We start from the raw sequence: 60,629 nt of genomic DNA on the forward strand, positions 1-60,629 counted from the left end.
GTATTCCTCTTGTGAGATGCATTGAATATAAAGCAAACCAATGGTTCCCCCTCGTGGAAAAAAACCCCGACAAGTGACAACCAAATAATGATCGTTTGTTAAACAACTTTTTTATTCGGGTGTCCAAAATTATGACACAAATCATCAGAGTTGGTCTGTCGATTTCATGTGACTGTACAAATTTTGGTTTTGTTGCAGTTATTAGATTTTGTGTTAGTGAGCAATTCATCGGTCTCAAATGAAATGAAACGGACTTTAGTTACTGTTAAATTTCAATATTTTAACAAACATGATCGATTATTTTCGATTTTTTGGCAGGGCAGAGGTATAATAATAATAATAAACGCGCATACATATGCATGGGCGGTGAAGAAAGATCAAAATCTGTGGGTTAAGAGCCTTTGGTAATTGGACATACCACGGCTATCTCCCGATGCTTATTTCGTAATTCTTAATTACTCGCAATTTTGATGAAAATTAATATGAATGAATAGGTCTATGTTTGAAACGAAATGGGATTAAGATATCAATCGATATAGGTACACATGTATCGCGTATCGTATCGTCTGGGAAAATTATCGATGTATCTATGTATTGTGAATCATGGCATGTGCACAATGAAATATATAGGGTTCAAATAGATTTGAAAACTATACTTCACAACACGTTATTGTGATGAAATACCTTGCTAATTTACCAAGCTCCCTAAGCCTTAAGCGAGTGCGTGCGTGCGTGCGTGCGTGCGTGCGTGCGTGAGTTACTAACTTAGTGAGTGAGTATAGATTTTTGGCGCTCCAAGGGTACGCCACTCTGCCAAGCGAATTCATCGCTTTTTATATCATCACGATAACAGTCCATTTGTATGGCGATTATCCAAACAGAATATCACATTGAAAGACTTTATTACACCGGCAATTCTCAGTCCCAATGGGAGAAGGCGACCTAAGCCGTCTTTGAGGAGCTGGATGGTTAGAGTCATATTACCATTTCATTCTATCTGGTATCCCTCCACTGCTGGTGGCTGAACAGAGGCACATTTCGGACAAATTCATCAGTGTAGGACAGGACTGTCCCAAGAAACTCTCTCAGGAGCATGGTCACCTATTCGAGGACTTCACCTGATTTTTATACTGATGTATAAATGTCCAAAGTGATGAATTTGTATGGTGCTGGGATTCGAACCTATGATCATAGTTTTCTGGTATGACTAAGAGCCGCAACCATGCACAGCGAAATTGCCCTGGCTAAAATGACAGGGCCACTGTGTGCCGTCATTACAATGAATAGTAGCGCAAATAATTTGTCTTGCTGGTAAAACTCGTTTGATTGGCTAAATACGCCTACATTTACAATATATGAAATAATTTTCAAAGCAACAATGAAAGATTTGCATTAAGTTCAAGAAAAGCATTGCTATGACAAGTACTACTTCATTTTTTAAAACCATTAGTGGTAACAAAAGACCACTGAAGTCTGAAATAGAGTGTAACTTTTCCTGCGCATGCGTAGACTAATTGACTTTCTACACATGCGCACCGGTAATCGAGAAGGGCGACAACGCGACAATGCAACATATTCAGTTATGTCGCGTTGTCACATTGTCGCGTTGTCGCGCGTTTTTAGGCTTTTTTTTACACATCTTAGCTGGGGCGACAACTCGACATATTTTGACCTTGAAAATTGTCACTATGTCGCATTGTCGCCCTTTGGATGAATAGAAAAATATTATTCAAAACGCGACAATGCGACATAGCGACAATGCGACAAATGGCCGAAATGTCGCATTGTCGCGCTTTGGTTAATTTTGCCTCTTTTTCTTGTTTTTGAGAGAGCGACAATGCAACAACGCGACAATGTCCCATCTAGAATTCCATATTACGCGACAATGTCCCTTCTAGGATTCCATACATACTGCTACTATAATGACTATCAGCGCCAAGCACCGGGACACCGAGTTGGAGCTTCAAGAATATTGGAGAATGACGACTTTCAGCACCCCCCGCCTTACTGGAGGTGACATCGGCGTCATCGCTGGTTATTTCATCCTTGTCATAGGTATCGGCCTGTTGGTAAGTACTATTATGTAATATAGTGATATTATTTCGTTTCGCTATTAATCCTAAGTTAATGTATATTCAAAGTGAGTTCCCGTCTCGCTTTTACATGTAATCAGTGTGACAGTCCATGGCGCACTCTGAACCAGAATAAAAAGGTACCGAAGTCCATCCACATCTTGTCACTGAAATTCCGCTGCATCGAGACAATACAACATAGAGTATATTGACTTTCGAAATTGTTATACCTTTCCGAATAACAATGGCGTAGCTACAGCATAGCTAAAACAGCCCGTGCTTACTCTTTAAAATTGAAAAAAGAGTAAAAATCTTGTGATTCAAGATGCTACAATAATTGACATTTAATTTGTTTTCATAGGCATTCAAACGCAACTTGCTTCGCGGATCATTTATAGACAAAACGTGTTTTGTCTACTCTATGCAATAAATTTTGTCTGGGAATTGGCTGAGACTTCTGTCCGAAATCGTTTGTTCTACTGGCAACATCGTTGATCTATTCTTTGAAATCGTTTTACCCATTAAATATTGACGTTAGGAGAGATAGGTTGGTGAAGGTCCCATCGAGAAATATCAGGGGCAAAAATATAAAGTTTCGCGCAAGATTTTAAGATGAATATCCATGGCTAAGGTATTCTCCTCTCAACGATGGTGTCATATGTCTTCCATGTATCCTTTTCACCACTGACGCAAATACAGGTGCTTTTGTATCTGTATATGTAACTGACTGGGCAAATATTGGTACATTGATAAAGCGGCACACTCATTTTGCACAAATTGCTAAGAAAAATGCATTAACTACAGAAAGGTTGCTTCTCAAGATAATATTTGTACGCAACTGTCAAGACGTCACAAAGCAACTGTTGCTAAAAACCGTTCACTTCTGAAAACACTCCTTCTGTGTGGAAAACAAAATATCGTTATTAGGGGTCACACAGAGGACAAAGGTAACTTCGTTACTCTCTTGCAATGATGTCATCCTGAAAAAACAACACCATTTGGACGATAGTTCTTCTCGTAACAAATATTTGTCACCACAGATTCGAGACGAGCTCCAGCAGTTGTGTGCATCACAAATAGAAAAAACCCACATAGCAAATGAATGCAGTGCTCAAAAGTGTTTTGCTCTTATCACTGATGAGGCCACTGATTCCTTAAACAAGAACAGATTTCTCTTTCTGTCACCTATGTGTCGGTTAATGAGGAAGGCACAAAGGCAGCAAGTTTATCTGAGAAATTCCTTAAGGAATTAAGTGAATGAATATGGCATTGATACACATTTCATGAGAGGTCAGGGATATGACGGCGCTTCCACCATGAGTGGTCGTGCCAGTGGTATTCAGGCAATCATTAAACGCCTTAACGCGTGTGCACAGTTCTTCCATTTAGTCATGATCATGTGTACAGTTCAGGATATCGCTTTTGCATTTTCATATTCAGCAAAGCGTCTTCTATTTTTCGCCAATAAGTTTCAGTCCAATCAAAAAGTGAGAGAATCAATGGGTCGAAAAACGAAGATCACTGAACTATGTGAAACACGATGATCAAGTCGTGCAGAATCTCTATCCACTTTCAAAGCAGGATTTGATGCTATTGTTGATAACGTGCAAGCACTGGAACAGACAGAATGGGGATCCCAGAGCTAGATCATTACCATTGTCAGTTCCCTCCTTTGACTTTATCGTTGGTCTCATTGTTCCACAACATGTCATGCATTACTCTGTACAATTATCAAAATTGTTACAGTCTCCTAGCATTGATGTAATTAAAGCTTCCGGTGAGACTTCAATTGCCATAAGTAGTCTCCGGCACATTCACGAGGAGCCTGCATGCCTCGCAGATTGCAAGAAAATATGAACTGGTCCCTAGCATGACAAGATGGTTGGCCGTCAGACAATGCGAGATAATGCCAATGCTCTAACTCCAATGCTGTACTGGAAGAGGACCATATTCTACCCTCTGTTTGACCACATCTCACAGCAAATGGGGCAGAGGTTGATTGTACAAATGGTTTTGAAGTATAGTACCTAAGTGCATAGCACACTACACAATCTTACTAAGGAATTTGTGGGGAAGGTGTTTCAACAATTTGTTGTACTGTGACAAGCCGATATTGTGGTATACTCTCCCTGACAGTTTGATCCGGTAGTTTGGAGGTATGGTTTACATATGGATGTTTGTCTTTATCTCATGTTCAGTCGAATGTGATACTTTTAGATGTGGTATACTGTCCCTGACAGTTTGATCCGGTAGTTTGGAGTTATGGTTTACATATGGATGTTTGTCTTAACTTTATCCTTTTATGTTATGTTCGTTGAATTGTCCGTCTAGATGCTTTAGGTCTTCCGATATTAGGTCTGCTTTCAAAATCCTTCCGATCTCAAAAGTTATTCTGGTGCCCCCGCGCTGTTATATGTAGTTACTGTCTCACCACATCTGTAGGTTTGGGACGTCACAATCAAAACAAGTCGTGGGACGTTGTTGTAGCTTTGTGGCTGAAGCGTTCGCTTGTCACGTCCTATTCTTGATTTCGATTCTCCACATGAGTAAAAAACGTGAAGCCCATCTTTAAAGTCCAAGGTCATGATGCTCCTGGAATATTTCTAAAAACGACCTAAAACCATACTCACCCACTCACTTGATGCAATGCATTCTTTTTTAAAGTGTATCAGTATGTTCTTCAACGTGACTTTGAACAATATTATCCGTCCAACCACCCACTTACAAATTCACATATTTATATGTATGAAGATATTAAGCACAATGATTACGAAGCAATGTCCAGATACACATGCATTGAAGTAACGTAATGTATTTTTGTGTCACTTGCAGGCTATGTTCAGGTCAAAAAGAAACACCATCAGCGGCTACTTTCTTGCTGAGAGGTCAATGTGGTTTCTTCCAGTAAGTATGTCATATCCAGTGAAACTTCGTGAGTTCCTAAACCCCACCCCCTTTCCTACAATTATATTAAGTCGTTCTCTTGTCACTCTGAAGACCCGGGTTCGATTCCCCACATGTTCACATCGTGTGAAGCCCATTCTGGGGTCCCCCGCCGTGAAATCCTGGAATATTGTTAAAGTGGCGTAAAATCCAACTTACACACTCACACCTATAACTACAATCAGTAAGAGGCGACTTACGGGATCTGGTTGTCAGACACAAAGACATGGTTGACACATGTCACCGTATCCCAATTGTGTAGTTCGATACTCATGATGTAGGCCACTGGATTGTCTGGTCCAGACTCGATTATTTACAGACCGCCACCATATAGCTGTAATATTGCTGTACTTTATTTTATTCTGGTATATTTTATGAAGCTGACACAAAATCAGCACATGACTGACATACTGTTCAAAGTGACGTTAAACGTGATTCACTCCCCGGGGACAAGGACAACGTAAACGCCATGGAATTCTTTAACGTCAAAATGCAAATATCTTTTAACTGAATGTATGAATTAATTACACTTATACTGGGTGCGGCGTTGAGCAACAGCAAACCACAGAACCTTTATTAGCTTTGTGCATCGTATTGTTCCTATAGTTATTCATCACCTCACACACTCCAGCCATTGTTTTACGTATATGTGCCCGTGTGTCCTATTTATAGTGGCACAGACCCGTGAAGATCCGGGGTAGAATAGGTCTTCAGCAACGCATGCTTGCCACAAAAGGCGACTATGCTTGTCGTAAGAGGCGACTAACGGGATCGGGTGGTCAGGCTCGCTGACTTGGTTGTCACATGTCATCGGTTCCCAATTGCGCAGATCGATGCTCATGCTGTTGATCACTAGATTGTCTGGTCCAGACTCGATTATTTACAGACCGCCGCCATATAGCTGGAATATTGCTGAGTGCGGCGTAAAACTGAACTCACTCAGTCACTATAGATGCACACCTAGCATCTTCAAGTACTGATGTATGACAGGACACCGTGTGATACATAAAGGTCGTGTTTGCCACGATTTTAACGAAAAAGTACTGATCTTTTATGAGTGATTAATAAAATGTCAAATATTACTGTCAATGGAATGTATTTATTGTTCAGTTCTGAAAAGTATATTTTGTAGGAATTGTTGTCAGGTAGACTAACGCTTAGTCTCTGAATATATATAAGTTTTATAGTGACCAACAAACCCATTAAAATTAAGGAGCCCCAGTGGGAGATGAGATTCAGTACCTGAACCTGAGGAAATCTAGACTTGCTTCATTTAGGGCTTTAGCATTGCAGGGAGGGCTAGACAGTAGGAAAATGGCTGAAGGACTGTATACTGTAGACCTGGGCCTAGATTTTCGAAGCTCTCTTAGCGCTAAGATAGTCGTAAGTTAATGTTAATGTATGGCACTTACGACTATCTTAGAGCTAAGAGAGCTTCGAAAATCTAGGCCCTGGTGTATTTCCGATAATTGTTTGTGGCAGCAGCTGCATATTCTCAGCCAGCATTAAACACGAGTTATTTCCTATGAAGTAGTCAAAACGTTCACAGTGACAGTAACTATATTTATGAAGGATTATTGATCATGCAACTCCATTGGGATTTAAAAGCATGACGGTTTCATTTCATAGTTTGCTGTCCAACGTTATACGTGCATGCGTTTTTAATAAATATATACAATTTTAATGTTGAATGTGTGTATTACCTTACTTAATTATTGTTTCTTTATTGAATAAATATATTAATATAAATGTTCATAACTACGTTCCCGTCATGCATGCACATGTCTAATACAGTGTTCACTTTGTCCAGTGATATGCAGTCGATTGTTACAAATGTTTAGTTTTGTGCTTGAAAAAGACAGAGGTAAATCTTTCATTGGTTAACGTTTAGAAAGGGTTTATCACAGAACTTGTAAAGCAGTTGGTATGTCTTACTGTCACTCAGTTTATTACTTAGAAAGGGTTTGCGCACCCTGTGACACTTACCAACAAGTTAACAAAATTGTAAACAAATCAAACAAGACAGGGACCGTCTCCAAAACAAAACCGGGACGTTAAAGCATCCTTGACAATTTTGACAAGGGAGTAGTCTGACGGTCAGTCTACAAACTTTACGAGAAGAAGATTCACCTACATGTAGGAGTATCAGAGAGGAAATTAAGGACAGTATCAACGTTTCCAGAACCACCTCATCATTGCCCTCCATGGGATGGGGTTCAAGTACAGACAGACAGATATAGTTTATTAAAGTGTCACATGTATGTAAACAAGATATAAAATACATATACAATAAACACATAATGTTTTACATACATCCAGCCTTAACAGGCTTGTGAGACACTGTTATCTAAGGGGTCAAATATACATCATAGAAAGATTTTTATAAAACCATACACCTTGTAATATATACTGTAACATAACCTTAGGTAAGAATATCTCTATTTTTGAACATTTCATTAACAAAATTTGATAAAAGAGATAAAATAATGGTCCTGATGACATAAAAACATTTAATAGTTGTAAGTCGTTTCGAAAATCGGAAATATCTATTAAGGTTAAGAACTTCATTCTTACGTCATTGTGAAAATGGCAATTTAAAAGGAAGTGGATTTCATCCTCTACACTACTGCAAAATGGGCACATTCTCTGATTCAGTGGGGTGGGGGGATCGTCCTGCTTCGACATGGAAAGCAAGCTTACCGCAGCGTAGTTTGGTGAGATTTCTTCTTGCGTTTCTGTTAACTATAGTCTCTAAGTATGTCTCTGGGTGTCGATCATTTTAAATAAACTGTAATTCCTGAGCTTGTTTCCGTTTACGTTGCCTTTATCATTCCACAGATCCCTAAACCAATCTTCTTCATCTAGTCTCATCCGACGTCTCTTCATGTCTCTTTTGTATTTCCAGTAGTGTCGGTGGTATTACACTTAATGCCTAGTTTTCTGCACAAGCGTTGTGCTGTATAAGCGAACGAACCTTTTCTGCCTTTAGACCATTTATAAAGTTTGGTGATCAGTCTGTCATCGTCAGTGCTTGACATAAAAACGAAAAGCATCTATTCGTTGTGTAGTGAGACAGGTAGGCCACCCCATTTCTCCATGGATCGCAGTGTTCGACGTATGGCCTGGCACGCCCAAGAAAAACCTGCAAGCTCTGTTTTGTACGTTGCTGATCTCACGATGGCTATACATACCCCAAATCGGCGCACAATACAATAGGCTGGGCTCAACAGTCGATTCGTACAGTTTCCTGTATACGCCATAGGCCATATCACCGCACAGTCTGTACTTCGTAATAAGCAATGATAGGGCTCTACTTGCACTTTTTGCCAGTTCTCTCACAGCATGCTTCATATTTAGATGCTCATAAAATCAAGGCCCGAGATATTTGTAGGATTCAACACAACAAATCAAATGATTACAACATCTAAATTGAACATCTGAACGTATAGAGAAAACCTTTCTGAAGTGAATAATTTTCGTTGTATCCTCATTTACACACAAACGCCATCTTCTGCACCAGGAGGTGACAACGTCAAGCATTTTCTGTAGCTTTTCTTCGGTGGGGGCTATTGGAATGATATCATCTGCAATATCATCGAGACAAATATGTCACTGACAGTTACAATTTTATTCAAACTCTCGATCTCATTGGCTAAATCATTACTGTAGATAGGAAAATAACGTAGGAGATATTATACAGCCTTGTTTCACTCCCGTATTCACCTTGCAAAATGGCTTCGGGTTATCGTTTATTCTAACAGCACTTGTAGTGCCTTGATACGTCGACTGAATTGTGGAAACATTTTTCCGTTTATCACATCTTTAAGTAACTTGAGCCACAGACAGTTTCTATCAACATTATCGAAGGCTTTTTTTTAAATCAATGAAACATGTAAAAGTGTCTTTTTTCAAATCCAGTCTTGACTTTAAAACAGTGTACAATGAGTAAATATGAGTACAAAGCCCGTGGTGATGACAGAGTTGTCGTCAAGGACAAGCACTCTATAGTGTCGATGAGATCCTCTTACTTGAGAACTGCGGCAGAATACCGTGCCCTTGGCTTCCAGATAGTTTACCTGGATGAAACTTGGGTCAACAAGAACCACTCTACGGACTATATGTGGTTATATTACCCACAGACCGACAGAGAGCCTCCGTGAAGGGCAACCGAATGATTGTACTTGATGCAGGGAGCCGGGACAAAGGATTGATCGACGATCGAGTTGGTCTTTGAAGCAAAGGAATCAAGTGGAGATTAATTACCATTAAGAGATGAACGGAGATGTCTTCATGGATTGGATGGAACATCAACTTTTGCCCAATCTTGATCAGCCCACTGTCATAGTGATGGGCAATGCCAGCCACCATAATGTTCGGGAACCATGTAGCATCACACTGACAATGAGTAGCCTGAAGAAGACGATGCAGGATTTCCTCACATCGTGTGGTGTTCACTACAGACCGACAGACACATGATAACCTCTGAAGTGTGGCAGAAGGCAGAGGACCACGTCCTTTAGACTGAACGTCATTATCGCCGAAGTGACGGAGTGGACATCAGTGTTGTGACACCTGTTGTGATCCCAGTGCATGAGGATAAAGATTTAGACTGGTCAGATTCGGATTAAGTGTTCTAATGGTCTTCATTCCAATGCCTGTTATTTTTGAATAAATGAGTACTTGCACCATGTTTATGTGTCGTTCAAACAGCTGGTTTTATACACACCTGACCATCATGAATTTACTTTGATTAATTGATTATTTTCACACAGTGAGTCTTCAGCTAACAGACAACAAAATAAAAAGTTATTATTGCTAATCCGATTCTACTTCGACACAGCCAGATCTACTAGTATATCTGTTTTAAAGAAGTTATACTAGTGACCTGGTTAAGTCTTTGGCCAATGTCCACAGCTGGATTGAATTGACAAAATAACATATCATATATCAGATTCTATATTTGCGATGAAATACACTGTTGACATACAAAACATTTATCAAAACGCTGCACGTTGCTGCAATCAATGGATAAAATAACACAAGTGATTTGATTCTTTCTAATGCACAATAATCCGTAAATTTCTTTCAACACACACACACACACACACACACACACACACACACACACACACACACACACACATGATGCTTTACTCAATAAATGAGTACACTATACATACAGACTGTACTGTCCGTTTGAGTCCAAACCTCCCCAATGAATTGCAGTCTAACTCCAAAACAAACAATCGTGACTCACACCAACGCCTAAGTCAATAGGAAAAACACACCAACTCTGCAGAATTTTGTTAACATTTTTGTCTGCAAAATAAAAAAGTTGTTTAACAAACCATCATTGTTTTTATTCGATATTTTAATATTTGTGACAAAGGCGCAGCGACAGCTCAGGTAACATCCAGGTAAGCGAGATGCACGTGCGATGTTGATTTCATCGGTAGAGGATGGCATCAAAAGTCATTGCACTATGATTCTGAATCGGACATGAACTCACAGCTGCCAGAGTCATCAGAATGCACTTGTATGATAACAGGACTGATAGTCACCTGTTGTAAACCGCTTTGAAGCCAGTACTGATGCTCCACGGCATTTCCAACTTTTTCAACTGATTTTTGCCATGTGTCTTGTGAAATCTTAGCCATGGATTCGTGGACTAGATTTTGAACGTCTGTCATTATATACGTCGTGTTATTCCGGGCAATGTCAGATTTGATGATACCCGAGATCAGGTCAGCTGGGTTCACCCGTGAAGATCTGGGTTAGAGTATTGATCTTCAGTAACCCATGCTTGACTTGGTTGACACATGTCATCGGTTCCCAATTGCTTGGATCGATGCTCACGCTGTTGATCACTGGATTGTCTGGTCCAGATTCGATTATTTACAGACCGCCGCCATATAGCTGGAATTTAGTTGAGTGCGACGTAAAACTAAACACACTCACACTCAGTTGGATGATAAGGAGCCAAACGGAAGTCATCATGACCTTGTGATTTCAGATACTGGTCTATTTTATACACAGGTGTTCTTTTGTTGATTTAATGATTTCTTACAGTCTGGGTTTTGTTGTGTTAAATGGAAACGGTATATAATGGCTTTCTAACCACTCTATCATGTGTCCCTTCCTTGAAATTGAAGTTTGGGCTTTCATATCAGGATCCTGGACACAATGTAACGGAGCATTGTCCATGGCAATTAAGCTCTTTGATGGCAATGCCGGTATCAGTTATTTTCCGACAGTACTTTAGCCCGGATTTTCTCCCAAGGAAATAGTAAACATTAACAATATTGCTATAGATATAGAAATGTGACGCAGCAATTACCAAGAAGTGATGGGGACGAGGTCCCAACTGCTGAGCAGTACGTGAATGAAGACACTATCATAGACACCGGCCACGAGCTTACTGATAAAGAAATCCTCAACAGAGTACAGCCACCGACAGACGACCAGTCAGACGTCGAGGACCAACCAGCAGTTGTCCCGCCAACAGTATCAGAAGCTCTTCAAAACGCCAACAGGTTGCTGACATTCTACGAATGTAATGGCGACGAAAGATCGGTGAATCTTGTGATGGACTTGGTTAAGAAACTGGATGAAATCAAACCAACGAAACAAACATCAATGACAGACTTTTTAAAGAAATAAATGTGCTTCGGGGGAAATGTCAAGATACTGAGTGAAGTGAAGTAAGATGTAATGTGAGTCAATGTGATGAAAGACTGTTTATTGATATATATATACATGTACATGAATAAATTTTCAATATACATCGGCAATACGTTTTGCTTGTTTGATCCAGTTAACCGGGCGCCTCGCTATCCGGACGATTTCTGAGTGTAACCAAAATGTCCGGATAAACGGGGTTCGACTGTACACGTACATATGTGATAAAGAGGTTACTTAGAAAAAGAAACGTTTACCGATGAAGAAGATTCTATGATGACTATAGCTGTTTTCAATGCTTAAATCACCTCCCCATTGAATGACCTGTTTTCAGCTACCTTGAATATCCTACACTGGCATGATGTTTACATTGCATTTGCATCTCTTGCAGATCGGCGCGTCTCTGTTCGTGAGCAATATAGGAACGGAACATTTCATCGGGCTGGCTGGTTCTGGTGCTGCAAATGGAATCGGTGTTGGAGCATGGGAGCTCAGTGTGAGTGACGGCATCATATTTCATCAATAGTCAGAGTTACGATCACACATCGTCAATATGATCAAAGTGTTTTGCTCTTAAAGCGTGAGCTTTATGTACACCGTATTGTGCCTGACAATGACATCACAACTTGATGACATCACTATTCTCTCTGCCGTTGAAGCAGATCAGCTGTAATATTTACACTGGAGTCACCGGTTGTTACTGTTTACAAACCAGAGTCTCGATCCACAGAGCGTTCATAACATTACGACCTGTCGTAACTGTTTACCATAGGCTTACGAATGTCGTACTGCTGCATGCGTTTTGTGGATCGGGACCCAGAACAGTTAGAAGATCATTTGGATGATAAAGCAATACCTCCTTTGACTTTTGATAACAAATTATCTGATTCAACATTCGCCTATAAATGTATAAAGTTCACCGACAAACATTGCAGTTTTAAGCTTTTATAGACTCTTATATCTAAAGACTCGGTGAGATAGATTTTCTGTATTAACATGCCTCCTTTGGTATTTTTTAATACATTCACGTAAATAGAGTAACTTTATGACTGATTACTGGTCTTCACGTGTTTTTCGCCTGTATAGTTTCCCGTGTTGTAAAGTATGCTCCTTGTTAACAGGCTCTACTGATCCTGCAGATAGCTGGATGGATATTCATACCTGTTTACATATCGTGCGGGGTGAGTTTCTATTTATATAGAGATTGGTTTGTTGCTTTGTTGTTTTACGCCGCACTCAGCAATATTCCAGCTATATGGCGGCAGTCTGTAATAGTTCGGACCAGACAATCCAGTGATAAACAGCAAGAGCATCGATCTGCCCAACTGGGATACGATCTCGTGTCAACCAAGTCAGCGAGCCTGACCATCCGATCCCGTTAGTCGACTTTTACGACAAGCATGGGTTGCTGGAGATCAATTCTAACCCGGATCTCCACGGGTCTATTAGGAATTAGTGGTATGATAAAGATTCAGCTTCGTGGCCGTGATTCCCGTGTGCGTATGTGCGTATGTGCGTGCGTGTATGTGCGTCTGTGTATGTTCGTGTTTGTTCATAGTGCAATGAGATCACGGTACAACCTCACTTAATACCCACTGTCCCGTCTCTTCTGTTGAGCAAGGGGACTTGAAACATATTGCTACTGCGTTGTACCTTAAACAACGCTCCCATAAATTTCATTAGCAGATGTACTTAACAATAACGATTCTTATTTACACAGACTTACACAATGCCGCAGTATCTCGCCAAGAGATTTGGTGGAAATCGACTGCGGATCTATTACGCAGTATTGAGCCTTATTCTCTCCATGTTGACAAAGTGTTCGGTGAGTTGTTGCTTCTGTAAGGCTATTAGGGCCCGTAAGTATGTCACGGCACTTCGCGAGACCATAGTACTTCCGGTGAGAAACAATGTTTCATACCTTTTCGAATTGCCTCATGGTTGTCAGTTGACAGTAAGGAACCGAGAATCCTTGCAGGAATGGCAATTTTCCGATCTTACCATTCCCAAATTAGCCAATTATTACGACTGTCAACAGCTGTGACAACCAAGCATGGTTGTACACTTGGTACGGTCTAATAAAGTCATATTTGGCGGTCGCGCAATTGGAACAAGAACTGGTTCTTGAATATACGCTTGTCACCGGAAGTTAGCTGGGCCCCGTCTCGCATATCGCAAGTTGGTGCACGCAAAGGGATCTGGGAACAACCTACGTACCGAAAGCAAGACTTTCAGGCCCTACACCCGACATAAGTGCTGCCAGAGGGCACAGGTGGCTGGAAAAGAGTGTTTGTATTTCCGGCTTGTATTTTCATTCACGACAGGTATGAGCTTCAACTTACTGGATTGCAAAGGAAGAGGAACAGCTTTTATGGATTCACAACTTCAAGAATTGCAACAGATGCGACGTTTCGGTGAAGATGCTAACACCGTTATCTCGCAAGTGTTGACATCCAGACCAAAATTTCGTAGACGTTGTGAATCCATAAAAGTTGTTCCTCTTCCTTCTAAATGCCCCTTAAAGAAGGTCAAGACTTGAGGTGATTGTGAAATTGTGTACCAGTGTCCTTCATTTAAACACATTTCCCAGCATGCAAAATGTGGCCATGATCATGTCCATCTGATAGTTGTTAGAATCTATATCGTGCGATGGTAAACCACTTATTTGTGGCAATAATGTATTGTTGAATGGTTTGATTTGTTGCTTTTAGGGGAATCTCTACACAGGTGCGTTGTTCATCCAACAAGCTCTCAACTGGGATATATACGTCAGCATCGTGCTGCTAATCGTTGTTACTGCCGTCCTCACATTTACAGGTGATCAGTCTCTTTGTATCTCATATGTTTGGGGGGCGGTGGTTAAAGTGGTTAAATCGTTCGCTCGTCACCCCAAAGACCGGGGTTTGATTCCCCTTAAAGGGTATAATGAGTCGAGCCATTTCTGGTTTCTCCTCAGTGATATTGCTGCAATATTGTTGAAAGCGGCACAAAACTACACTCACTCACTTCTATTTCACTTGTTGCATAGTTTATCAACTTGCTTTGTTTTCTTGAAAACACTGTCGTTGTAAGCACAATTTAGTGGATTAGTATAGTAGTGTCTCTGTATTCCTGGCAAATATTATGTTTGGATAAGTCTCAAGGCTGAACTTGTAGTTCGTACTCTCTTTGAAATACGACTTTCGAATTATTAAACTTGACGGACCTGCTTATTTATCAAATTGTCGTTGACAATGATATTCGTATTGCCGGATTTATCAAAATAACTGACCTGTGAAGATCCGGGTTAGAATTTGTCTTTAGTAGCGCATGCTTGTCGACTAACGGGATCGGGTGGTCAGGCTCCCTGACTTGGTTGACACATGTCATCGTATCCCAGTTGCGTAGATCTATGCTCACGATGTGGATAACTTGATAGTCTGGTTCAGACTCGAATATTTACAGACAGCCGCCATATAGCTGGAATATCTCTGAGTGCGGCGTAAAACTCAACTCACTCACTCACTCTGAGCACGGCGCAACAACAAACAAACAAATCAAACTGAATATTAAAATTGTTAAAGCCATGATATCTATGTTTGACTTGGTGAGGTGAGGTGAAATTGGGTTTTAGGTCGTGCTTGAGAATATTTTGCTCATATGACGACGTGCATGCGTGTGTATGTGTATGTGCGGCTGCTTGTACTAGCCCAGACTTAAAGCTGGTTTTATAGTGCTAGCCCACTGAAATACCATGCCGCAGTGAAGCATGAATACCCCACTCAGACACATTATACTGACTCCGAGCCGACCAGTCCTTGCTATACCCATTAATGCCGAGCGCCAGGCAGGGACCAACAAGTACCATATTTTAACGTCTTTTGGTATGACGCGGTCGAGGATTGAACCCGCGACCTTCCGCTCTCCGGGCGGACGCTCTAACCACTACACCACGGACTTGGTCCAGGTCCCATATCGACCATGTGATCTCACCACTAACATTATCACGACATCAACAGTGTAAGAGATTATCCTCGCTTTATGAATTAGACTCATCTCTGCAATGTATTATCATCCAGGGCCACTTGCTCAAAGCAATCTTGAGGCAAAGGCTATCATAAGTTCATGTTAAACTTTAAGAGTAAAGATTATTTTCTGACCGAGGTGACTTTGTGCAAGTGGTCTCAGACTTTGATGTAACAAAGGGTGTTGCTATCACTTCAGGTGGTCTGACAGCTGTCATCTACACAGACACACTGCAGGCTACAGTGATGATCGGAGGGGCCCTCTACCTCATGGGAGCAGGTATGTTTGACTGTGTCTGACTGTGTCTGACTGTGTTCTACACTGATACATGCACAGTGATTGTTTGAAGGTTTGGTTTGGTTGCGCTCGGCAACGTTCCAGCAGACATGATATAGATGTGGGATAAAGTGGGAACAGTTTGAAAGAAAGTCCATTCCTTTCCAGGTTCCGTGTCAGGTTGGTAGATTCTGACACAGATACATATAATTTAATTGTACGCTGGGTTATAACACGTGTGTTTCCAAGAACTGTAAAATTTGTACCGAATTATTAGAGATACCAAACCGATCGTGAGGGGGTACGGCAAACAGAAGGAATATCACATTTTGATGAATATTGTAACATGCTGTAAAACAATGCATTAACAATATCATTTTCTCCCCAATCCAACCAAACACATACACACACGTGCACGCCCGCGCAAGAACACATACACTCCCACTCCCACTCGTTAAATCCATTCATTTTTTGTCAGTCATTCCGAAATGGTGCCTTTTGACGATTTGCATTTTTCAATACTTTTTCAAATGGATAATGGAGACTGATTATTCTCTGACGTTGACGGGCGGTGGGGTAGCCCCGTGGTTAAAACGTTCGCTCGTCACGCCGAAGGCCCGGGTTTGATTCCTAACATGCATATTGGTACAATGTGTGAAGTCAATTTCTGGTGTCCCCCGCCGTGATTTTGCTGAAATATTGCTGAAAGCGGCCTAAGACCACACTCACTCACTCACTCTGACGTTGACGTCTTGTGTTTCTTCATCAGGTTTCTATGAAATCGGTGGGTTCTCGGGGCTTCTGGAGAAGTATCCCCAGGCTGTTCCAACCAACGTGACTGCCATTGTGCCTGGTACCACCTGTCATCATCCAGACAAGCAGGCGTTCCGCATGTTGCGTGGGGCAACAGATGACTACGTGCCATGGGTCGGCTTCCTTCTTGGACAGACAACAGGGTCCATCTGGTACTGGTGTGCTGACCAGGTAACTGTGAGGAGGGAGCGTGAGTGAGTGAGTTTTAGTTTTACGCCGTTTTTAGCAATATTCCAGCAATATCACGGCGGGGGACAGCTTCACACATTGTATCCATGTGGGGAATCGAGCCCGGGTCTTCGCGTGACGAGCGGACGCTTTAACCATTAGGCTACCCTAACCGCCCGCAAGAGTGGGAGAGACATCACAATACGTATATGTTTTATTTTTCAAAAAAGAAATGTACTTGTGGGAGATCGATCCCTGCTGAATGGACAGGTTTGAGGATATTATATGACCTAAATACTCAGAGACCCTCAGTCCCATTTCCTGCTGACGCAGAAAGACTAACGTAATTGTTTCATGTTACGTCACTATTTATATCCTAAACATTTGGTTCCAGTCATGACAATGAATTGCGTAACGCGTTTCTTCCTCTCTTTCCATGACACCATCATTTACAGCTATCCAACTATTACCCTGTAAACAGATGTGTGTAGATACAAAATCAAAGCTTAAACTCGAGCAGTGGGGTAGCCCATGTCAGGTGTCCCCGTTTTGCTGGATTTAAACAAGCCTGAACAGTTCTTAGTCCATTCGTGACCGTTTGTGAAAAATATTGCATGTGTTGCCTAGGTGATCATTCAGCGAGCCCTGGCGGCCAAGAGTGTATCGCATGCTCAAGGGGCCACACTAATGGCTGGTTTCATCAAAATACTTCCTCTGTTCATCATGGTGATGCCAGGAATGATCAGCAGAATATTGTATCCAGGTGAGCTAAAGTCATACACATTGATTCCCTAGTTCATCTGTTTTCAGATGATTCACTCTTGGCTCTTCATCCACACATCGCAGTGTCTGGAGGCATTGTAACGACAGGTTTGATAACGTGAACGTAAGGGAACGTTACACATTTGGAGACGTGTCTGTAAAGATGTAGAGCAGAATCACTTACACTGCCATGAACACCGCAAGTTGACTATCCATAGAACTTGCTTTTTCTTCATCTTAACAACTTCTAAAATGCCTCTCAAGGAAGTTATAATTCTTGACATGGGGAATCAAAGACCACCTGATAGGTGATCCAAACTGAACTCATTGCTTCAAGGACAGTCAACAGAACCCTTTGGTCTTTGGGAATTGACTTGATTCATGCCACGCCAAACATACGAATATTTGGACAATCGCGATCCAGTTATTTCAAACATTCATTGAAATGCGGAGCTTGTGAACATAACATTCAAACATTGAACGATGTTTAATGATTCGCGACCCAAATTAACTATATTAAAAAGGTTATCTAAACATATACCTGGTACTTAATCACCAAGTTACCCCTTCTTTGATAGCCTAACAGTGGGACCAAACAAACTAGCATGTATTATAAAGGCACAACACTAGTGTATTTACATCAAGTACTATTTTGGTCTTTTTTGTGTAGATGATGTTGCATGCACCAACCCAGACTACTGTATGTCGGTGTGTCAGAGCAGAGCAGGCTGTTCCAACATCGCTTACCCCAGACTGGTCCTGGGGCTTATGCCTGATGGTGAGGTTTTTGCCATGTAATCCTCGCAAAGAATAAGTATGATAGCAAGTGAGTGAGTTTACTTTTACACCGCACTCACAGAATTTATCTTCAGTAACCCATGCTTGTCGTAAAAGGCGACTAACGGGATCGGGTGGTCAGGCCCGCTGACCTGGTTGACACATTTTGTCGTATATCCCATATGCGTAGATCGATGCTCATGCTGTTGATTACTGGATTGTCTGGTCCAGACTCGATTATTTACAGACCATATTTACCATATAGCTGGAATATTGCTGAAAGCAGTGTAAAACTAACTCACTGATGACATCTGTCTTGTCAGTCTATGCATGACTTTTATCATCTTGTCTCCACACAGGTGCCCGGGGACTGATGACATCTATCTTGTCAGTCTATGCATGACTTTTATCATCTTGTCTCCACACAGGTGCCCGAGGGCTGATGACGTCTCTCTTGTCAGTCTATGCAAGACTTTTGTCATTCTTGTCTCCACACAGGTGCCCGGGGCCTGATGACGTCTATCTTGTCATTCTGTGCATGACTTTTATCATCTTGTCTCCACACAGGTGCTGGGGGACTGATGACTTCTATCTTGTCAGTCTATGCATGACTTTTATCATCTTGTCTCCACACAGGTGCCCGGGGACTGATGAAGTCTATCTTGTCATTCTATGCATGACTTTTATCATCTTGTCTCCACTCAGGTGTCCGAGGGCTGATGACGTCTATCTTGTCAGTCTATGCATGACTTTTATCATTCTTGTCTCCACACAGGTGCCCGGGGACTGATGACGTCTATCTTGTCAGTCTACGTATGACTTTTATCATCTTGTCTCCACACAGGTGCCCGGGGGCTGATGACATCTATCTTGTCAGTCTATGCATGACTTTTATCATCTTGTCTTCACACTGGTGCCCGGGGGCTGATGAAGTCTATCTTGTCAGTCTATGCATGACTTTTATCATCTTGTCTCCACACAGGTGCCCGGTGGCTGATGGCATCTATCTTGTCAGTCTATGCATGACTTTTATCATTCTTGTCTCCACACAGGTGCCCGAGGGCTGATGACGTCTATCTTGTCAGTCTATGCATGACTTTTATCATCTTGTCTCCACACAGGTGCCCGAGTGCTGATGAAGTCTATCTTGGCAGTCTATGCTTGACTTTTATCATCTTGTCTCCACACAGGTGCCCGGGGACTGATGACGTCTATCTTGTCAGTCTATGCATGACTTTTATCATCCTTGTCTCCACAGAGGTGCCTAGGGGCTGATGACGTCTATCTTCTCAGTCTATGCATGACTTTTATTATCTTGTCTCCACACAGGTGCCCGGGGGCTGATGATGGCTGTGATTGTAGCAGCCCTCATGAGTGACCTCGACTCCATCTTCAACAGCGCAAGTACGTTATTCACCATTGATATATGGAAGCGGATCAGGAAGGCGGCCTCGGTTACCGAACAGATGCTAGTTGGCAGGTGCTTGTTAACTATCTTCCAGATATGTATGTATGGATTACATATTCTCATGACAATTTTAAGACTGTTGTTGGTGAATCCCCATCATATAGGCTGGCATTTTCTGAACGCACCAATGTGTCAGTACTGGTTACTTACCACTGTGGTCTAACTATAAGGGCAGATCTAAGATGCTTCGCTAAAAAGATCAAAGGCGCCGACAGTACTTAATCAGGCGATAAAGTACACTTTTTGTATTACGTCACACTGTATTGACGTCACAACGACATTCTAGTCTGCCCCCTTGTAATCAAACGTACCCTTGGTAACCAACATCACGATACATATCTGTGGTCTAACTATAAGGGCAGCTCTAAGATGCTTCGCAAATATCAAAGGCGTCGACAGTACTTTATCAGACGATAAAGTACCCTTTTTGTCTTACGTCACACTGTATTGACGTCACGACGCCATTCTAATCTGCCCCCCTCGTAATCAAACGCTCCCTTGGTAACCGACGACACGATACATGTCAGTTCTCCAGTGTACTACAGTACAACTAACTCCGCAGCACCCTGTTTCATGGTTAGCGACAGCTTCAGTCGGCTAACATCACCAGTGGAAGCTTTACGTGTTACTATTTTGTTGGAAAACGTGTCCCAGCTCGAATGAAAGCTGGCTTAGCCTATGTCAACATTCCCACAATGCATCCGTGGAATGTCTTGTGACCAGTCAGCTTCATTTGGATGTACTGATCTAAACTTATCTTGGAAGTAGAAATGCGACGTTTATGGTTTACGATAATCTCATATATAATTTAGAATAATAAAGAGAGGACAATGCATGCATTAACCGTCTTGAAACTGTTCATCATTTGTTTTTTGGTGACGTGCCTCTTAACGTAGGGGGGGACGGTGGGATAGTCTAGTGGTTAAAGCGTTGGCTCGTCACGCCGAAGACCCGGGTTCGAATCCCCACATGGGTACAATGAGTGAAGCCCATTTCTGGTGTCCCCCGCCGTGATATTGCTTGAATATCGCTAAGAGCGGCGTAAAACCAAACTCAGTCGGTCAGTCAGTCTTAACGTGGGGAGGATGACACATCAACAGAACATCATTGAGCCCTGAACGAGGATAGTTAATTCAGGTCACCGACACCGTCGTTTGTTTGTTTGTTTTCTCTCTTAGATTAATCGTCGGTAATTATTAAGTTCGCTCTCCATGTCTCGTGTAATATAGGGCAGTTTGCCTGAACTATTGTGGCTAAAACACAAGGAAGCTTGAAGCAGTTGCTATGATTCAAGGGGGCAACGCAAACGTCCTCGTGCTTTTAGTTCAGGGCAAAACTGATTATAACACAATACATGGGGAAATGCAGCGAAATGCATTTCTGAACTAAAGCACGACCATTCAAACATTGACATTGCCCTCCTTGAATAATATCAACTGTGTCAATCAATTCAATGGACAAACGAGGAAGTTCATGGAACGTGTTTGTTGTCATATACCACCACGACAAGTCACCGTGAGTTCTCTTTGCTCTATTTGGGGCGGTGAGGTAGCCTGGTGGTTAAAGCGTTCACTCGTCACGCCGAAGACCTGGGTTCGATTTCCCACATGGGTACAATGTGCGAAGCCCATTTCTTGTGTCCCCCGCCGCGATATTACTGGAATATTGCTAAAAGCGGCGTAAAACTAAACTCACTCACTTTCCTCTATTTCGTTGAAAGTTTTATCCAAGTGCTGGTGTTTTGTAATTTCAGGGTGTTTATTGTGATAATGGTTGCCGTATCCATAGCATGGGTACCCGTGATTAAAGAAACCCAAAAAGGTCAGGTCTTCATCTTCATCAACGAGGTAACCAACTACTTCACCCCTTCTTTCGCTGCTGTGTTTCTACTGGCTGTGTTAGTTCCCAGGGTCAATGAAAAGGTGTGTCGTTTGTATTTTTTAATTTATGTTGAATGAATTGAACTGAAATGAAATCCAGAAATTCTCTCCATTTATTTAATTATGCTAATTTCATGTTCAACTGCCTAGGGACACATGTGTGAATTGTTATTTATAAAAAACACACACAATTTATCTAGTTATTGCAACAAAAATAATGTATTTTGGTTTCAATAGTAAGACTATTGCAAAGCTAAATTAGCCCACATATTAGCCACGATTGATTGTAGCTATTGATTGATTTTACCAAAGACAACCCTTTTAAAATGCATTAGGAACCAGGTTAACTTTACGACATCTGTCTCTCTGTTTGGAATGATCACTGGATTGTTTGGTCCAGACTCGATTATTTACAGACCGCCGCCATATAGCTGGAATATTGCTGAGTGCGGCGTCAAACTAAACTCACCCACTCACTGAGATGTATATGGAACTGATTGCAGGGTGTGTTCTGGTCTCTGATGTACGCCTTCGTGGTCGGGGCGGTGCGTCTGGTCCTGGTTCTGTCTTTCCAGGGGGAAGGCTACTGTGGAGCATCATCAACCACGACGATACCTGCAGTTGTGAGGAACATGCACTACATGTACTTCGCTCTGTTCCTCTTCCTGTCCACTGGTCTGATAGCTCTTGTCATCAGCTTCTTGACAACGCCTCCACCAGAGGAATGCGTGAGTTTAAAACACACCAGCTTCAGATTCTAACGACCAACACCCTTTATAAACAGCCATTTTTGTGCAATTGAAAGATACTCTTTCTGGAGAGTGAGTGAGTTTAGGTTTACGCCGCACTCCTGGAGAGAGGAAGGTATGGGTTTGTACCGAATGTCAGAGTGAGGTATCAAACGTCGTTATACACAAACAATGACGTTTTTTGTTTGTTTATATTTTAACACCTCACTCAGCAATATTAAAGTTATAAACAATCCTGTCTTGACCAGACATTCCAGTGATTGACATTAACTACGCAACTGGGACACGATGAGATGTGTTAACCAAGTCAGCGAGCCTGACCACCTGATCCCGTTAGTCGCCTCTTACGTCGATCATGGGTTACTGAAGACCACTTGATACTAACCTGTCGCAATATGTGTGTGCCACTGAGTCTCGTATGTCTATAAAAATGATATTTTAATTTCTACTTGAATTTCTACTGGTATTATGGGTTTTATTACTGTACATATTTTAAGAACAAATACATATTAATGTCCATAACTGATTGATTAACGCCTGATAATGGGGTCAAAAGCACAGAATTCAGTGAATGTTTCATATCAGTCACCTCACAGCTAGTACAAATTAAGTCTTTCTTTCCGTGTCCTCCAATACAGATTACCCGGAGTGCGAAGGTCGCGGGTTCGATCCCCGACCGCGCCATACCAAAAGATGGTACTTGTTGGTCCCTGCCTGGCGCTCGGCATTAATGGGTACAACAAGGACTGGTCGGCTCGGAGTCAGTATAATGTGTCTGAGTGGGGTATTCATGCTTTACTGCGGCATGATATCTCAGTGGGCTAGCACTATACAACCAGCTTTAGTCTGGGCTAGTACAAGCAGCCGCACATACACATACACACGCATGCACGTCGTCATATGAGCGAAATATTCTCAAGCACGACGTTAAACCCAATTTCACCTCACTTCACCTCACAACTTATCATTAGCAATCCCTGTCGGTCCACGAGGTGTGCGTGAGATTCATTTCAACCATATGACGGCGACACCGAAGGTCACGTCGGACGCGGCCAAGGAGTTAGGTGATAACGTATTATCGTCATCGGAATGGCGTGGATTGCTGATGATAATGTCAGTCAGACAGAATATCGAGGTCAGATGTCTGGTATACAGACGAGTGCCGCGTTAAAAACAATCACGCACGCATGCCCGAACGCACGGTGAAAGAGTTCACTCAATCGTGATCCAGATTTCTGATATTACCGTGATATTGCTGGAATATTTCTAAAAGCGGCGTAAAACTAAACTCACTCATTCATTATCAATCTATGTTGGCCGTACGAAGTGTGAGTGAGTTAGACCTAGATGTCGCCATTTGACGGCGAGGCCAAAGTTCACGTTGGACAAGGCGGCAGAGGTAGCTGATAACGTATTATTGTTACCAGATGTCGTGGATCGCTGATGATAATGTCAATCAATTGGAATATATATTTCCTACAGGTCGCCGACAGCTCTCTGGTATTCAGGCGAGTGCGGCATTAAAAAACCAAACCCCATCACGCACGCACGCACGCACGCACGGTGAAGGGCTCACTCATCCGTGATCCAGGTTTCATGTTAGAACATTTGTTTTCCCCCAGCTGCAAAACACTACCTTATGGAGTTACCGAGACAAAGTCAAAGCCTTCAGCGACGGGAGTAAGAACATTGATGCTAACCTGAAGATGATCAACAGCACCGTCGGTAAGGAAGTGGACTCCATTACGCCGCACGACGACGCTGCTCCACCGACGGTTACCGTGAAGTCTAATGTGGAAGAGACGTATGTTGACCTGCTTCAGACAGAAACTACAGGTGAAGACAATTTAACACAATATAACACTAAGATGAGGATGACAATGACTAAAGATCACTGAGTTAATGATTTGCATTGGCAGAGCCAAGGGGATTCGAAACCCACAGCCCATGCCCACATCCCATTGAAAATTCCTGTATCCGCCTATGTATTGCGTGTCTATGATGAGGCAACATGAAGTGTTTCTCACAAAGGGAGTTACAAGAACATATATTTTCTATTTAACAAATCATATCAGAGGGGATATCAATTACAGGTAGTGTGCGGACATAATTATACATTGCCGCAGTGTCCAAATAACCATTGCATTTCTATAGTTTCGTTTCGTTATCCAGCTTTTCAACTATTCATGTACACTGTCATAGAACATGGTACAGATGAATCATGGAGAACTTCAGCATCGGCAACATAGGCAACTACTTAAACAAGTGTACTCAACACACCCCATGGCAAGTCGAGATTACCACGTAGAAAATCGTTGGATTCTTTTTTATGATATGTTATGAAAATTAGTTAGGAACCGTTTTTTCTGTAAAATATGGTCATTTCGGAGAGCAGATGTCTGGGTAAGAGTTAAAACCCAACAAATCATCCACTAATAAATGCTCTTTATGAACATTAAACTGTTTGAGTATCGTGGACAAATGCTAGAATCAATCAGGAAATTACATCTAATTTTATATAAAACTGTCTTTGCTCTTCCACAGCAACGAGGAGCGTTGCCAGGAGAATGTTCAACTACGTGTTGGGTATTGACAAAGTCCAGGAAAGCACCGAGAACGATGAGGAGTTCCATAATCACGTGTTCGCCCTTGCTGCCCTCAAACAGACCAGGCTGGAGAAAGTAGTATTGACCATTGGCCTCCTGAGTATACTCTCGATTGCAGTAGCCATGTTCGTTTTCTGGTCTGTCTATAACTTCGACACAAACGAATTCTATCCCGAAGGTGCCGAGGATCTTCTCCCTGGTGATGAACAGTTTCTTCACAATTCTATGAATCACACAGCCAAATACATATCGGACACAGTCCTCGGCAACAGAACTCTGGTATAATCTTTGTGTCAGACTGTGTTTCTTTGTTTGTTTTAAATATTATTTATTTCTGTAGGTGGAAGTCACTACACAAAGATGGCGGTACAAAATCACATGGACGTCCATGTTTTAGTTACACTTGGTGTCTTTACATCACTCCAGTGTTTTGGACCCGATCTTCATTGTTTGCACCATGTGTATACCTGTGGTGGCATTTATGCTTTATGACAGAAATAAAGATTACAAGACGTTATACCCGCTACATACCACGTAACTAATAGTGGCCACTGGTGTTCATATCGAATGCAATCATATACTCGTGGAAACGAAAAACGGAACACATGAAAGAACCAATGTTCCTTAATTCTTTTCCAAGTTTCTTCACAAGGTATCTATTGCACTGTGGGTGAAATTCTGGAAATACATAAAGAAACACTTGCTAATTGTACTTTCATGTGTTCCCTTATTCGTCTCAATGAGTATATAATGTACAAAAGTGTCGGAAATGTTTACACGGCACTCCAACGCCAGCTAAGAGTGGCAGAGTTGTCGCCCTTTGAAATCATCGTTAAGGAGACGCAGTTGAATTTGGTGGACCGTGTTCTTAAACTTATCGCTGGATCTGGTTTTGATTCGTCACTGTACTAATCCAAAATCAATAGCGTGTCGGTTTTATAAATGTGGTACAAACAATTTGAAAACAATAGGACTTTCATATTGCGATATATTGCTCTCTGTGTGCGACATCATCTTCTTAGTTGCTTTTACACCATACTTTCAGGCTCCCCGTCCCCATTGTGTATGTCTGTATGCCAGTGGTTTACATATAAATAAAATAATATAGAGCCTTAATGTTGAATGTACTGCAACAACAATAAAGGCAGTAGTATAACATGATTTTCATAGTCGGTGTTGTTTGCATAAACAGAATGCACTTCAATGCAGTATGTAATTATTGTTACTGTATGTCAATTCCAATATAAACATGTGTTAACGTGAACTATTGCAAAATGAAACCCAAGCATGATTTAGTTGAACTACTTGAGATTACAATCGCATGTGACCTCCAATAACTAAGATCCTTGACTGGAATGTCATTATACAGTCCTACATTTTTGTATGACTCAGGCCTTTATGATGAATTGATATCATATGCCCCATTATGAAACAAACAAAAATACCAAAATAATGTGAACTGTGAAATGGTCACTCAGAGGCTCTACTAAAAAATCCAAATAAAAATTGGTCCATTTGAAGCCACTTAATTCCTCCAAATGAAACCATTCAAACCCACAAAACGTAAAGCATTTGGTAGAATATTTGGCAATTTTGGTGCCACTTAGCATGACACTTCCACTTGTAAAATGTTACATGAAACCAACAGAAATAAAAGTATATATGGCACTTTTAGAGCACATTTTCTGCTATGGAAATCAATGGCAGATAATTCAAATGGAGCTAACTCTTGATGGCCCAATATATTGCAGAATCTGAACCATATCGCGATAATCGTATCGCGCGATACTGAACCGGTATATACCGGTTTACCGGTAATATTGCACAGCCTTACAGTATTGCAGTATTTGTCAACAATATGCCTGTGACATGCAAATTACATGAACTCATTTCTATAACTTCTCCGTCGCAGGGGCTGTATGTATTGGCGGCAACGATGGTAAGGTGAGGTCCGGAGAGGTTGGGTGCCCGTTGAAGCTAATTCTTACTTATCACCCATTCTCTGTCACTAGGCTCTTCATTCCGTACCTTTTCAGTCCTGTTTGAATGACTTTAAATTTAAGATTTATGAATATTGTCGGCAAACATGAATTTTCATCTCTAGACATGCTGGTTTCCGAATTTCCAAATCCAGTTTACTTCGCCACAAATCGTGTTTTCAATTTAAATCGATTTCTTCGTTCGTGTTTTCACGATTTTGGAAATTAGCACAATTGAAATAAACAGATAATTTGCTGCGTTCGGGTTTTCATTGCTTGCATGTCTCAATATTGTTTTACTGAGCAATATCCCGGCTACACTCAGACACGGGATGTCAAGAGTAGGACCAGGATACAGGTGGTCACAGGTGGGGTCTGTCAGTCTGCCGAGACAAGATTATCTCCTTTATCCTGCATATATGGCTGAGGGGTCGTATTTTCGTAAGCAGTCATCATTTCAGTAAAGGTTGTATGAAATTCCTAATTTGTCAAGCGTCTGCTTTCAAATAACGAACCCGTTAAGATCCGGGTCAAATCTATCTTCAGCAACTCATGCTTGTAACGACATCTGGTAGTCAGACTCGCTGACTTGGTTGACATATGACATCGTAACCAAATTGCGTAGGTCGATGCTCATGCTGTTGACCAGACTCGATTATTTACAGACCACCGCTGGAATATTGGTGAGTGTGGCGTAAATATAAACCCCCTCACTCACTCGTTGTATCCCCAATGCGTTATGCCACTATATAGGCTTCGCCAGACTTTATTATGTTCAGTTATAGACCATTCTTAATGAGGCCTCATGAATATTCATATCTGTACCAAAACGAGGCTAAATGGGGCAAGGCCACAATCGCATAATGGCGACAAATCTCAATGTATACTTCCTGGTTTAAAATTTCCCTTGAACGTTACATTACGAAACTGTCCAGTAGTTCAGGGAAATCGCAGGGAAATCGCAGAGAAATGGGAAAGGGCTACACAAATGTTTCTGTAGCATATCCATGGATTGAAGGGTGAATAATTACTGTACATCACGACACATCACGATAAGTCATATGACCTAGATATCTAGGTAACGTTTACCATGTTGCGCAGCATTTATGAAGGGAAGCTACTCTAAAGTCACAATAGTGGAAATATTACCAAGGGAAGTCAATCACGTTTACTTTATCAACATAAACAAAGCAAAAGACTCAACGTATTTCCTGACCTGGATTCAAATCATCAGCTTCCACATGGGAGTAGTGTAATCGAGATTATAAGTAATATGTAGATCAAGATAGCTCTCCTCGAGTGGATCTGGACCAAACAAAAAAAATTATTATTCATGTGATGAATTATTTGTTTGTTTGTTTTTTTTGTTTAAAATGTTTTATCCTATCGACTTTATCCTATCGACTGTTTTATAGATATAGGGTATTTATTCACGCATTTATTTTCAGTTGTACAGGACTAGTGGTGATGGGGATGTGCGCGTAGCTGCATGTTACAATCGCAGAGGAAAAACGAATCGCCACATCATCATGTAGAAACTATTTCTTTCAATCAACATGAGTGGGACCAGAGACCATATCTATTATATTGTCTCTGGTGGGACACAATGTGCAAGACAAAACTGGATGATTTTTTTCAAGTTCTTTCTTGACTGATTTGGAGGTGAATAATTAATTTACCTAAATGGACTTATGGTACCTGCATGGGGAATATTTGAACCAATTTTCAATACTGTGTTACTATACCATAAAATTGATTTATTGTAGATCAAGTGTATTTATTCTGTACCACTGTAACTCAAGACATTTTTAAGGAGAACATATTATCAGATTAACGTAACAGGATTCACACTACAGCAAACAATTAACCCAAATAAATAACGAACACCTGGAGTGCAGTTAATAAAAATTTATTTTGAAATGGTGTCTTAAAAGTCCAATAACAAAAGACACATTCACAACATTCCAACTGTAACACTGATGAATAACAATACAATTTTCAGAGGATGCAAATTGAAAATATATTGGGTGCAATATTTATGTTGATAGAAATATCTTTTTAGATTAGTCTGACATGAATGGCAACAATTACAGCTGGATCAATGCATAATTTATCATAGTTTTCTCCACTTACACATTATCATAATCTCTTACCTATCAATGATGTTTTTTTCTGATTCCCAACTAACTCTTTTCAAACAGGATGAAATACATTCTTTTTCATCAATTATTAATTAAACAGCAGCAAATGAGTTACATCTACAACTATGCCATTATGAAAGACCTTTCTATTATTCAGTTAAATCCATCAATGTGTATGTATTACAGTTGTCTCTTTTTTCATCCATCATTTACACAACACAAAAGCACCAAACAATTTCATTTACATTCATGTCTGTCAATTTTTGTGCTGTTTGGGCAAGGTACTTCACAAAACCTGGGAAGATATTCAACAAATGAAAAAGTTCCAGCTAATCAGTGCCAATGTTTGAAATGATGGAATACTGTAAAATGTTCAATCAATTTTTATCATCATACATGAATTTACAAACTCCAAACTTTTCAAGTTCAAGTTTTCTGTTCAATTTTTCTATTTTGTCAACCTTTTCCTTGAGTTGCCTCCCCTGTTCATGTAATTCTTGGTGGACTGGGGGTCAGTGGCTGCTGTATCACTCTCTGCTTCACTGTAATATAAGCATTGTAAAGCATCACTATTTTCTCTTCGACCACACTAACAATAAATATATCTCTGGAATTACAAATATACATCAAGGAATAGAGGCTAACATCATTTCATATTTTAGACAGGATGGGCAATCAATATTTTTATATGTAAATAACATAGCATATAGGTCAAAGTTCAGTTGTATTAAATTCTTTAAAACCATGTCAGTTGGCAAAATTAACTTAATACGATCTGACATTCTTACTGTATCTGAGATGGTGACTGTGGTAGATTCCTTATGGGAGGTTCCTGAGCTGGTGACATGCTCTCTGACTCTTAATTAGCAGCATCTGAAATGGATATTTAAACACTAAATATATTTCAGTTGGTGTAATTAGATTGTCCAGTAATATGTCCTGTATCCCTGAAGTACTGGTTAGTATGCAGTAATTTTGAAAGTAGATACATATTTAAGATTGTTTTAACAGCATGTGTATTTCCTGCATATATATGTACTTGAAATGTTACTTTGATTTGCAGCCAATCTAATTTCCTTGATACAGAATATTTGCAAATAAAATTCCCTTGCCATCATGACAAGAGTGTCTGCACATGTCCATATGCTTAAAAAGAATTAATATATTGGACCGTTCATAATTTATGACTAGGGGGGTGATGATGATTTTAGGTGAGGTGTTTGTGGGGGTTGGGGTGTCTCCTAGTTTGTTTTGGGAGGCAGGGGAGGGCCAATTGTGTACATATGAACAAGGGGTGATCACTGATTTTGAACATGACAATGTGTGTGTGGGGTGGGGTGGGGGTGGGGTTTGAATGTGTCTGTGTGTGTGTGACATTCACATTGTACATGTGCCCCTTATATTAAAACCTTGCATAGTGAACAGTATTTTCGTCAACCAATGCCTTCTTATCTTATTCTTGGGAATATGGTGAAAAGATACCGTAAAATCCTTACGGGCATCACTCCAACGCAAAGGCACACAGCAGTAATCTTTCCTTTTCGAGGTCGCCATTTTCAAGGTTGGGTCAACCTATTTAAGCCTCGCTTTCGATTTGACCTCGAGGTCATGCATATTGGCTAAGAATGGTCTATAGAGGATACTGAACGACCTTTCGTGTAATACCAATTTTATTGAACGAGTTAATGATTTGGCATCAAACGAGCGAAAGCGAGTCTGATACTAAATCTTTCACAAGTTTAATAAATATGGTATTTCACGGAAGCGAGTTAAGTATTCTGTTTATTACTCGAGAAACATAAATTGATAGAAACTGCCTACAGTGTGATGACTCTCATATCAATTTTCCGCGAGTCAAACAGGGTCTAATACCATTGCGACAGAGGAATTAGCATTGTGACGCCATAGCTGTAACCATTATGACGTCATATGTCTAGCGGCATTACACTAGTGTTATATTGCCGTAAAATATTACACTGCAGTATCTTCCACGGGCGAGTAATGAAATAGGGATTTTAAATAGAGTGTGTTTCCGTATCATTAATATCAAATATTAGGAATAAAAATTGTATTATGCGAGCCTCTGGCAATCTTTCTACGAGGGGCGGTGGGAAAGCCTGATGGTTAAAACGTTCGCTCGTCACGCAGAAGACCCGGGTTCGATTCCCCACATGGTATTCACTGTGTGAAGCCCATTTCTGGTGTCCTACGCCCTGATATTGCTGGAATATTGCTAAAAGCGGCGTTAAATTAAACTCACTTACTCATTCTTTCTTCGAAGATATAAAAAAGCTGATAGTGATTCATAAACCGGAATCGTACAATCAACTCTGCTTTACCCAGAGATTACCTATGACTAATGAAAGCGTTTTATCGATTTTATTTACTTACCATAGCAACATAGTTTATAAACAAAACCTCCATGTAACACGCTTTCTGATTCTGAGACCTGAGTAAGTCTAGATCACTCTCTTTCTATAAATTCATGTCAACAAACCACCATTCTACCCCACCGCCCCCTTACTGGTTTAGAAATAGTCAATATGGATGGAATTTTTGTACGCAAGGGGTCAGTGTTTTAAAGGTTTCGAATATATTGTATAAGCCACTTTGAATCAAGCGTCTATCTCAAACACTTTAACCTCAATGATGAAAGGCTGTCTGCTGCACAAGGTGGAACGTTTACGACTTGCGACCCGTGAATATCCGGGTTAGAATAGATCTTCAGTGACCCATGCTTCGTAAGAGGCGACTAACAGGATCGGGTGGTCAGGCACACATGTCACCGTATCCCAATTGCGCAATACGATGCTCAAGCTGTTGATCACTGGGTTGTCTGATCAAGACTCGATTATTTACAGACCGCCGCCATATAGCTGAAATATTGCTGAGTTCGGCGTAAAACTAAACGCCTTGCTTAAATTGCTGTTTCCAAACAACGTGTCAGTGCAGTGTACAGGAACGAAAAGCAGTTGCGTCGGATAAAACAAAAAACAAAAATATTTTTAGTATATTTAATGTTAAGGGAAGTGAGAGTTTAGTATTACGCTTCACAAAATCATAGTAACTGGCTTTATAGTGCTGAAATGTAATCCAATTACCTGATATCATGACCATTAATGCTCATCCAGAAATATATAATTATGTTTTTGTACCTTGCTTAACAAGCATTCAGCAACATTCAAGGTATATGAGGGGCAGATATTGTAAAGAATGGCTCACGCCACCGGGGCACGACACCGTACCTGAGCACTGCCTGGCTGAATCGGTCGCTTTTTACGACCAGCAAAGGTTGTTGTGGACTTGATCCAACTCGAGATCCCCAAGAGGTCTTAAGACATCAGTAGTGACAGTGTTTTTGTAGAAATGACTTAATTAGCAATATTGTTTGATAAAATATTATCAGATGTTAAATATTGATCGTCGATGTATCACATAAACCTTTTGAAGCCATCTGAAGAGGACGCACACATGTGCCAGAGTGCTGTACTTAAAGGACATTGACAGAAAATAGGAAATGGTTTTAGCATTAGCTCGTTAAGTGCACCGTTCAAACAAACACATGCATGCACAAGCGCGCGCGCGCACGCACTATCAGTCACGTGGTATATTGCGGTTATAACGTCTTGTAAAAACGCATAAATGCTACCACAGACATTCAAAGGTGCAAATAATGAAGATCCAGTCCAAAACACTGGAGTGATATAAAGATATACATTAACTAAACGTTCCTGTGTTTTTGTAGCAGTCACCTTCACCTCTACCTATGTATTTGCGCACGCACAGACACAATCATCATCCGGATTGGAACTGATCTTCAGCAACCCAACCGCGGTTGTCATAGGAGGCAGCTTACGGGATCGGATGGACAGGTTCGATGATTTGGTGGATGCTTGTAAGGTCAATAAGTGGATTGTCTTGCTCTGTCACGATTATTCAAAGACCGCTTTCACAAAGCTGGGATATTGTTCCGTGACAAATAGTATTTAAAACAAACAAACAAACAAACAAACAAACAAACAAAGACAGATTGACACAAAGATTATACCAGAGTTCTGTTGCCGAGGACTGTGTCCGACATGTATTTGGCTGTATGATTCATAGAATTGTGAAGAAACTGTTCATCACCAGGGAGAAGATCCTCGGCACCTTCGGGATAGAATTCGTTTGTGTCGAAGTTATAGACAGACCAGAAAACGAACATGGCTACTCCAACTGAGAGTATACTCAGAAGGCCAATGGTCAATACCACTTTCTCCAGCCTGGTTTGTTTGAGGGCAGCAAGAACGAACACGTGATTATGGAACTCCTCATCATTCTCGGTGCTTTCCTGGACTTTGTCAATACCCAACACGTAGTTGAACATTCTCCTGGCAACACTCCTCGTGGCTGTGGAAGAGCAAAAACAGTTTTATTTAAATTTAGTTGTAATTTCCTGATTGATTCTAGCATTTGTCCACGATACTCAAACAGTTTACTGTTCATAAAACGTATTTATTACTGGAAGATTTGTTCGGTTTTAAACTCCTAAAAACCGAAATATTCCTAAACTGATATCTACTCCGCGAACATATTTCCATCCATGAACAGTTCCTAAATGACTTTCATAAAATATAATAAAAGTAAACTGAAAGATTTTCTTCGTAGTAATATAGACTTGCATTGGCTGTATTGGGTATATTTGTTTCAGGGTCTGTATGACAGACTAAAATCTTCCAATTACAAGATGGCGGTCTGTCATAAGTCAAGTCGAGGCCCGGTTTCACAAAGTGATCGTAGCGCTAAGGTAATCGTAAGTCCCTTTCTTTAGCATAGGCTTGCGATTATTGCAGTTTTTAGATCTCTAGTGGAACTGGACTCAAGACAATACAATCCAGTCACTGACAAAATGAGCATCGACCTCCAATCAACTACCCTTCCGCAATGTTACTTGCAATACGCCGATGACCTGGGTTTGATTATTGACTTCAGTTCGGTTGATCCAATGATTTATTTATTGCTTTTCGCGGGTCCAAAAAAACATGTATTGACCTCGACACCAGTCCATAATTGTATAATATCACCTCGGTTGACAAGCATACGTAAACCAGGGTGTATTCAACTCGAATCCCTACGGGGACATCATGTACTATCATCTATTGTACATAAATAGTTAAAAAGCTGCATAAAGACTATCGAAATGTCCTCATACGTTGTTTACGCTGAAAGTTAATTACGTTTTACTCACTTCAGAGAGACACTCTTTATGTTTTCTCATCGTATGTACAGGTGAGGTGAGATGAAATTTGGTTTAAGGTGGTGTTTGAGAATATTTCGCTCATATGACGACGTGCATGTGTGTGTATGTGTATGTGCGCCTGCTCGTACTAGCCCAGACTTAAGCTGGTTTTATAGTGCTAGCTCACTGAGATACCATGCCGCAGTGAAGCATGAATACCCCACTCAGACACATTATACTGACTCCGAGCCGACCAGTCCTTGTTGTACCCATTAATGCCGAGCGCCAGGCAGGTACCAACAAGTACAATATTTTAACGTCTTTTGGTATATGACGCGGTCGGGGATCGAATCCGCGACTTTCCGCTCTCCGGGCGGACGCTCTAACCACTACACCACGGAGGTGGTTCATCGTATGTACAGAATATATTATATTGGTGGTATATTGTGTAAGTCGTGATCACCTGTAGTTTCTGCCTGAAGCAGGTCAACATATGTCTCTTCCACATCAGAATTCTCGGTAACCGTCGGCGGAGCAGCGTCGTCTTGTGGCGTAATGGAGTCAATTTCGTGACCGTCAGCGTCGTTGATGATCTTCAGGTTAACATCAATGTTCTTACTCCCGTCGGTGATGGCTTTGACTTTGTTTCGGTAACTCCACAATGTAGTGTTTTTCAACTGGGCAAAAACAAATGTTCTAAAATGAAACCGGGATCAAGGATGAGTGAGCCCTTCACCGTGCATGCGTGCGTGCGTGCGTGCGTGCGTGCGTGCGTGCGTGCGTGCGTGCGTGCGTGCGTGCATGGGTCCATATGTGATGGGGTTGGGTTTTTTAATGCCGCACTCGCCTGAATACCAGAGAGCTGGCGGCGACCTGTAGGAAATATATATTCTAATTGATTGACATTATCATCAGCGATCGACGACGTCTGGTAACGATAATACGTTATCAGCTACCTCTGCCGCCTCTGCCTAACTCACTCACACTTCGTACGTCAAACATAGATTGATAATGAATGAGTGAGTTTAGTTTTACGCCGCTTTTAGAAATATTCCAGTAATATCACGGTAGGGGACATCACAAATGTGCTTCAAACATTTTACCCACGTAGGGAATCGAACCCAGGTTCCGGCGTCACAAGCGAACGAACTCGTAACCTGAATCCCCTAGTAATCTGTATTGACAGACACAGAAAGAAAGACTTAATTTGTACAAGCTGTGTGGTGATTGAAATGAACCAATTACTGAAATATATACAGGATTAAGATCTATAATACTTGAGGGTAAATGGAAATCATCTTAATGTTTCTGTAAATGTACACATACGAGACTACGATACACATATATCATGACGGCACGTACGTGTGTGGACGCGTGCGGTGACAATTGGTCTTCAGTAACCCATGGTAAGAGGCGATTAACGGGATCGGGTGGTCAGGCTCGCTGACTTGGTTACCACATGTCATCATATCCCATTTGCGTAGATCGATGCTCATGCTGGTTATCACCGGTCTGGTCCAGACTCGATATTTACAGACCGCCGCCATATAGCGGCGTAAAACTAAACTCACTCACTCACTCATGGTGTCAATCACAGGATTGTCTGGTCCAGACTCTATTATTTATAGCTGCAATATTGCTGCAACAACAAACAAAAGCAAAACGCGTGCGTGCGTGCGTCCGTCCCTAGAAAGACGCCCGTTCAACTGCACAAGGAAGGCTGTGGTGAGTGTTGGTTGTTATAATCTGAAGCTGGTGTGTTTTAAACTCACGCATTCCTCTGGTGGAGGCGTTGTCAAGAAGCTGATGACAAGAGCTATCAGACCAGTGGACAGGAAGAGGAACAGGGCGAAGTACATGTAGTGCATGTTCCTCACAACTGCAGGTATCGTCGTGGTTGATGACGCTCCACAGTAGCCTTCCCCCTGGAAAGACAGAACCAGGACCAGACGCACCGCCCCGACCAGGAAGGCGTACATCAGAGACCAGAACACACCCTGCAATCAGAACCATATACATCTCGGTTTTCCAAACACAGAGATAGCCAAATGTTAAAAGGGGTTGTCTTTGTGATATCGATCAATAGCTACAATCAATCGTGACTAATATGTGGGCTAATTTAGCTTTGCAATAGTGTTACTATTGAAACCAAAATAAATTATACTTGTTGCGACATTCAAAACTAGATAACAGTAGTTTTGGAAAACACAAATGCACACATGTGTTCGTGTGTCCCAAGACGGTTGAACATGAAATTAGCATAATTAGATAAATGGAGAGAATTTGTGAATGTCAACTCATTTAATATTCAACATAAAATTAAATATACACATGGAAAAAAGTATCGCAACACCTGTAAGTTTTAACCATCGCATAGCCTTTATAATCATCTCATATGTATGTTTGCTAGTATGATTGTTTTGAGCCTCCGGGTGCATTATACATTAATTTTGGACATGCCCGTCCCCTAGTTTCAGTAAACTGCTCTTTCAAATGGATAAATGAATCAATTGATTTCGTTGAAAGGCATATATGGGGCCTCCTCAACTGACGTCTACTCAAACATGGCACGTTATTGGTATGCGGAGTGCTGGCATGTCATTGAGGGTTATTGTACGAGATGTTGCTTGTGATCCATTGACCATCAGCTGATTGGGCAGAAACACATCAGGAAACGACGTTGAGGAACCTCAGCGTTCAGGTCGACCAGGAGGACAAGTCCCAGGGAGAATACAGGCCTTCTCATAATCACAAAACCTCTACCGTTCATGTCAAGTGACTTCCACATGGCCGTTTGTCTAACACACCGGCCCAAAGTCACCTACCAACTTCGGTAGAGAGATCATCTTTTGGACATTGTGTGCGCCAACATACACCAGAGAGCTCCTCCAGTACAAAATCGTGATACATTGGAACAAGCTGAGGTTACACCAGATATTGACATTGTGCTCGCTTATTGATGTTTTTGTTATTCCCTGAGGATTGTATGCCAGCAGTACAAAATGAACAATATTTTTGCCATGTTTGCTTCTCTAAATAAACTACAATTTTTCCTTCTCAGTGTGAAGCCCATTTCTGGTGTCCCCCGCCGTGATGTTGCAGGAATATTGCTAAAAGCGGCGTAAAACCAAACTCAGTCAGTCAGTGCATCTAGATTTGCTGTTATTCACTAAGGGTCAGTTAATCCAGATAGTAAGTTAAACTTAAGTTCTGCTGCTATGGCTAACGGTGATATGTTGATACTATGAGAAACAAAATTGAGTGTTGCGACACTTTTTCCCATGAGTATATACACAAGCGAGTCCGGTACTTCCGCGTGCAATTGCGTACTTTCTTATCGAAGGTAAACATCGTCTGCTACCACATTTACGCTTGAATTCCTCAGACTTTTAAACCCTTTTCTTCATTATTCATAATTGGATTTAATATGAATCATTCTACCTTAAATTGATGAAGTTGTTTTTGAAAATAATCTGGCCCTAATACTCTTCCATACTTCGGATTTCCAGCTGGATGTTATGCGCACCAGTTGGTGCGCAGAATTACCAGACAGCAAGCGATGTCGTCAGAACGCCGGTAAGGTCAACCGTATGCAACGTTAGAATAATACATAATACGTTAGAATCTTATAGTCGTCAATAAAACTTATATTTCTAGGTAAATAGGACGCATACCAGCATGTTTAGTCACGTAAACCACAAAAAATAAGAGACATTAAGTGCCGTGTTGCGATCGATGTGCTTAGGTGCGCGAAATTACCGGACGGCATTGTACAAACATCACACCTTTTCATTGACCCTGGGAACTAACACAGCCAGTAGAAACACAGCAGCGAAAGGAGGGGTGAAGTGGTTGGTTACCTCGTTGAGGATGATGAACACCTGACCTTTCTGGGTTTCTTTAATCACGGGTACCCATGCTATGGATACGGCAACCATTATCACAATAAACACCCTGTAATTACAAAACACCAGAACTTGGATAAAACCGTCAACGAAATAGAGGAAAGAGAACCCACTGTTACTTATTGTGGTGGTATATGACAACAAACACGTTCGATGAACGTCGTCCTTTGTCCATTGAATTAATTGAAACAGTTGATATTATTCAAGGAGGACAACGTCAGTGTTTATAGTGCCACAGTGGTAACCAGTTCTGACATATCGGTGCGTTCAGAAAATGCCAGCCTATATGATGGGGATTCACCAACAACAGTCTTCCATATGTCATGAGAATCTGTAATCCATACATACATATCTGGAAGATAGTTAACAAGCACCTGCCAACTAGCATCTGTTCTGTAACCGAGGCCGTCTTTCTGATCCGCTTCCATATATCAATGGTGAACAACGTACTAGCGCTGTTGAAGATGGAGTCGAGGTCACTCATGAGGGCTGCTACAATCACAGCCATCATCAGCCCCCGGGCACCTGTGTGGAGACAAGATGATAAAAGTCATGCATAGACTGACAAGATAGACGTCATCAGCCCTCGGGCACCTGTGTGGAGACAAGATGATAAAAGTCATGCATAGACTGACAAGATAGACGTCATCCGTCATCGGGATCCTGTGTGGAGACAAGATGATAAAAGTCATGCGTAGACTGACAAGATAGACGTCATCCGTCATCGGGCACCTATGTGGAGACAAGATGACTAAAGTTATGCGTAGATTGGCAAATATACGTCATCATCCCTCGGACACCTGTATGGAGACAAGGTGATAAAAGTCATGCATAGTTTGACAAGACAGACGTCATCATCCCTCGGGCACCTGTATGGAGACAAGATGACAAAAGTCATGCATAGACTGACAAGATAGACGTCATCCGTCATCGGGCACCTGTGTGGAGACAAAATGAGAAACGCCACGCATAGACTGACAACAAAAAAAGCATCAGCCCTTGAGGACCATTGTGTAATTACACGGAAAGTTATCACCATTCATAGATAAAAATGAAAGACATCATTTATCTTCAGACACCTGTATGTGCACAAGAGGAAAACATCATCAGTAACTGATATATAGCATACGGGGCGGTGGGGTTAAAGTGTTCGTTCGTCACGCTAAAGACCCGGGTTCGATTCCCAACATGGGTTCAATGTGTGAAGCCCATTTATGGTTAACATAGCCAACTGTGTGTAGAGTAGAAACATTATATTTCCGGATATGTAGCTTAGCCTTCATCAATCCAAGAGCTGGCAAGAGAAATTCATGCTGTGATAGACAGCAGGTTGTGGACAAGATAAGACAGGCAGAGAGACAACAAAGCCACCATGAGTTCGTAGGTACCTGTGTGTGGACAAAAGACAACGATATTTACAACGATATTTAGCACAGCCATCAAAAGCCATCGGGCACCTGCGTAGACAAGAAATGACACATCCTCATACACAGCCATCATCAATCCTGGGAACCTGGGTGTGCAAAAGAATATTTTGAATGCTCTGCAGCAAGTTGTTTTAGGTAATTTATATTATACTTCTACTTTGCGAGAATTTCATGACAAAAAACTCACCATCAGGCATAAGCCCCAGGACCAGTCTGGGGTAAGCGATGTTGGAACAGCCTGCTCTGCTCTGACACACCGACATACAGTAGTCTGGGTTGGTGCATGCAACATCATCTACACAAATAAGACCAAAATAGTACTTCACGTACATACAGTGTTGTGCCTTTATAATACAGATAATTTTGTTGTCCAACAGTTATAGTATCAAAGAAGAAGTAACTTGGAGATTGAGCACGAGGTATATGTTTAGATCACGATTTTAATATAGTTATCTGGGACTACGAATTATTAAAAAATATTCAAAGCAATAGTTTGAATTCAACTTGCACTTTGCATGTCATGTCCACAAGTTCCGCATTTCAAATGAATGTTTGAAATAACTGGATCAACATTGTCAAAATATTCGTATGTCTGGTGTGGCATTGATCGAGTCAATTCCCGAAGACCAAAGGGTCCTCGGTGCCGTTGTACCTAGCAACTGGCGTAGGTCCATGTTAAGGTATGGGAGTTACGGTCATCTTAGCGCTAAAATCCCTTTGTACAACGGCACCCTGTTAACTGCCCTTGAAGCAGAGAGTTCAGCTTGGATCACCTATCGGGTGATATTTGATTCCCCATGTCAAGTCTTACAGCTGGTCATATTTTGCTTTTGGGTGTAGTCAGGCCATGGTTTGCATCTGGGTGTAGTAGTTAGGATGAGAAAGCCACAATAACTCTGTGCGCCTTGTGGCCGCAAGAGTTGTATACTCCCCAGGGAGTTGAGATTGATAATGCGATGTGCCGTTGAGATTGACATCCAATGATCGAGGGAAAAAAATACCAGCGCATTTAGCATGTACTAGTGCGTGGATAAGTGCGCTATATAAATATCCTATCCTATATAAATATCCTATCCTATCCCTTCTAGTTGTGGACCACTTCTGGAGCAAGCGTGCTGTGACGGTAATTCAGTCCAGTGATCCTTCCATGGAGAATATGGAGGTGTTCATGGCAATCTGAGTGTTTTTGCTCGACATCTTTACAGACACGTCTCCAAATGTGTCACGTTCCCTAAGCTTACGTTCACGTTATCAAACCTGTCGTTACAATGACTCCAGACACTGCGATGTGTGGATGAAGAGCCAAGAGTGAATCATCTGAAAACAGATGAACTTGGGAATCAATGTGCATGAATTTAGCTCACCTGGATACAATATTCTGCTGATCATTCCTGGCATCACCATGATGAACAGAGGAAGTATTTTGATGAAACCAGCCATTAGTGTGGCCCCCTGAGCATGCGATACACTCTTGGCCGCCAGGCCTCGCTGAATGATCACCTAGGCAACACATGAAATATTTTTCAGGACGGTCGCGAATGGGACAAAGAACTGTTCAGGCTTGGAGGGTGGGTGTTACGCTGATTTGTTTACCAAAAGTGTAGGAGGTAAATAGTGGCATAACATGAAACAGTTACGTCTGTCTTATCGTGTCAGCAGAAAATGAGACTGAGGGTCTCTCAGTATTTAGGTCATTGAATATCCTCAAACCTGTGAGTGATCCATTCAGCAGAAATCGATCTCCCACAGGTACAGTTTTTATAAAACAACACACAAAACATATACGTGTTTGTGATGGCCCTCTCACACTCCATCCTCTAGGTTACCTGGTCGATACACCAGTACCAGATGGACCCAGGTGTCTGTCCAAGAAGGAAGCCGAGCCAGGGCATGTAGTCATCTGTTGCCCCACGCAACATGCGGAACGCCTGCTTGTCTGGGTGATGACAGGTGGTACCGGGCACAATGGCACTCACGTTGGTTGGAACAGCCTGGGGATACTTCTCCAGAAGCCCCGAGAACCCACCGATTTCATAGAAACCTGATGATGAAACAATATACGTCAAACTTCAGAGAATAGCCAGTCTCCAATATCAAGTTTTGTAAACTTTCAAATCGTCAAAAGGCACCATTTCACGGATCTTTATAATAAGGCCGGGTCCAAAGTTTCTACCCGGGTACCCCACGCACTGTTACCCTACTCTACACGGATACTGGTTATATTAATTCTTGACATCAAATTTGCAAGAACTGGCAATACATTCTTCAGTTCCGGGGCTAAACTTTCGAGTTTTTCAATATCTTAACCATGTATTATATTTAAATATATTCTAAATTATGTCTAAGTCTTCAAAGACAATACAACCTTTTAATCATGAAAGAGTAACATATTACATTGTTTAATCTATTAGTCACATGATCATAACGGGTCAGGGTATTGAGACGGTACTATACTATAACTATGTATGTACGTATGTATGTGTGTGTGTGTGTATCAATACACACACACACACACACTTAAGCGTTTCCACGGCAACAAGTAGTACTTTGAATGAAATTGATTGTAGTGCTTTCTTTCAGAGCAGAACATTAAAACCTCCACTACTCTCTTTCCCCATTGTGGTTATTCAAAAATCTTATGACTTAAATCAAGTGTACCACTCCATTTCCATAATCAACATTACAGAGTTACATCAAACCGTACATTTGACATAGTCATAACTAGTTGACATATTCATGAAGTGTATTTTACCATTGCTGGGGGTATCGACGACTTTGTCTTCTTGTGCACAGTGGTTTAATATGAAATTATTTGATTGTGTAGGGACATATTTGAAATGACACATACATTCACATAAGACTGCACCCATGTTATTATATCATGAAATAAATCTGCTGAAGATTTCACAGGTTTTGTTTATTGCTATAAAATCTGACTGCAGCAGTAGTAGCCCTGAATTTGTCACGTCTTAGTTCACCATCGCTTTATCCCACGTTTGAATGACGCAGCTATGTTAAGTGAGTTTATTGACGGAACAGAGAGGGAATCGGTTGTTGACTGAAAAAATGAAATAATGGTCATTATCTATCCTCGTATTCAATATTTGAATGGAATGCACAATAAGTAAATGCCATATTGCAATGAAATGTCCTGAGAGATATTTTTCATATATTTTTATCTAAGAGAGGCCCAGTTGGCTCATAGGTGAAGCGCATCTTTAACAGAGTTAAATGTACTCATCACTTTTAGCTGGATTAAAGTCATTACAGTCTTAGCTTTACATGACTAGCCCAGATAGATATCTTATTAAATACCATATACAATTCACCGTACATAATTGAACCCTGTACTCTGTCATGGATGTGATACGATGATGGGTTCAAAGATACCAATTTCTTTGTGTGCTGCTCTGTTCAGTTCTGTATTATTTTGATACATGATAGAGGATACCCATTGGCCTCAGGAAGATGTTCTTGGTGAGTGAGTTTACTTTTACGCCGCATGCAGCAATAATCCAGCAATATAACGGCGGGAAACACTAGAAATGAGCTTTAATAACCAGGCCACCCCAGGTGTTAGTGGCAGTATTTATAAGAATGAACTAACCCGCCGGGTCACATGCCTGCGTGCTTACTTACTCACCATGAGCATCGCAAATATTAGAGCCCACTAGTGCAAAGGTCAGAGTCTTCCATCGCAAATATTAGAACCCACTAGTGCAAACATCAGGGCCCACTATTGCAAAGGTAGAGTCTTCCATCGCAAATATTAGAGCCCACAAGTGCAAACATCAGGGCCCACTATTGCAAAGGTCAGAGTCTTCCATCGCAAATATTAGAGCCCACTAGTGCAAACATCAGGGCCCATTATTGCAAAGGTCAGAGTCTTCCATCGCAAATATTAGAGCTCACTAGTGCAAACATCAGGGCACACTATTGCAAAGGTCAGAGTCTTCCATCGCAAATATTAGAGCACTCTATTGCAAATAGTAAAGTCCTATTTTACTGATGGGGCCTCAAAGAAGACTCGTCCCCCTCTCGATGCTTGTTTTGTGAGAACATACGACGAACCAGTCAGAACGCCCGTAATGATTGCAGTGCTTTGATAAAAATAATTGCGAGTACTTATTCGTATTCGTTTAAATTGTTTAGAAAATCGTGAAAAATATCTGTCGTTATATTGAAAGAAGAAAAAATCGTGTTCCCTCATGTGATATTTTTAACAAAGATAATGCCATGGACGGTGAGAGATTGTTTTCTCGGACCTATTGCGGGCATGTTTTGGGGATTCTACGTGCGCTTCCGACATTTTTAGTTAATGTAATGATAAGTAGCAATGAGTTGCAAAACAAACATGTATATTTACACAACTAAACAACTTTAAACTTAATCAGAGTCAGAGTCAGAGTTTATTTGCAGTAAAAGGCCATAGGCCCAAAATACATTCAAAGGAAATTTCAGTGTAGTCAGGGGCACAATGTGCATTCATGTGTGTTTATAATAATCCTTTTAACATAAAATAGATACAAGGCAACAGATTTTACTGTGTCTACATTAGTATTCTTGAAAAGATTTGCTAAAGAGTATACAGTATGAGGCTTTTTAACACATTTTGTAATAAACCTCTCTCTTAGGTGTGAATAGGACTCACAAATGAACAGTACATGGAATTCATCTTCAATATAGGTAAGACCTTTAGATTTGCATGATATACAAAATCTTTGATTATAATCAGTGTTGTTATAACGCCCAGTTTCTACAGCTATTTTAAAATTACTACACCTAAATTGTGCTAAAACAGCTCTTAAATGTGTTGAAAGGTTAAACGATAAATAACATTCAACATTTAACGCTGATTTAAAATACTGATAATAGTTGCATTTGGAAGAATTACTCAGTGAAGAGTACCAGGACTGTTTTAAATTATCTGATAGTCTTTGTTTAAATAAGCTTATAAACATCCTTACATCACCAACATCTTGGCTCAACCAAACATATCCAAAACCAAAATTAAACAGAAGATTTTTAACTTTTGATGCCCATGTAGTTCTACCACTATCATCTAAAGACTTGAGCATAAGGTAGCTTTGAAAAGGTAATCTGTCATGAGGAAGTTGTAACAATCTACACCGATATTTCATTACACGGGTCATATAATTAAGCTGCAGGGGCAATCTGCCACATTCACCCAGGGCCATGGAATTACAAGATGACCTATTTATTTTCAGATACTTTTTACAAAAATCAAGCTGTACCGATTCAATACTTTTACAATAGGAAGTTCCCCATATTTCTGATCCATAGCATAATATTGGTGTGATCAGTGCATCAAAAATTTTGAATAGATCTGTACAGATAATGTTTCCGGATTTCCTTTGAAAGTGATTAATTGATAAAATTGCCTTTCTAGCTTGAGAAGCTAAACATAATTGTGCCCTGGACCAGACAAGTTTTGGTGTAAATATGATGCCAAGATATTTATAAAAAGATACTGTTTCTATTTGTTCCCCATTAAAATACCACTTTTCATAAGATCTAAGAGGCCCACCATTTCTGAAAACAACCACTTTTGTTTTCTTAAGGTTTACTTTCATTCCTGTTTCCTCGCAAAATATTTCAAGGGCATTTATCTTTTTCTGCAGTTGAATACAAGTGTCCGAAAGAGCCGAAACATCATCAGCAAACATAAGGGCATACACATTATTGAAAACAGCATTGACAACTATTCCCTTACCACCTTCATTTTGCATAATTGTGCATAAATGATTAATAAATATTATAAATATCTGAGGGCTTAAAATGCAACCCTGGCGGGTACCCACATTACAAGAAAATTGCTTAGAAAGTCCCTCAGGGGTTCTAACGCAGGCACAGAGTGAATTATACATACATGTGATAATATCTAAGAACTTCCCATCTTATCCAACCTTATGAAGAGAATCTATAAGTATATCATGTTTAAGAATATCGAAAGCTTTTGAAAAATCGATAAAAAGACAATAAAATCTGCCCTGTTTTTTACATGAATATTTCTGTATGACAGCCTGAAGTGTAAAAATGTGGTCTGTTGTAGAATAGTTTTCCCTAAAGCCAGCCTGATATTCACAAATGACATTATTTAAATCACACCAGATTTTTAATCTTTTATTTAGAATTGATGTAAATAATTTACAAAGGGAATCAATGAGGGATATACCACGATAATTATCGGGGTCGTACTTGTCGCCGGATTTCAACAAAGGGCAAATAATGCTCTTACCCCAACTGGGAGGGAAATAGCCAGAGTCATAAATTCTGTTGAAAAGGACAGTGAGGGTAGGAACAATGAAACATCTCGACTCCTTTAGAAATTCATTAGCAATTCCGTCTGGACCAGGGGCTTTACTGACTGGCAAAGAGAGAATAGTTGTAGATATTTCTTGTTCGGAAAATGGTTGGTTCAAAAAAGAATCATTGTTGCTTGTAGATTGTAAAGGTGAAGGTAAATGTTCTGGTGTCTTTTGCGAAGTATTAATGCATAACAGATTTGAGAAATGATCTGTCCACTGTTGGCATGTGATATTGGGTGAAAGTTGTGGTGAAGATCTGTAATTTTTAAGTGTTTTCCAAAATAATTTAGGGTTGGTGCTTGCTGCTACTAGTTTATCTTTCTGTTTAGTTTGGAAATTTAATCTTTTTTGCTTGAATGTACATTTGAAGAGTGTTCGTAACTGTCTGAAGATATTAAAGTCTGCATTGTGATCTCTATGGGCTCTGAGTGCTGCATATTTGTCATGCTTTAAGTTTTCTAAGTCCTGATCCCACCAAGGTGGTTGAGTTCTTGTTTGTGAAGGAAATAAACCATTATATATGGTTTTTGTGTGATCAGCTGCTTTCTGGAAAAGAGTTACTAAATGTGAAAGTGCTTGGTCGATATAATGATAAGTAGCAATGAGTTGCAAAACAAACATGTATATTTACACAACTAAACAACTTTAAACTTAATCACTGTGCTTACATTTCCCTTCACTGGGCATACTTTAGTCTGACGTCTCTTGGGTCCTTCATATTTTGTCAGCGTATTCATCATTAATTCCACCTGGGGTATGGCAGCATGGTTTACGTGCAAGTTCAGACAACCGGTAGTCACCGCGTCCACTAATTCATGATAGGACTCGCCACAAATGGGGTTATTCGGGCGTAAATTTACGTAACGTAAACCGGTATGCACATATTAGACGTAGTTAAAGTTACGCCAGTCGTAGCGCTCTATATTTACGTCACCTACCCAGCAGGCGTAAGCCAGGCATAGCCCTGTAATCGCGGCACTGGATGCCGATAGTCTACGAGGGTTTTTTTCAGCCGCACATTTTCAAAAGGCTTGAAAAGTGAATGTAGTGCGAGAATTGCGCTCTTGTGGTCCTGCATCTGCGTACGGCTATAAATTTACACAGAAATGTAGAATATTTAATTTCCTATCCGTTGGTATAAATATAAGTGCGACTACCTCGGCGGTTTTAGAAATAGACACTGCTAAATGTTGTCCAAAATTTTGTTACGCGTTAAAAACTGTCAATTTCTCCGCTTTTTGTCGTGCACCGATAAAAGCACTCTGCTAGGAATTTTTTAATTTGGCATCTTCACAGAAAGTGTGAGCGAAGGAAATACAGCCTGATATCTGAACGACATAAGTGTATATGAAATCATGGGTTTATGTGCTAATGTTTAACGTTACACGCTCAACATTAAAAATGACTCGCGATAAGTGCCAAAAATGGATTTTCTGCTATGACGTCAACCGACGACAGAGAGGTCATACGCGTATAAAGATAACGGGGCATAACTCCGCTATGCGTAACACTGGGTCAATGTAACTCAGATCACTTGGAGAAAACTCGTTGTGGATACGGACGCTATATTTTCGTTATGTTGTGTTCACGGTGAACCAAACTATTCCAATTCAAAGTTCAACAATGTGAGCGGATACGTTTTGGTAGTTTCACAATTTATAAGAAAAGATGGCAATGTACTTCTTGAGAAAGCAGGTAATAGCGATTTGGATGACCCTATCCGATAGGTAAGTTAGTTCTTAGATTCCCATGTTCTCCTGTTTGTGTAGATGTATTATGACCAATTTTGCAGCATTATTAACGGAGTACTAGCCATATCTTCAAATGTAATGAAATAACTGATAATAATACAACATTTTAGTTGACGTCATGGCTTATTTTATGCATTTTGCGACGTCGGAAAAAGACGGCATTGGTTTGCTAATTAATATATATCTTACCTAATTTCCATTAATTGTATAAAAGGTCTCGGCTTCTATGTCAGAATTTAACACTCTTTAGAGAAAACATAAATGAATGATTTTACCAATTAAATAGTGTCCCGAATATATCAACAATTAGACGGTTTGACTGCGTATCGTATTGTGAGCAGCACGCGCACCTGTTTGGTAAACAACAACCAAACCAAACCTTCCAACAATCACTGTATGAAGCGAGCTCAATGTCAGTGTAAAACAATGTCAGACACAGTCAAACATACCTGCTCCCATGAGGTAGAGGGCCCCTCCGATCATCACTGTAGCCTGCAGTGTGTCTGTGTAGATGACAGCTGTCAGACCACCTGAAGTGATAGCAACACCCTTTGTTACATCAAAGTCTGAGACCACTTGCACAAAGTTACCTCGGTCCGAAAATAATCTTTACTCTTAAAGTTTAACATGAACTTATGATAGCCTTTACCTCAAGATTGCTTTGTGCAAGTGGCCCTGGATGATAATACATTGCAGAGATGAGTCTATTTCATAAAGCGAGGATAATCTCTTACACTGTTGAGGTCGTGATATATACAAATGAGACTGATCACCTGTAAATGTGAGGACGGCAGTAACAACGATTAGCAGCACGATGCTGACGTACATATCCCAGTTGAGAGCTTGTTGGATGAACAACGCACCTGTGTAGAGATTCCCCTGAAAGCAACAAATCGTTCCATTCAACAATTATTGCAACAATAAGTGGTTTACCATCGCATACACAATATAGATTCCAACCACTATCAGATGGACATGGGGCGGTGGGGTAGCCTAGTGGTTAAAGCGTTGGCTCGTCACGCCGAGGACCCGGGTTCGAATCCCCACATTGGTACAATGTGTGAAGCCCATTTCTGGTGTCCCCCGCCGTGATGTTGCTGGAATATTGCTAAAGGCGGCGTAAAACCAAACTCAGTCAATCAGTGAGTCAGATGGACATGGCCACTTTTGTATGTTGGTACACAATTGCACAATCAGCTTATGGCTGTAATATAACTTCTTTAAGTGGCTTGTAAAATCTGGTAAGATATAGAGGAACACATGTTATGGATTGACAACTCCTTAATTGCAAAATATGCGACGTTTCGGTGTAAATGCCAACACCGTTATCAAACAAGTGTTGGCATTTTTCACCGAAAAGTCGCATCTGTTGCAGTTAAAGAAGTTGTCGATCATAAAATTTGTACCTCATACCTTTGGTGAATGGAAATATAAGCAGGAAATACAAACACTATTTTTTTCAGTGAGTGAGGTGAGTATGGTTTTACGCCGCTGTTACCAATATTCCAGCCATAGTACGGCGTGGCACACCAGAAATGGATCTCACACATTATACCTATGTGGGAAATCAGACCCGTTTCTTCAGCGTGACGAGCGGACGCTTTAACCACTAGGCTGCCTATATTTCCCAGCTACTGGTGACCTGGAACAGCACCTCTGTCAGGAATTCTGTTGACTTTGTGACAAGGGTAGTGCACAACCTGCATCCCTCGCCTTCTAACATGGTTTGCTCTGTCTCTGTTACAGTGTGAGTGAGTTTAATTTTACGCCGCACTCAGCAATATTCCAGCTATATGGCGGCGGTCTGTAAATAATCGAGTCTGGGCCAGACAATCCAGTGATCAACAACATGAGCATCGATCGGCGCTATTGGGACACGATGACATGTGTCAACCAAGTCAGCGATCACCCGATCCCGTTATTCGCCTCTTACGACTAGCATAGGGCAACTGAAGATCAATTCTAACCTGGATCTTCACGGGTCGCCTCTATTACAGAGTCTCCTTGCGTAAGATTGCGTTTAGATTCTGCTGGAATCTAATCTGGACGAACAAACGCTCCCATCTCTTGTTTATCAATGAATTAATGACAATTTTTCTGTGTCGAAAACATATGTTTTCGATAGAGCTCTAGACCCTGGTTGGTATTATTCTAGTATACATACAGTATGGTTTAACACAGGTTTGAACATTCTCAGTTAAATATAAAAGAAACGACTCACCGAACACTTTGTCAGCATGCAGAGAATAAGGTTTAACATTGCGTAATAGATCCGCAGTCGATTTCCACCAAATCTCTTGGCGAGATACTGCGGCATTGTATAGGTCTGTGAAAATAAGAATCATTATTGTTAATTACATCTGCTAATGAAATATATTTATGGAAGCGTTATATAAGGTTCAACGTTGTGAGTATTAGTGAGTGAGTTTAGTTTTACTCCACTTTTGGCAATATCCCAGCAATATCACGGCAGAGGACACCAGAAATAGGTGTCACACATTGTACCCATGTGGGGAATCGAACCCTGGTCTTCGGCGTGACGAGCGAACGCTTTAACCACTTGGCTACCCCACCGCCCCACTGTGGGTATTAAGGCTGGAATGAGCCACAGTGGATACCGGGTGGGGTGGTTGTGTGACGAGTCTCATTGCAAAATGACCTTAAGTTCTACCCATGCTGGAATCTAATCTGGACGAACAAACGCTCCCATCTCTTGTTTATCAATGAATTAATGACAATTTTTCTGTGTCGAAAACATATGTTTTCGATAGAGCTCTAGACCCTGGTTGGTATTATTCTAGTATACATACAGTATGGTTTAACACAGGTTTGAACATTCTCAGTTAAATATAAAAGTTGTAACCTTTGATCATTTGGGACAGGGGACGCAATATAGCGAATTGCAATACCTGACACAGCTCGCGCCCTCTGCAGTTACAGACGTTTAGAAATATCTGGCTGGGTAGCGAAGGTTCACTTGGAGTGAAGATTAACACCAACTTTTAGCATAATGAGGCTGCCAGTGTGTCAAAACAGATTACGACAGAATTATTTAAATTTATAATCTGTTTTGCATTTCTGTGTAACATTCAACGTTTGTTTAAAAACAACATAAATAAGAGATCATGGGCATTGGTGGTTGTTTGTTGTTAGTTCAGCAATGTTTTCCCTTTATAAATAATCAAGGCGGGGCTAGAATATCCAATGACTGATATCATGAGCATAGATCTACGCATTGGAATGCGATGACATACAACTGCAATTTTAATTAGTCTGGCCATACATTCGCCTCTTACGTCAAGAATGGGTTGCTCATGACCACATCTTCACGGGACTCACAAACATGAATCTTGATACAGCTGATAATTCTATTATACCATCAATCTCTAAATAAATAGTTACTCACCCCGCACGATATGTAAACAGGTATGAATATCCATCCAGCCATCTGCAGGATCAGTAGAGCCTGTTAACACGGACCGGCAAACTTTACTATATGGGGAAACTACAGGCGAAAAACACGTGAAGACCAGTAATCAGTCATAGAGTTACTCTATTGATGTCAATGTATTGAAAAATACCAAAGGTTTTGACTGAAGGCATGTTAACTCAGAAAATCTTTCTCATCGAGTCTTTAGAGGATATGTCAATACGAGTCTAGAAAAGCTAAAACTCAGGAACGTTTATCGGCAAATGTTAATACATTTGTCATCAAAGGATTCAATCTTTTAACTGTTCCAGTGTAAAAAGTACAGCTGATCTGCTACAATGGCTAAGAGAATAGTAATGTCATTTAGCTGTGATGTCATTATCAAATGACATAACAATGGTTACAGATCAATAATCATAATCATCTATTTTTTATCGAACGATTAGCGGATCCTGGTTTGGATCGTCAGGAAATATACTGCGTCTGCATGGCTGCTTACACTTTCAGTGAGTCAGTCAGTTTAGTTTTACGCCGCTTTTAGCAATATTCCAGCAATATCACGGCAGGTGACACCAGAAATACGTTTCACACATTGAACTCATGTTGGGAATTAATCCCGGTCTTCGGCGTGACGAGCGAACGCTTTAACCACAAGGCTACCCCACCTACCCCTGGCCCCATTTCAGAGCAATAACTTTGGTCATATTGACTCATTCGTGACCAACTGGTGACGAATGCATATTGACGGTGTCTGTTCGTAACTCTGACTATTGATGAAATAGGATGCCATCACTCACATTGAGTTCCCACGCTCCAACACTGATCCCACTTGCAGCACCAGAACCAGCCAGCCCAATGAAATGTTCCGTTCCTATATTGCTCACGAACAGAGACGCGCCGATCTGCAAGTGATGCAAATACAATCATCATACCAGGATAAAATATTAAGGTAACTGAGTGAGTGAATATGGTTTAACGCCGCTTTTGGCAATATTGCAGCAATATCACGCCGGGGGACACCAGAAATGTGCTTCACACATTGTACCCATGTGGCGAATCAAACCCGGGGCCTTCCGCGTGACGAGCCAACGCTTTGACCACTAGGCTACCCCATCGCCCTCAATCAGGGTAGCTGAAAACAGGTCATTGACGATGGGGAGGCAATTTCATTATCTATTTGAAAACAGCTATTGTCACCATAGAATCTGCTTCATCGGGAAACATTTATTATTCTAAATTACTTCTTTATCACATATAAACGTGTTTATGTATAGAAATATTGTTAATTTTTACTATACATTTGGGAGATATCAAAATTTATTCATATGAGATTGTTTGCATTATCTGTTACGGCCGTTCCATGCGCCGTATCAAGACGGCATTTACACAAACTAAACAATACATTCGGGTTTTTTTTCGTTTAGATCATTTGACGAAGTATCGACAGAAATGTATTAAAAATGATTCAGAGATAATAGCATGCGTATAATATTTGTCCAGCTTTATATTTAATTTCAATACACACCACACACGTTTTTACCTCTTAGTGGCATCCTGCCTCTCCCTGTTCGGATTTCTCACAGGTGCGTGATGCATTATGCAATTACAGACTGGTGATGAGATCAATACCTGTTTTTATGGACAATTTTGCTTTTTGCGGGTCCATAAAAACAGGTATTGACAGTATTCACCAGACCCAAAATTGTTTTATTATGTAATTACCGAAAACAAGCTTCTAAAAACCAAAACATGTCCATTTAGTCAGGAAAAGTAATTATATTTTCAGTAAATCTATTTTCAGTAACTCAAGTCAATATGACTGTTGGTCAGACCTGGGTTGGAGCCAATATACTTTTCTGTCGACGGTCACGTGACCGCCTAGACCAATCAGGTAGCCCGAAAAATCATAAACAGTAATGTTAACGTCATGTTTAAAGTCTTTATTGTAAAATAACTTCGATGTCCACACTTGTATATAGACCATTAATTTGGACAATCATCTTGCATCACACAGTTGTTAGTGTTTGTTCCTAACCGTTTTTTGTTAAAAAAAATGAAAATCGTACACATGCAAATGTCACGTCATCTTTCAAGAGCGATTACTGTACAAACAAGTATAGTCATAAGGAAGTTTAAGTGGTGATGCATTCTCCAAACATTATCACATCAACATTGACTGACTCCGATATATCTCTCAATTTTTTCAATCGTAAATTAAAAATGAAGTTCCCCTATTTTTTTGTAAGTACAGCTCCATATACGAAACCATCCGTCACCACTCGCTCCTTTCCGTAACCGGCTTGTCCCGGAATAACACGAGTTTGTCACAAATGATACGAATCATGCAAAATCGAGAATATTGGATAAGTACAAAATCACCAATTTGGTTGAAAATTTCAGAATTTGATCACATCACTATATTAAACATCTCTGTGAAGTTATTCTAAAATATGTGCTCTAGTTTTCATGATATTTCTCCAGCTTAATGGGAGGCAGACGAGCGACGATTTCCGTTCGTTTGCATAGTAAAGTACTATTACTTTGAAACCAGATTTTGAATAACAGCAAAGGTGCGGCATATAATGAAGTATATATGCATATAAATGAATCCGTAATGTATCATTTTCCGTCATAAAAAGTACTTAAAATTCTAATTTGCGATAAAAATGTTCATCTAAACGTGAACGACATTTCATCATTCGTTCTTGGCAATTATGTTCCTCATTTCATCCGACTGACTGAGTTTGGTTTTACGCCGCTTTTAGCAATATTCCAGCAATATCAAGGCGGGGAATACCAGAAATGGGCTTAACACATTGTGCCCATTTGAGGAATCGAACCCGGGTCTTCGGCGTGACGAGCCAACGCTTTAACCACTAGGCTACCCCACCGCCCACATTTCATCAGATGAAACATATACGTCAAACATGTAGATACGGATGCTCATCATTGGCTGGAGAGTGTGGGATGATGAATAGATATATCATGCTGTCTGGATAAACAATGCGATGCACATAGGTTTTAAAGGTAATATTGGTTCTGTGGCTAGCGGTTACGCCGCACTCAGTATAAGTGTAATTGATTAAAACACGCAACTACAAGATGCCCGTGAGACGTTAAAGAAATTCCACTGTGTTTATGTTGTTCCGGTTCTGAGGGAGTGAATTACGTTACAGGGCCACTTTTTGCGATAACTACCGTTGACAGTTCCTGTTTTGTTTCACTACCTTTCCACCACAACGTCGAAACTCATTGGATAAGTGATAACCGTGATTGTCAGAAATACCGCCTAAACTGAATCGGACGACCAGGCTTGACAAAATGCAAGCTGTTGCTCATGGCTTCAGTCACGAGTAATAAACTGAATAATTTTATTCATTTCATTCAGCCGTTGGTCGAAACCCTTCCATTTTGTTTCATGTCCAGAACTAAACTAAACGAAAGTAATTATGGTTTTAAAGTACGAATCAGTGACATTTCACAATTACTTGATACCCCTTGAAAGTTTCTTGTTTATTGTTCGCAATGATAATGCTTGTCAAATGCTTACTCAGCAAATAATTAGTATCCAGCTATCTTTTGTTTACACCCGTGAAGATTTGCTTGAGAAGTGGCTTCAGTAACCCATGCTTGTCGTAAGAGGCGACTAACGGGATCGGGTGGTCAGGCTCGCTGACACATGTCATCATATCCCATTTGCGTAGATCGATGCTCGTGCTGTTGATCACCGGTCTGGTCCAGACTCGATATTTACAGACCGCCGCCATATAGCGGCGTAAAACTAAACTCACTCACTCATGGTGTCAATCACTGGATTGTCTGGTCCAGACTCTATTATTTATAGCTGTAATATTGCTACATAAATTGTACATAAATTTTCTGATTAACAAAACAGGCACATACAGATATGTCCTCAAATGTATATGATTGTAATAGTTTATTTTGTTATTTAAAGCGGCACTCAGCAATATTCCAGCCATATGACGGCGGTCTGTAAATAATCGAGTCTGGACCAGACAATCCAGTGATCTACATCATGAGCATCGATCTACACAACTGGGAGACGATGGCATGTGTCAACCCCCGATCCGGTTAATCGCCTCTTACTGACTGTAAAAGGAAAGGGGGTGGGGTTTAGAGACTCACGAAGTTTCACTGGATATGACATACTTACTGGAAAAAACCACATTGACCTCTCAGCAAGAAAGTAGCCGCTGATGGTGTTTCTTTTCGACCTGAACATAGCCTGCAAGTGACACAAAAATACATTACGTTACTTCAATGCATGTATATCTGGACATTGCTTCGTAGTCAGTGTGCTTAATATCTTCATACATATAAATATGTGAATTTGTAAGTGGGTGGTTCGACGGAATACATTGTTCAAATTCACGTTGAAGAACATACGCTTTTAAAAAGAATGCATTGCATCAAGTGAGTGGGTGAGTATGGTTTTAGGTCGTTTTCAGAAATATTCCAGTAGCATCATGAATGGGGACTTTAAACATGAACTTGACAATTTTACTCATGTGGGGAATCGTAATCAAGGCTGCGACATCGCCCCACGACATGTTTTGATTGTGACGCCCCAAATCTACAGTGGTGTCCCAAAAGTAATGCAAAAATTGGGCGGTGGGGTAGCAGGATGGATTTAGAGTTCACTCGTCACGCCGAAGACCTGGGTTCGATACCTCACATGGGTACGATGTGTGAAACCCATTTCTTGTGTCCCCCGCGATGATATTGATGAAATTGTGCTAAAAGCGGCGTAAAACTCAACTCACTCACTCACTATTGCAACAATCACATTTGCAGACTACAAATCGGCTTTGTTTGCCGAAAACAAATCGCTCGTTGTTAATCACTATTAGCGATGAGGGGTAATATCTAGACAGAATAATTATATTTAGGGAGTACTTGTTACCTTGGCATCGCTTTGAATGAGTGAGTGAGTTAACATTTACAGGCACATCGGTAATATTTCAGCTGTATCGTGACTATATGCTATAAAGCGAGGTGTGTTTACACAAATCCCGTGCGCAGCAGACGATGGCTCGCATGGCAAAAAAAGAATTTACAGGTGACCAAAAGGAATTGATATATCAAATACATCTAAATGGTTTCACCATTTAGTGAGGAATTTAATAGGAATTTATAGGTCTTCAGTTGAGCGAATCTTGAGTGAGTGAGTTCAGTTTTACCCCGCTTTTAGCAGTATTCCAGCAATATCACGGCGGGGGACCCCAGAATAGGTTTTGTGATCGCGAAGATTTTAAAAACAGACCTAATAGCGGAAAATCTAAATTGGTATTCGAAACTATTCGGAAAGGTCTAACAATTTTGAAAATTAATATACACTGTATGTTTTATTGTCTCAATGCTGTGGAATTTCAGTGACACCACGTGGATGGGCTTCAATACCTTTCATTTTGGTTCTGAGTGCGCCATGAAGTTTCACACTGATTATAAAAGCGAGACTGATACTCCCACTTGGAATATATATTAGGATTTATACCGAAACGAAATAATAGCAATATATTACATATGTTGTACTTACAAACAGGCCGATACCTATGACAAGAATGAAATAACCAACGATGACGCCAATGTCAGCTGCAGTCAGACGGGAGTCGATGAAAGCCGCCATTTTCCCAGTTTATGAAAACCAGGTTCAGACCCTACCTGAAGTTCCAATTAGCTGTCCCGATGATTGGCGCTGAAAATAAAGTAATTACGGTAGCAGTATATCATATATGGTGGTTTTCTTGTTCAGAAGCTTGCTGAAAAACACGAGCTGTTGGTTGTCCTATCACAGGTTGACAGAGGCAGAAACGTCTGACGTGGTGTAGCCTCGGGGAAGACCGCATCTTGAGGACATGGCGTAAGTTTCATCGGTTTGATGAATGTCGCTATCTTCTACTATACACGATGTCGAAGTCGTAACGGTAACGTCTTAACGAGGTATGTGTGGTCCTGTGCATAGTAGTGTTGGGAATTGGTTGAAATCTCATAATTGATGATTGGTTTATTACAACCGATCAATCATCGAAAAAAATTGGTTAGCGTCATTAATGAAATTTGTTAATGCACATAATAATAAGAAAAAAACATGTAGTTCTTTGGGGTTTTTTAGGCAAAATTTCACATCTTTAAAGGATGACTAGTATGTCAGGAACATAAATTTCTTGGAGTCTTTAAGATAAATTCAATCATGACTTGAAAACGAGCTTGTAGTGCCTATGAAATGTAACAGACAAAACCAACCTTGTGAAAAATATTGCTTATGAAAACAAGTGTTCCAGAATTGTTTGTGTTCGATTATGAGAAAACATGATCGATTGCTTGGTCGTTTAGTCACTGCGACCAATCTTCGATTATTTCAATTAATCGGACCACCACTAGTGCATAGACCGCAGGTCACAAATCAGGCGACGTTTAGCAACGTTGGGCGCGGAGAGTCCTTGGATGGGTGACCGTGTTTGGCAGCTTGACTCCAGAGAGTTGTTAGGATTACTGTCCTTGCCCCCACCCCCTAACCCCCTTTCCCAGTACTAATAGAAAAAATGTAGTCAAAATGATTGGCCTTCAATGGAAATGAATGATAGCAATACCACATTTTCTACTTACTTTCGGAGAGTCCAGCGTTGGGCGGGGTTCTCTCAAAACCAAATACTCATATACAGTGAAGTCATGTCCACGATAAACGTTGTCGGAATACGTCAAACCACTGGCTGCCTGGCACAGTTGTACTGGTATAACGGTAACGAATAATTGATGCTGGACGAAATGTATGCAACTTAGTCCGCATCAGCGCATAAAGGTATCAACGCACGATTACAACATGTCCTTAGGGTGTCTCTGCGGTTATCCCGTGCGTGAGTGAGTGAGTGAGTTTAGTTTTATGCGCGAACCCGGGTCTTCGGAGTGACGAGCGAGCGTTCTAACCGTCCCGTCCCAAGAGTCGATTGAACGCTTCCGACTAGGTCATGACTATATTTATGTAACAATATTAAATCATCTATCACGAGAAAGTGAGGGTATCCTGCCCTACCTGTGACACCTGTCACAAACACATATAAAGGCAAGTTATTATACACGTAAAACAAGGCTCGACCACCTTACGTTGCCGGAACCGATATTAATCAGGGGTCAGAGTCGCTTGAGTTGATATATGTTTTCCCTATGCATTGCTAGCAGTCAGAATGTCAGATGTTTTTTTAAGGTTTACTGATGAGGTTTGAATGTCGCTCACTGACGTAATCGCTTCCGATTTTTGTATTTGTTTGTTGTTTAACGCCGCACTCAGCAATATCCCAGCGGTATTGAGCGGTCTGTAAATAATCGGGTCTGGACCAGACAATCCAGTGAGCTACATCATGAGCATTGATCTACGCAATTGGGATACGATACATGCGTCAACCAAGTCAGCGAGCCTGACCACCCGATCCTGATAGTCGCCTCTCACAACAAACATGGGTTGCTGAAGACCAATTCAAACCCGAATCTTCTCGGAATTACTTTCTAATCACACATCCACCGATTACACGAAATGTGTGACGTCACACTTCATGTGAGTGAGTGAGTGGGTGAAAGAGTGAGTTAAAAGTCACATCCTCAGTATTTCAGCAAAGCCTTGCCTCGAAAGGTTTGGCATACATAATACAATCAAACTTGTTGTTTTTAAATCCAGTCATCAAAAGACTGTGAAAAAACTAGACTATCATATATGTTGTTTAAAACTAGTATGTAGCCATAACAATATATATTATAATATTTAAAAATACAATATAAAATTGAGCTATAGATCGCCAGCAACTAAAGTGAAATCACCTTACTTGGGATCATGGACCCGAGAAAGATTTACTTTGATGATAATCTCCAGTTGCCAGATAAAAGGGATGATGTAAATTTAGACAAACTTAACTCAACAAAAATTCTACGATTAAACCCTGGCAATGATAAACATATACACCCTAAATAATGTGGTCTTACGTGCCTTCTCCGGAAGCCAGTTAATTTACACCTATTCAACACCTTTTGTCGATTTATTCATTCGACCAAATAACTTATAACTAAGTCAAGTCGGCCCAACCAACTCTCTGACAAAAAGGCTGCATTCTCTACTTTTTTTCAAGTATCTATGTCACGTGTGTTGTAATCGAATACAATCATATAATGTTGGAAAATGTTTACACGGCACTCCGAACGAAAGACAGAGTTGTCTCCCTTGGAAATCGTCGCGTGACCAAATATCGATCGTTACAGACGGCGCACTTCAATTTGATGCACCGTTTTCTTAAACCTATCGCTGCATTTGGTTTTGATTCGTCACTATACTATTCAAAACTCAATAGAGTATCGGTTTTATAATGTGGTACAACAACTTGAAACAATTATAGGATTATTGCATTACTTGTCAACAATATGCCTGTGACATGCAAATTACATGAACTCATTTCTACAACTTCTCCACCGCAGGGGATGTAAGTATTGGCGGTGATGGAACAGACGTGAGGTCCGGAGAGGATGGGCAAATCTTTCCATATCCGACTATAACCCCATCCTCGTTCACTTGACCTTTTTTATTCTGTATACATTTTCAGGCCTGTGTTGGTTGCTTGACTTTCAGCAAATGTAACGAATGATGTCGGCAAACATGAATGTTTCATATTTGGACATGCAGGTTTGTGAATACGAAACACGTCTCCAAACAACGACAGTAATTTACGAAGTCGCCACAGATACATAAATGTTGTTATTTCCAATAATTATTTATATCGTTTACTCCGTTCGTGTTTTCACGGAGGTGGCCATTAATACAACTGAAATAAACTATTTCCAGTCATTTGCAGCATTCGTGTTATTACGAATTTAGTAATTAACACAATTGAAATAAACTATTTCCAGATAATGTGCAGCCTTCGTGTTTTCATTGCTTGCATGTCTCAGTATTGTTTTACGCCACTCTAAGCTATATCCCAGCTGCACTAAGACACGGGGGACGATAGTCCGTTTGGCTCAAAATCGGACCGATGAAATGCAATCTAACTCGAAACATTGATCATATTCAAACCATCATACCAACTCTGTGATGTTTTTTTGCAGAATTTATGTCCTAAAATTAAAAAGTTTTTTAACAAAACATCATTAAAATGTTGACACAGTTCACTGTTTGTTACGAGGGAGGGGTGCAAAGAGAGGAACAGCCAGGTGTGCAAGAAAGGATGGAGACGGCACAGCACAGGTTAATAA

The 60,629-nt window shown here is 40.7% G+C and overlaps 2 protein-coding genes across 2 annotated transcripts; one reads left to right on the plus strand and one right to left on the minus strand.

The window, feature by feature from the left end:
- Positions 1 to 1,922: 1,922 nt before the first annotated feature.
- On the plus strand, positions 1,923 to 25,482 carry LOC124268244 (sodium/myo-inositol cotransporter-like). Its single transcript, XM_046703284.1, has 15 exons — positions 1,923 to 2,069; positions 4,905 to 4,976; positions 12,085 to 12,189; positions 12,815 to 12,874; positions 13,414 to 13,518; positions 14,405 to 14,510; positions 15,897 to 15,977; positions 16,744 to 16,958; positions 17,583 to 17,718; positions 18,388 to 18,495; positions 19,824 to 19,974; positions 21,716 to 21,884; positions 22,346 to 22,570; positions 24,214 to 24,427; positions 25,136 to 25,482. The coding sequence occupies exons 1-15, from the start codon at positions 1,923 to 1,925 to the stop codon at positions 25,480 to 25,482; spliced, it is 2,241 nt and encodes a 746-aa protein (XP_046559240.1).
- A 7,877-nt stretch (positions 25,483 to 33,359) lies between these two features.
- On the minus strand, positions 33,360 to 57,024 carry LOC124268245 (sodium/myo-inositol cotransporter-like). The gene is made up of 15 exons (XM_046703285.1): positions 56,935 to 57,024; positions 55,552 to 55,623; positions 52,175 to 52,279; positions 51,354 to 51,413; positions 50,169 to 50,273; positions 48,721 to 48,826; positions 48,397 to 48,477; positions 41,694 to 41,908; positions 41,232 to 41,367; positions 40,055 to 40,162; positions 38,815 to 38,965; positions 38,321 to 38,489; positions 36,308 to 36,532; positions 34,999 to 35,212; positions 33,360 to 33,706 (listed from the first exon to the last, which is right to left on the minus strand). The coding sequence occupies exons 1-15, from the start codon at positions 57,022 to 57,024 to the stop codon at positions 33,360 to 33,362; spliced, it is 2,184 nt and encodes a 727-aa protein (XP_046559241.1).
- Between the last annotated feature and the right edge of the window lie 3,605 nt (positions 57,025 to 60,629).

The sequence above is a fragment of the Haliotis rubra genome, unplaced genomic scaffold, assembly GCF_003918875.1.
Source record: "Haliotis rubra isolate DU_JTF1 unplaced genomic scaffold, ASM391887v1 Scf137, whole genome shotgun sequence".
In the NCBI taxonomy this organism is placed as follows: Eukaryota; Metazoa; Mollusca; class Gastropoda; order Lepetellida; family Haliotidae; genus Haliotis; species Haliotis rubra.

Coding starts and splice junctions, on each gene's coding strand:
- LOC124268245 (XM_046703285.1), bottom strand. CDS start 57,024: ATGGCGGCTTTCATCGACTCCCGTCTGACTGCAGCTGACATTGGCGTC. Junction 51,414..52,174: donor TTGGAGCGTGGGAACTCAAT/GTGAGTGATGGC, acceptor CCGTGTTAACAG/GCTCTACTGATCCTGCAGAT. Junction 38,966..40,054: donor CCTGGGGCTTATGCCTGATG/GTGAGTTTTTTG, acceptor GTCTCCACACAG/GTGCCCGGGGGCTGATGATG.
- LOC124268244 (XM_046703284.1), top strand. CDS start 1,923: ATGACTATCAGCGCCAAGCACCGGGACACCGAGTTGGAGCTTCAAGAA. Junction 17,719..18,387: donor CAGCAGAATATTGTATCCAG/GTGAGCTAAAGT, acceptor TTTTTTGTGTAG/ATGATGTTGCATGCACCAAC. Junction 21,885..22,345: donor TTCCCAGGGTCAATGAAAAG/GTGTGTCGTTTG, acceptor AACTGATTGCAG/GGTGTGTTCTGGTCTCTGAT.